The following is a 72,089-nucleotide window of genomic DNA, read 5'->3' on the forward strand; positions in this document are numbered from 1 at the left end:
GGCGAACCAGGCAATCGAACTATATAGCTTTAACACTTTCACTTAGCCATAGGAGTTTGACGGTGGGGCTACTATATAGCCCCTACTACTTCCGCGTTCATCCGAAGATGGTGTGCGTACGTACATGACCGGGAAACCGGTCCTTCATTAATGCGGAGGAATCGCGAAGATTCCGCTGAGTCATCGAGTGGTTGACCAGTCTCACGCTGTATCATGACAGTCAGTTTTCGGCTTTCTCTACGGAGGTGCTCACCCAGAGGAACCAGGGCACAATTGCAGTAGTTCTCCCGGCGCCGCCTTAGCCAATAGAGCGGAATGTAAGGTAGCAAAATATGGGAGCTGGGCAAACCCAACATTTGACCAAAGACATGATTCGGAGCTGATGCATATAAGGCCAAACTCGCGACGCCGAACACTCCCTAAGGTATTCGGACTTTACAACATATACTGGGCTAAATAATGCCCTCGATAATAAGCCCTGAGTTTCCAGGTACGTACATTAGTCTGGCATGACAAAAATGCCGAAGACGCCAGTATTCCTCCTGGTTATATCAAGTGTACGGAGGGAAAGAAGCAACAAGAGACATTAAAAAGGTTTACGCAGGGTCTTAATCTAAAAAGAAACCTTTGAGCGGGGCCCTGCTGCACGTCTGCGCCTTTATCCCTATTGTGCCGTATCCTGGAAGGGTGTAGCACGATGATCATCTGTAAAAAGGGAAAACCCCAGGTGAAAGACTTCGTGCGAGGAGTTCGTTAATATGAACCATGAAAATGCAATATGTTATTGTATGGATAGGGTTGGGCCAAACTATGGGCCTCTTTTTTTTGTGAGTAGCCCCTAGAACCATTTATGGGGATATCCCAGTTTGGGCTGTTACATTTGGTGGGGCGCCGGACTCGTCTAACCGTGTTCGTGGTCTTGACGACCGTTTATTCTTGTAGGAGGGGCCGCTCAGTGTTCGGCTGCTAGAGCCACCACGTATTTTTCTGCGCGTAAGGAACGCTCTGTATTCCCGCTAACTGTGATGACGCCACGTGGACCGGGCATCTTAAGTTTAAGGTAGGCATAGTGCGGTACTGCATTAAAAGGAGCAAAGGCCGTTCTTCCAAGTAGTGCGTGATAGCCGCTTCGGAATGGAGCGATATCGAAGGCTAGTTCTTCGCTTCTGAAGTTGTCGGGAGAACCGAATACAACCTCTAGTACTAGAGAGCCCGTATAGTGGGCCTCGACGCCTGGTATCACTCCTTTAAAGGTAGTGTTGCTTAGGCTCGGGTCTATCCCCATTTTACGGACAGTGTCCTAATATATCAGGTTTAGACTACTGCCGCCGTCCATAAGGACTCGAGTGAGATGGTATCCATCATTTATTGGGTCGAGCACCAAGGCAGCCAAGCCTTTGTGCCGGATACTAGTCGGATGGTCCCTGCGATCGAAGGTGATCGGGCAGGCCGACTAGGGATTGAATTTGGGGGCGACGGGCTCCACATCATATATGTCTCGGAGTGTGCGTTTGCACGTTCTCTTTGGAATGTGAGTTGCGTAAATCATATTCACTGTTTTGACTTCTGGTGGGAATTTTTTCTGTCCCCCAGTGTTCAGCTAGCGAGGCTCATCCTCGTCCTCACTTGGTGTCTCCCTCCCCTTCTGTTCAGCATTTAGCTTGCCGGCCTGCTTGAAAACCCAGCACTCTCTGTGGGTGTGGTTTGCCGTTTTTTGGGGGTGCCATGAATCTGACATAATTTGTCCAGAATCTTATTTAGGCTGGACGGTCCATCTCTGCTACCTTTAAATGGCTTCTTCCATTGACCGGGTCGAGAGCCCCTGAATCCGGTGTTTACTGTCGTGTTATCTGGGCTACTTTCATTGTTTTGACGCTTGTTTTTGTTGCGTCGCAGCTTCCCGTTGCCATCTCTGACATCGGATGTGCCTGGGTCGCTGGTGCCACTACGGGATAGCCAACTGTCCTCGCCCGTGCAAAAGCGGGTCATGAGGCTTGTTAAGGCTGCCATTGTCCTCGGCTTTTCCTGGCCGAGGTGTCTGGCAAGCCATTCATCCCGGACACTGTGCTTGAAGGCTGCTAAGGCTTCGGCGTCCGGGCAATCGATGATTTGATTCTTCTTAGTAAGAAATGTGTTCCAAAGTTTTCGGGCTAACTCTCTGGGCTGTTGAATTATGTGACTTAGGTCACGTCCGAAGGTCGGACATAGGTCCCTTGAAAATTGTCCCTAAAAGCATCCTCAAGTTCTTCCCAACTTCCGATTGAGTTTTCGGGAAGGCTTTTCAACCAATGCCGAGCTGGTCCTTTAATTTGAGGGGTAGGCATTTAATGGCGTGGAGATCATCTCCGCGAGCCATGTGGATATGAAGGATAAAGTCCTTAATCCAGACCCCAGCGTCTGTTGTTCCGTCGTATGCCTCTATATTCACGGGTTTAAATCCTTCTGGAAATTCATGGTCCAGCACCTCATCGGTGAAGCACAGGGGGTGTGCGGCACCCCTGTATTTGGACATGTCGTGGCATGCTGTCGACAGTTGTTGTGTTCAGTGCTGATTCCTAGCTGGTATTCGATCAATGTGATCATTTTGGTAGCTCTGATCATGTGCCGAAGCGCGCTTCCTAGATCCATAGATGGACCTGGCCATATCGGACTTTTTGTCCAGGAGCTCACATAAATCATGTGCTGACTTGTGTGTTGCATCATTAGCCGTCTTGTCATGGCCACGGGGTGGTCGGTCCGGCTGATCGGTTGTTTTTGGCTGAATGGGCTCTATGGCCTCGTCGTCGAATTCTGGCAGTAGCTAGCGTTTTGGATAGCTCTTTGTGTTACGATTGTCGCCGTATTTTTCTTCTGTGTCGAGCACTTAGTTCCACCTGCGGTTGAGCATATCCTGCGCATCCTTAAGCTTTTGCTTCTGCTACTTTAGGCTCCTCGCGGTGGCAATAAGCCTTCTGTGGAGGTTCTCTTGCTCCAAGGGTTTTTCTGGGATGATGAGTGCATCATCGTCTGGACTGTTCTCCTCTCTGGAGACAGGTTGGTGAATTTTATCCTCGGGATCGGCCTCATCTGACATCGGCTCCGGACTATGTTCACCGTCCCCTGGCTCATCCTGCTCCATCGATGGGTCCCTGGGGTCATCGTTTCCTTTGGAGTCGACCGGGGTATTATTCTTTCTTGCGCTATTGTCGTTGTTTTTACTGTGGCGGGATTTAGAGCGGCGCCTACGACGTCGCTTTGGTGGCTTATCGAGGGGATTATCCTTCGTTGCGTCATCGCCATCGCCTTGTTTTGGCGTGTCCACCATATATATATCATATGATGAGGTGGCAGTCCAGCGCCCAGTGGGCGGTGGTTCCTATTCTTCTCCTATGTTGTTGTAAACACCGTCGACGTCTTCGGAGTCGAAATCGAGCATGTCGGTTAAGTCATCGACAGTGGCTATGAAGTGGGTGGTGGGCGGGAACGAATTCCTTCATTGTTCGCTTCCCATTCGAGCCGGACATAGTTCGGCCAAGAATCTCCCCACAAGGAAAGAGACCTTAATGAATTTAGCGCATCGCCCAAGGGCGAGTGCTGAAAAATATCCGCGGCAGTGAACTCCATGATAGGCATGGGTGTGCGCGGTTCGGATCCTGTAGCCGAAAACAAGTCCGAGGGTCCGATGACACCATCCTCGCTAGAGCTAGGATCAGTGTTCGGCTCCAACGCCGATGAGTGTGCGGCCTCCGTGGTGGGGTCTATCCACCCGTCCTCAGGAGGCACGATCTGCTCCGGATTGATTCCTGGTGCCACCGCAGGCGCGATCTCCCGAACACTGTCCGATGGCAGATCAAAGTCATGCCCGTCGTGACCGTTCGGCGCTCCTGACATGGGCTCGAATCCGTCGAAGATCAAGTCTCCACGGATGTCGGCAGTATAGTTCAAGCTTCCAAACCTGACCTAATGGCCAGGGGCATAGCTATCGATCTGCTCCAGATGGCCAAGCGAGTTGGCCCGCAGTACGAAGCCACCGAATACGAAGATTTGTCTGGGAAGGAAAACCTCCCCTTGGACCGCATCGTTGAAGATGATCGAAGGAGCCATTAAGCCTTACCGTGACGACACAGTGGAACTCTCAATGAAAGCACCAATGTCGGTGTCAAAATCGGCGGATCTCGGGTAGGGGGTCCCGAACTGTGAGCCTAAGGCCAATGGTAACAGGACGCAGGGGACATGATGTTTTACCCAGGTTTGGACCCTCTTGATGGAGGTAATACCCTACTTCCTGCTTGATTGATCTTGATGATATGAGTATTACAAGAGTTGATCTACCACAAGGTCGTAGAGGCTAAACCCTAGAAGCTAGCCTATGATTATGATTGTTGTTGTCCTACAGACTAAACCCTCGGGTTTATATAGACACCGGAGGGGGCTAGGGTTACACAGAGTCGGTTATAGAGAAGGAGATCTACATATCCGAATTGCCAAGCTTGCCTTCCACGCAAAGGAGAGTCACATCCGGACACGGGACGAAGTCTTCAATCTTGTATCTTCATAGTCCAACAGTCCGGCCAAAGTATATAGTCCGGCTGTCCGAGGACCCCTTAATCCAGGACTCCCTCAGGCGCCGCCCCCTTCCCTGGTCCAATTCGGACCCGGGGGGCGGCCAGCCCTCCTGCGGCCCTCCTCTCTCTCCACTAAGGCCCATGGTGGCCCATTAGTACCCTCGGGGGTTGATACGTCTTCATTGTATCTATAATTTTTGATTGTTCCATGCTAATATTATTCAACTTTTATATACTTTTGGCAACTTTTTATACTATTTTTTGGAACTAACATATTGATCCAGTGCCCAGTGTCAGTTCCTGTCTGTTGCATGTTTTTTGTTTCGCAGAACCCCAATATCAAACGGAGTCCAAACGGGATAAAAACGGACGGAGAATTATTTTGGAATATTTGTGATTTTTGGGAAGTAAAATCAACGTGAGACGGTGCCCGAGGGGGCCAGGAGATAGGGGGCGCGCCCAGGGAGGCAGGCGCGCCCTGGACTCTCCTGGGGCCCCCGTAAGGCGGTTGACGCTCTTCTTTTCCACAAGAAAACTAATTTTATGAGAAAGATCTGGGCAAAAGATTCACCCCAATCGGAGTTACGGATCTCCGTTATAAAGGAAACGGTGAAGGGGCAGAATCTCAGAACGCAGAAACAGAGAGATAGATCCAATCTCGGAGGGGCTCTCGCCCCTCCCACGCCATGGGAGCCAAGGACCAGAGGGGAAACCCTTCTCCCATTTAGGCAGGAGGTCAAGGAAGAAGAAGAAGAAGGGGGCCTCTCTCCCCCTTGCTTCCATGGCGCTGGAGCGCTGCCGGGGGCCATCATCATCACCACGATCTACACCAACACCTCCATCATCTCCACCAATGTCTCCATCACCTTCCCCCATCTATATTAAGTGGTCCACTCTCCCGCATCCCGCTGTACCCTCTACTTGAACATGGTGCTTTATGCTTCATATTATTTTCCAATGATGTGTTGCCATCCTATGATGTCTGAGTAGATTTTCGTTGTCCTATCGGTGATTGATGAATTGCTATGATTGGTTTGAGTTGCATGTTTTATTATTGGTGGTGTCCTATTGTGCCCTCCATGTCGCACAAGCATGAGGGATTCCCGCTGTAGGGTTTGCAATATGTTTATGATTTGCTTATGGTGGGTGGCGTGAGTGACAGAAGCACAGACCCGAGTAAGTAGGTTGTTTGCGTATGGGATAAAAGGGGACTTGATACTTTAATGCTATGGTTGGGTTTTACCTTAATGAATCTTTAGTAGTTGCGGATGCTTGCTAGAGTTCCAATCATAAGTGCATATGATCCAAGAAGAGAAAGTATGTTGGCTTATGCCTCTCCCTCAAATAGAATTGCAATAGTGATTACCGGTCTAGTAACGTAGTCAATTGCTTAGGGACAATTTCACAACTTCTACCATCACTTTTCCACACTCGCTATATTTACTTTATTGCATCTTTATCTAAACAGCCCCTAGTTTATATTTACTTGTTCTTTATTATCTTGCAAACCTATCCAACAACACCTACAAAGTACTTCTAGTTTCATACTTGTTCTAGGTAAAGCGAACGTCAAGCGTGCGTAGAGTCGTATCAGTGGCCGATAGGACTTGAGAGAGTATTTGTTCTACCTTTAGCTCCTCGTTGGGTTCGACACTCTTACTTATCGAAAGAGGCTACAACTATCCCGTATACTTGCGGGTCATCAAGACCTTTTTCTGGCGCCGTTGCCGGGGAGTCATAGCATGGGGTGAATATTCTCGTGTGTGCTTGTTTGCTTTATCACTAAGTAATTTTTATTTGTTGTTCTTAGTTGTTTTCTATCTTTAGTTATGGGTAGGAAACGCAACATACCAAAAAAATAGTTGTACCTACTGAACCAATGGTTAAAGAACCACTCAAAATCTATCACAATCCTGAAGCCTTTTACTTGGATCATCTTCCATCCCTTTGTGCTCGTGCTGAAACCCCAACTAGCTTAGTTGAGGGCAAATCTTTAGATGAGCATGCTTGTTTTGTGTGACACCGTATATCTGAAAAAGGGAAACTTTTACTGGATCAAATTCATCGTTTGCAATGCTATGCTTGGAATTTATGTGAAATATATGATATTACTTGTTGTTCTGAAAACCCTAAGAAACACCTTCCCTACCAATGTGAGTTTATTGATAATGGAATCGTATCTTCATATGCTAAGGGTGTTTATAATTACTATGATGTTCAACAAATTGAAGAATTTGTTGCTTTTAAGGGTGCTTATGAAATTGCTTCTTTGATTGAAAAGTATGATGCTACTCTCTACAAATCTGAAAAAATTTCCATACTTGAATATTGTTATGATAATTATGCTTCTAATGCCTATGTTAAAATATATATTGAGAAATTCTCCGTTGTCCAAGAAGAGAATAATATTTTGCAGGAAGCTATGGAAGAAGAAATTGATGAAACTGTGAGCTCATTGGATGAAAAAGATGATGAGGAGAGCGAAGAACAAAAGGAGGAAGAGCGGATTGATCACCCGTTCCCACCTTCTAATGAGAGTAACTCTTTAACTCATACATTGTTTAATTCCCCTTCGTGCTTACCGAAGGATGATTGCTATGATGATTGCTATGATCCCGTCGATTCTCTTGAAATATCCCTTTTTGATGATGCTTGCTATGCTTGTGGCCAAGATGCCAATATGAATTATGCTTATGGAGATGAACTTGCTATAGTTCCTTATGTTAAACATGAAATTGTTGCTATTGCACCCACGCATGATAGTCCTATTATCTTTTCGAATTCTCCCGACTACACTATATCAGAGAAGTTTGTGCTTATTAAGGATTACATTGATGGGTTGTCTTTTACTGTTGCACATGATAATTTTGACAACTATAATATGCATGTGCTTGCTGCTCCTACTTGCAATTATTATGAGAGAGAAACTACATCTCCGCCTCTTTATGTTTCCAACACGATCAAATTGCAAGAATCTGCTTATACTATGCATTGGCCTTTACTATGTGTGCATGAATTGTTCTTTTATGACATGCCGATGCATAGGAAGAGAGTTATAGTACGTTGTTACATGATTTATGTTACTTTGTGTTCATTACTAAATCACAAATCATTGTTAATTAAAATTGGCTTTGATATACCTTGGGATCCGGGTGGATTCATTACTTGAGCACTAAATGCCTAGCTTAATGGCTTTAAAGAAAGCGCTGCCAGGGAGACAACCCGGAAGTTTTATAGAGTCATTTATTTCTATTGAGTTCTTTTATATAGTTTAAAAACAAAAAAATAAATAGGGGAACCTAAAAACTTTTCAAAAGGAAAGTGAAAGTAAGAAAGACAAGCATTGTTGAAGTGGGAGAGCTCCTTGAACTTTGTTCATGCTCACGGAAACTTTGTGAATATTAATTACAGAAAATTTTCATCAAAAACAATTATCCCCATTGTATTACAAAAATAATGTGCCACGGGTTTGCCTTTAGGATGTTTACAATGCTTGTTGGTTTGTACGATGCAGGACAGAAACTTTGTCTGTAGTGCGCGATTTTACATTTTTAACTGGAACATCAATTGGTTCTGATTATTTTTGCACTGTATTGATATACAACTTCTTTATGTTTCCTAATTTTGGTAGAATTTTTGGGGTACCAGAAGTATGGTGGATGTTCAGATTGCTACAGACTATTCTGTTTTTGACAGATTCTGTTTTTGATGCATAGTTTGCTTGTTTTGATGAAACTATCAATTTATATTAGTGGATTAAGCCATGGAAAAGTTATATTACAGTAGACACAATGCAAAAACAAAATTTGAATTGGTTTTCAACAGTACTTAGAGTGGTGATTTGCTTTATTGTACTAACGGATCTTACCGAGTTTTCTGTTGAAGTTTTGTGTGGATGAAGTGTCTAAACGAGGAGGTCTCGATATGAGGAAAAGGAAGAGAGGCAAGATCTCGGGCTTGGGGATGCCCATGGAACCCCAAGTAAATATTCAAGGAGACTCAAGCGTCTAAGCTTGGGGATGCCCCGGAAGGCATCCCCTCTTTCTTCAACAAATATCGGTATGTTTTCGAATTCGTTTTGTTCATGCGATATGTGCAAGTCTTGGAGCGTCTTTTGCATTTAGTTTTCGTTTTTTCTTTTATGCACCATGCTGGTATGAGATAGTCCTTGGTTGATTTATAGAATGCTCATTGCACTTCACTTATATCTTTTGAGTATGGCTTTATAGAATGCTTCATGCGCTTCACTTATATCATTTGAAGTATGGATTGCATGTTTCTCTTCACATAGAAAACCACCATTTGTAGAATGCTCTTTTGCTTCGCTTATATTTGTTAGAGCGTGGGCATATCTTTTGTAGAAAGAATTAAACTCTCTTGCTTCACTTATATCTTTTTAGAGAGATGACAGGAATTGGTCATTCACATGGTTAGTCATAAAATCCTACATAAACTTGTAGATCGCTGAATATGATATGTTTGATTCCTTGCAATAGTTTTGCGATATAAAGGTGGTGATATTAGAGTCATGCTAGTGGGTGGTTGTGGATTGTAGAGACACTTGTGTTGAGGTTTGCAAGTCCCGTAGCATGCACGTATGGTAACCGTTGTGTGACAAATTTGAAGCATGGGGTGTTTCTTTGATTGTCTTCCTTATGAGTGGCGGTCGGGGACGAGCGATGGTCTTTTCCTACCAATCTATCCCCCTAGGGCATGCGTAGTAGTACTTTGCTTCGAGGGCTAATAAACTTTTGCAATAATTATATGAGTTCTTTATGACTAATGTGAGTCCATGGATTATACGCACTTTACCTTTCCATCATTGCTAGCCTCTTCGGTACCGTGCATTGCCCTTTCTCACCTTGAGAGTTGGTGCAAACTTCACCGGTGCATCCAAAACCCGTGATACGATACGCTCTATCACAAAAAAGTCCAAAGAAGCCTAAATAAAAAAAGGGGCCCAAAGAAGCCCACCCAAAAAAAGAAAAAAAATAGGAAAAGAAAAGGGGCAATGCTACTATCCTTTTTCCACACTTGTGCTTCAGAGTAGCACCATGTTCTTCATATAGAGAGTCTCCTATGTTATCACTTTCATATACTAGTGGGAATTTTCATTATAGAACTTGGCTTGTATATTCCAACTATGGGCTTCCTCAAATGCCCTAGGTCTTCATGAGCAAGCAAGTTGGATGCACACCCACTTAGTTTCTTTTGTTGAGCTTTCATACACTTATAGCTCTTAGTGCATCCGTTGCATGGCAATCCCTACTCCTCGCATTGACATCAATTGATGGGCATCTCCATAGCTCGTTGATTAGCCGCGTCGATGTGAGACTTTCTCCTTTTTTGTCTTCTCCACATAAACCCCACCATCATATTCTATTCCACCTATAGTGCTATATCCATGGCTTGCGCTCATGTATTGCGTGAGGGTTGAAAAGCTGAAGCGCGTTAAAAATATGAACCAATTGCTCGACTTCTCATAGGGGTTGTGCATGATGGGGGCATTTTGTGTGACGAAAATGAAGCATGGCCAAACTATATGATTTTATAGCGATAAGCTTGCTTTTGCTTTGTTGTTTTGAAAAGACATGATTGCTTTATTGGTACGCTCAAAGTATTATTGTTTTTATGTCAAATGATAGACTATTGCTTTGAATCACTCGTGTCTTAATATTCATGCCATGATTAGACATATGATCAAGATTATGCTAGGTAGCATTCCACATCAAAAATTATCTTTTTTATCATTTACCTACTCGAGGACGAGCAGGAATTGAGCTTGGGGATGCTGATACGTCTCCGTCGTATCTATAATTTTTTTATTGTTCCATGCCAATATTATTCAACTTTTATATACTTTTGGCAACTTTTTATACTATTTTTTGGGACTAACAAATTGATCCAGTGCCCAGTGCCAGTTCCTGTCTGTTGCATGTTTTTTGTTTCGCAGAAACCCAATATCAAACGGAGTCCAAATGGGATAAAAACGGACGGAGAATTATTTTGGAATATTTGTGATTTTTGGGAAGTAAAATCAACGCGAGACGGTGCCAGAGGGGGCCAGGAGATATGGGGCGCACCCCAGGGAGGCAGGCGCGCCCTGGACTCTCCTGGGGCCCCTGTAAGGCGATTGACGCTCTTCTTTTGCCACAAGAAAGCTAATTTTATGAGAAAGATCTGGGCGAAAGATTCACCCCAATCGGAGTTACGGATCTCCAGATATAAAGGAAACGGTGAAGGGGCAGAATCTGAGAACGCAGAAACAGAGAGATAGATCCAATCTCGGAGGGGCTCTCGCCCCTCCCACGCCATGGGAGCCAAGGACCAGAGGGGAAACCCTTCTCCCATCTAGGGAGTAGGTCAAGGAAGAAGAAGAAGAAGGGGGCCTCTCTCCCCCTTGCTTCCAGTGGCGCCGGAGCGCTGTCGGGGGCCATCATCATCACCGCGATCTACACCAACACCTCCATCATCTCCACCAACGTCTCCATCACCTTCCCCTATCTATATTCAGCGGTCCACTCTCCCGCATCCCGCTGTACCCTCTACTTGAACATGGTGCTTTATGCTTCATATTATTTTCCAATGATGTGTTGCCATCCTATGATGTCCGAGTAGATTTTCGTTGTCCTATCGGTGATTGATGAATTGCTATGATTGGTTTGAGTTGCATGTTTTATTATTGGTGCTGTCCTATTGTGCCCTCCGTGTCGCGCAAGCATGAGGGATTCCGCTGTAGGGTTTGCAATATGTTTATGATTTGCTTATGGTGGGTGGCGTGAGTGACAGAAGCACAGACCCGAGTAAGTAGGTTGTTTGCGTATGGGATAAAAGGGGACTTGATACTTTAATGCTATGGTTGGGTTTTACCTTAATGAATCTTTAGTAGTTGCGGATGATTTCTAGAGTTCCAATCATAAGTGCATATGATCCAAGAAGAGAAAGTATGTTCGCTTATGCCTCTCCCTCAAATAGAATTGCAATAGTGATTACTGGTCTAGTAACGTAGTCAATTGATTAGGGACAATTTCACAACTTCTACCACCACTTTTCCACACTCGATATATTTACTTTATTGCATCTTTATCTAAACAGCCCCTAGTTTATATTTACTTGTTGTTTATAATCTTGCAAACCTATCCAACAACACCTACAAAGTATTTCTAGTTTCATACTTGTTCTAGGTAAAGCGAACGTCAAGCGTGCGTAGAGTCGTATCAGTGGCCGATAGGACTTGAGAGAGTATTTGTTCTACCTTTAGCTCCTCGTTGGGTTCGACACTCTTACTTATCGAAAGAGACTACAACTATCCCGTATACTTGCGGGTCATCAAGGGTTCCGGTAACCCCTCAGGCACTCCGGTTTTACCCGAAACTTCTGGGAACACTTTCGGTGTCTGAATAACATGGTCCAATATATCAATCTTTATGTCTCGACCATTTTGAGACTCCTCGTTATGTCTGTGATCTTATCCGGGACTCCGAACAAACTTCGGTCATCAAAACATAACTCATAATACGAATCATCATCGAACGTTAAGCGTGCGGACCCTACGCATTCAAGAACTATGTAGACATGACTGAGACACATCTACGGTCAATAACCAATAGCGGAACCTAGATGGTCATACTGGCTCCTACATATTCTTTGAAGATCTTTATGAATCAAACTGCATTAGAACATAAGTTGTTCCCTTTGTCATCGGTATGTTACTTGCCCGAGATTCGATTGTCGGTATCATCATACCTAGTTCAATCTCATTACCGGCAAGTCTCTTTACTCGTTCCGTAATGCTTCATCCCGCAACTAACTCATTTGTAGCATTGCTTGCAAGGCTTACAGTGATGAGCATTACCGAGAGGGCCCAGAGATACCTCTCTGATACATGGAGTGACAAATCCTAATCTCGATCTATGCCAACCCAACAAACACATTCAGAGACACCTTTAGAGCATCTTTATAATCAGCCAATTATGTTGTGACATTTGATAGCACACAAGGTGTTCCTCCGGTATTCGGGAGTTGCATAATCTCATAGTCTGAGGAACGTGTATAAGTCATGAAGAAAGCAGTAGCAATGAAACTGTAACGATCATAATGCTAAGCTAACGGATGGGTCTTGTCCATAACATCATTCTCCTAATGATGTGATCCCGTTCATCAAATGACAACACATGTCTAGTGTAAGGAAACATAACCATCTTTGATTAACGAGCTAGTCAAGTAGAGGCATACTAGGGACACTATGTTTTGTGTATGTATTAACACATGTACTAAGTTTCCGGCTAATACAATTCTAGCATGAATAATAAACATTTATCATGATATAAGGAAATATAAATAAAAACTTTATTATTGCCTCTAGGGCATATTTCCTTCATTCTTCTCTTGAGCATCAACTTTCTTGCCGTTCTTCTTGAAGTTCCCCTTCTTCCCTTTGCCCTTTTTCTTGAAACTAGTGGTCTTATTGACCATCAACACTTGATGCTCCTTCTTGATTTCTACCTCCGCAACCTTTAGCATTGTGAAGAGCTCGGGAATAGTCTTGTTCATCCCTTGCATATTATAGTTCATCACAAAGCCTTTATAGCTTGGTGGCAGTGATTGAAGAACTCTGTCAATGACACTATCATCAGGAAGATTAACTCCCAGCTGAGTTAAGTGGTTATGGTACCCAGACATTCTGAGTATGTGTTCATTGACAGAACTATTATCCTCCATTTTGCAGCTGTAGAACTTGTTGGAGACTTCATATCTCTCAACTTGGGCATTTGCTTGAAATATTAACTTCAACTCTTGGAACATCTCATATACTCCATGATGTTCAAAACGTCTTTGAAGTCCCGATTCTAAGCTGTAAAGCATGGCACACTAAGTATCGAGTTGTCATCAGCTTTGCTTTGCCAGACGTTCTTAACATCATCAGTAGCATCTGCAGCAGGCCTGGCACCCAGCGGTGCTTCCAGGACGTGATTCTTCTATGCAGCAATGAGGATAATCCTCAAGTTATGGACCCAGCCCGTGTAATTGCTGCCATCATCTTTCAACTTAGCTTTCTATAGGAATTAAAATTCAAAGGAATAGTAGCACGGGCCATTGAGCTACAATATCATAGACATGCAAAATAACTATCAGGACTAAGTTCATGATAAATTAAAGTTCAATTAATCATATTACTTAAGAACTCCCACTTAGATAGACATCCCTCTAGTCATCTAAAGGATCATGTGATCCAAATCAACTAAACCATGTCCGATCATCACGTGAGATGGAGTAGCTTTCAATGGTGAACATCACTATGTTGATCATATCTACTATATGATTCATGTTCGACCTTTCGGTCTCAGTGTTCCGAGGCCATATCTGCATATGCTAGGCTCGTCAAGTTTAACCCGAGTATTCTGCGTGTGCAAAACTAGCTTGCACCCGTTGTATGTGAACGTAGAGCTTATCACACCCGATCATCACGTGGTGTCTCGGCACGATGAACTGTAGCAACGGTGCATACTCAGGGAGAACACTTATACCTTGAAATTAAGTAAGGGGTCATCTTATAATGCTACCGTCGCACTAAGCAAAATAAGATGCATAAAAGATAAACATCACATGCAATCAAAATATGTGACATGATATGGCCATCGTCATCTTGTGCTTATGATCTCCATCACCGAAGCATCGTCATGATCTCCATCATCACCGGCGCGACACCTTGATCTCCATCATAGCATCATTGTCGTCTCGCCAACTATTGTTACTATGACTATCGCTACCAGTTAGTGATAAAGTAAAACAATTATATGGCGATTGCATTGCATACAATAAAGCGACAACCATATGGCTCATGCCAGTTGCCGATAACTTTGTTACAAAACATGATCATCTCGTTCAACAATTTATATCACATCATGCCTTGACCATATCACATCACAGCAAGCCTTGCAAAAACAAGTTAGACATCCTCTACTTTGTTGTTGCAAATTTTACATGGCTGCTACGGTCTTCTTGCAAGAACCGTTCTTACCTACGCATCAAAACCACAATGATTTTTCGTCAAGTATGTTGTTTTAACCTTCAACAAGGATCGGTCGTAGTCAAACTCGATTCAACTGAGGTTGGAGAAACAGACACCCGCCATCCACCTATGTGCAAAAGCACGTCGGTAGAACCAATCTCATGAACGCAATCATGTAATGTCGGTCCGGGCCGCTTCATCCAACAATATCGCCGAATCAAAGTAAGACGTTGGTGGTAAGCAGTATGACTATTATCGCCCACAACTCTTTGTGTTCTAGTCGTGCATATAACATGTACGCATAAACCTGGCTCTGATACCACTGTTGGGAACGCAGTAATTTCAAATTTTTCCTACGATCATGCAAGATCTATCTAGGTGATGGATAGCAACAAGAGGGGAGAATGTGTCCACGTACCCTCGTAGACCGAAAGCAGAAGTGTTTCAAATAACGCGGTTGATGTAGTGGAACTTCTTTGCGATCCAACCGATCAAGTACCGAACGTACGACACCTCCGCGTTCAGCACACGTTCAGCTCGATGGCGTCCCGCATGCTCTTGATCCAGTTGAGGACGAGGGTGAGTTCCGTCAGGACGACAGCATGGTGACGGTGACGATGATGCTACCGGTGCAGGGCTTCGCCTAAGCACTACGATGGTATGATCGAGGTGTGTAACTGTGGAGGGGGGCACCGCACACAGTTAAAAGAAACTTGTGTGTTCTAGGGTGCCCCCTGCCCCCGTATATAAAGGAGCAAGGGGGAGGCTGGTCATCCCCTAGGGCGCGCCCCAAGAGGGGAGTCCTACTAGGACTACTAGTCCTAGTAGGATTCCACCAAGAGGGAGAGAGGGGGAAGGAAGGAGAGGGAGAGTGAGTTGGAAAGGGGGGCGCCGCCCCCCCCCCCCCCCTTCCCTAGTCCAATTCGGACCCAAGGGGGAGAGGGCGCATCATTAGAGTCAGAGAAAGAAGATCAAGGTATATGCGGTGCCCCTGTGATAATCACTGTTTTTTATCAACTAGCTGTTGGCTGCGTTTGCTGACCTACAATCTTAATTTGTACCTACTTTCATCCTTTGACTGTTATTAGGCAGCAACACTTGTTTTATCACTGTTTCTTGCATGTATGTCCAGGTGTCAAACACTAGATGAGTTCATGTTTTATTATTTGACTTGCTTTTCTTTTGGGCGATTATGTTGCTTTTAGTAGGAAAGCAAGACCATGTCGTAGCGGCGTAGCTTGTATGGCAAGAAGCCATGAAATGGATTTTGTTGCCCTTTGACTGATGGACATATTTTTTGACAGTAAATATGGGTTGCTAGTTTTCTACTCAAAGAAAGGATGGCAGGTTGATGGTGATGGAAGATCTTGAAGAGCTGGAAAAAATCATCTTGTTGTAGCCTCTAGTCTATTGCAATTGATCATGTCTTTAGTCTTATACTGCAAATAAAGGATGGCAGGTTGTAGGCTCTTGTTTTACTGTAATTCATGTACTGCTCAACAGCATGTTGTAATGATATGTACTTGCTGTACGTTGGTGCATGAACATGAACAATTGAGTATTTGTACTATGCTCGTACATCACTATTCAGTATGCATGAACATGAACAATTGAGTATTTGTACTATGCTGCCTGGCATGCATGTACTCTGTTGTTATTTGAGTGCATGAGCATTACTTTCAGTCAAGTTGGATGTGGGTTGCCCGCTAAACCCACTTATCCCGTGTAAAAATATGTGGGCAGATGCGGGTCTTCCACTTATACTATGCGGCGGATGTTGGGCGGATGCGGGCTTCCCGCGGACAGTTCCACTTGCAGCCTGAGACATTCGCCCGTCCGCTGCTGCACTCCACACGCACCCAGGATCGTAGCAGCTCCACCAAGGATCGTCCTCCCTTTGCTTCAGCATGGAGCACGACGAGATAGTGGGCATGGTTTGCAGTCAGAGAGGAATAATGGGTGCTTTTCGTTCTCGAGCTCAGCCTCAGCTTGCCTCACGGAAGTAATTAATATAATTTCACCTACTACATAGCTAACTCGACCTTGCATGTTATAGTTATAAAATCCGCCTTAGGCCTTGTTCGTTTAGTCCCATCCCCGTCGGGATCGGGTCAAAACCCCGCCGAACCGCGTGGTTTTAGCCCCGACCGGGGTTGGATCCCGACCTACCTCGTATGCACGTTCGGTTGGACCCGCCCGGGTTCATACTCCGTCCAAATCCACTCCGAACCGCCGGGTTTCCACCGGGATTTAACCCACGCCTCGTCACGCGCGGAACGAAACAGCTCAGCCGAGCCCGTCGAAATAGAAAAGAGGAGAAGGCGAGAGCGGCGTAGGCGGCGGCCGGCCTGGATGGCGGAGCAGGGGCCGGAGCTCAGCAGCCACTGCAGCCTACTCCGGTCTTCCTCCCCAACATCAGGCCGGTAAGATCCTCTCTCCCCTTTTGATTTCTAGGATTCCCATCCCCTTTTCCACTGCTGACCATGGCCGTCTTTCCGGCGAAGCTCCACGGCTCATCTCTGTTTGCTGCAACTGCCATGTCCAATTGATCGATGGATCTATCTCTGGAACTAGTGAATTGAATGGTTTGATTCTCTCAAATATTATATTTGCTCCAATGGCAAGACTGCAAGAGGTCTAATCGAATGGCATTCTGTGGCAGAGATTTTGGTGCGGGAATGAAGTGGGGATCGGGTGGCGGGGTGGGAGTCACCCAATCCCTGGGTGGATTGAAGCCACTAGGGGATTGCATCTCCACCAACCAAACAAAGCCTTAAAGTTTCACGACTAGTGTCACTTCATGCTCCCCACGGTCAGAGAGGAAGTCCCTAAGGTCACGAGGCTATCCTGTTAAAGCTAAAAAAATTATACGTGATTTCCTGCACGTATTTTTTGAAGTAAGAAATTCTTGATTTGCTTAAATTTGTACATTTGTTGTTCTAACTGTTCCATGCTTCGACGACAGGAAATATTGCTATTTCATTTCCATGGCCATTACTCCATTAGCCCGTTTAGTCCTGGAACAATAGTTTCTACAGATAATTTTTCTTCTACGTATAAAATTTATGTCATTGTTTCATTCTAGAGCAGGAACTTGCCTTTTCAACTAATTTGGTACCTCTACTCCTTTAGTACCGATGACCCGAGGTGGCTCACTGAATGGCCCCAAGGTCAAAACAAGCTTTGAATGCCTGGATCCAAACCAGCTGCAATTTTTTTGTATTGGGAGTATTTGATAGGTTAAGGTGGTGCACTGGTGCTACTTCCAGTGCCGTTTTTAATTTTTGTTGGTGCCCTTGCTAATTGTCTTAATGCTTCAGACACAATATAAAAATATGCATGACATGCAGGCAATTCCCTCTGCCTTTTACCTTCAGCTATACATTTTTTAACAAACCTTCAGCTATACATGAGCATAGTTCTTTTGCTGCTCAAGTACGAGGTGACTCATATGTCGCACTCATCTTCATCATCATTTCTTCAAAGCACCTCCTTTTGTTTTCTTGCAATTGTAACATTCCTCGGGTTTCTCAATTTAGAAGTGACATCTTCTCTTCTATACTCTAGAGGCACCATGTTATTGATTTGTCTTAGATCTCACTGTGCTATAAATTTAGATTTTATATAGCTTGCTTAGTGCCCCCATTCATTAGCTCATTTTAATAATTTTTGTAGAGACGTACTGTTGACACCAGATTTTGGCACGGTCAATAACTTATTTAAGATGGCCTCAAATGGAGAAATGATCTTCATGAAAGAGTTCCGTATTATCGATATGAACATCTTTGAAGTTTGGGTCATCACAGTCCGATTTCATCTCGAAGGCCGAAACTATACTCAAAGTACTAAGATCTCATATTCAGAGTACAGTTTGGCTGATTAAGCCCCCAAGACGACCTCAAATGGAAAAATTATCTACACGGATTGTCTTCGTCTCGTCGAAACGATCGATTTTGATATAAAACTCGTTCCAATCCAAGTTATGCAAAAATTAGAGCTATCGGAATACAGCCCTGTCAGGAGGCAAAAACTGGCGCGCCCCACCAGACACCATGTCTGATGGGTAGCGCGAGGGATAGCCTGTTTTGCGCGACCGATTTGACCCTCAAGATGCCTTCTGATCAAAAAACGTTCAACATAAAAGTTGTTCGTCTCGTCGAAACGGTCAAGATTTCTTTTGGGCTCGTTTCCATCCGAGATTGTTTATCACCACAAAAAGGACCCGCAAGATACAGCCAGTTTAAACCGAACAGTTTTGGAAAGTTCGGACAAAACCAATCCGAATTTGACTAGGGTTTTGGACGTGAATCCAAGCCTTTTCCTTGCACGGGAAGTCCAGCCGCCTCTTATATACCTAAGGGGTGACGGCCGATTGAACAACACACAATCGATCAATCAATTTACCACTTTTTATCTTTTATCTTTTCTCCTTAACCCTAGTTCTTCTTCTTCCTCGTTCTTCGTTCGTTCTTCTTCATTGCAGGGCGGCGAACCTCGAGGCCCTAGGGGCGATCAAGTCGACCTAGGGCAGTCCATAGCCGCCGCGCGCCCAGACGGGGTCCCTCCTGGGCGTGTGGGGTTTCGGGTCCTCAAAAGCACCCGCCGGATTGCCTGCGTACCGCGCTTCCGGCCGGGTCTCCTTCGACGTGAGCTGCGGTGCATCACCCTCGGTGTTGGAGGTACACGGTGACGTGTTCGTGTGCGAACACACTTTTTGGCGACTCCGCTGGGGACGAAGCTTTGAACGGTCTCCGGCTCGTTCTTGCTACGAAGAGATCGTCATCTAGGGTTTGCAGTCTACAAAGGTAATATGAATATCCAATCCCTTTATGTAGATGCAAATAATTCATATGGTGTTACTAGATCATTCAATGAGTATACTCTGTCGGTCAACCCTAGTTTGTTCAATCATGCAACTAATTACGTGCAAGGGCCGATTCAAAGTAATTTGCATGCTTTAAGTTCTTATGATACTAGTAACCTACACCATATGTATCCCAACTCTCATGCATCGGCAACCCCACAAATTGTTATGCCGATGAACAACATGGTGAGTTCAGTTAATAAATTTGAAACACCTCATGTTAGAATTTCCAATGCCATGCAAGAAAGTGTTTCACCCTTTTATTCATCGGCAAGTAATGTGCAATATACTAATCCAACCATGCCGATGAACGAGAGAATTGGCCATGCTGCTACTAGTTATTCGGCCAGTTACTCTCAAACGTCATATGCTACACCTCATGTTAGTAATTCTTCGGCACCATACACAACTGTAGATGCTCATAATTCGGCTTCACACCTTCCTGGTTATAGCCGAATGAATGTAAATTTTACAGGAGCGGTTGTGCCCAATATTGTAGAAGATGAGGTAGTGGTGGCTGCATTGAAGAGTTTAGCCCAAAATAAGAGAATTAGTGCTCTTTGCCTTGAACAACATGAAAAGGGGCTATTTCCTGATTATGCCGCAATAAAAGCTAGAGTTTTGCAAGAAGATGAATTTTTGCCAATTGATAAAATTGGCGAGCAAAAGTATGGTCTTACAACAATGCATATGCCTTCACCTAGTACTACATCATATTATACACCCCCTACACAATTGGAAAATTTTGGCAACACCCATGTGTCATTGCCGAAAGAATCTAAAAGCATTGGGGGGCAATCATATCCGAAGTGGGCTGAAATTGAGAAAAAGCTTAAAGCTAATTTTGCCGCTCGCCGTCAGAAACAAATAGAAAAAGAATTGGCTCAGATAAAAGAAGCATTGCCAATTGGTAGTATCAATGAAAAGAAGGATAATTCGGAACATGAAAGTGCTTCGGTTGAAAAAGCTGAATCAAGTAGTATATGTTCTGAATCCATCAAATCCAATGAGGCAAGCATTATCGAGAAAGGGCATGGCAAGCATAGGAAAACAACGGTGCTTGATTTTTCTGAAGTCAATGGAACCTACTTCCTGCCCTATGAGTTCCATGCCGTAGAAATTGACAAGCTTCAAAGACAAGAACAAGTAGCCGAACAAAGTTCGGCCGACAAAAATCTCTAAAGCAATGATGCACGGATTCAAGAAAAAGATGATGACAAGGTGTTGGGAAGCCATCCAAAGACGGAGCAAGATGTTCTTCAAATGGCACCACCATCATGCTCTCCCAACATATTTGAAGAGGTATGCATAGCGAGTAATTTACCTATTTTCAGATTTGGTCACAACTTCATTATTGATGCATCTATAAGAAATATTCTCATAAGTAATTTTGAAAGACCAATGAGGAAGGGTAATTTACTTGTTAACACTAAAATTGTTATGGAACATATCGGTCAACCCATTGCACCATTTTTAAAGATCGATAATGACTTATTGTTACAACCAAAGCTTTCCCCATTGCTTTGTCTAAAGTTCATATCTAGTTGGGTAGCTTTGCTTATTTCGTACTTGGCTTACGCATGGTCTCAATTGAGACGTGTATGTTCTAACTACTTTGATTTCAGAAATTTAAAGCCAAGGTTAAAATCTTTTGGGAAAACCGATGCTAGTATAGTTTCTTATTTAAGGACATCGGAAAAAGTATGCGAAAGAGAATTCATAGCCGAATGGGAAGATGTCAAATCTGAACCATTCATTTGCTTAATTTCAAAGCCGTTCTCACAACAAGATCGGCTAGAAAACGAAAGGTATACCTTCGATTCAAACATGTGTGATCAAATCTTTGATTTGTTGTTGAAAAATAATTACATTAGAATTCTTGATCACCATGTCAAGCCATCTGTCCAAGGACGAATGTATTGTAAGTTGCATGATTCGTCCAAGCATAATTTTGAGGACTGCCACATGTTTCGTCAAATAGTTCAATCGGCCATTGATAAAGGACGATTGAAATTTGTTGAGACACCAAGAGATGACCAATCTATTCCGATTGGTCCCAATGGCAGAAAGTTTTTGCATCGGCTGCTTCAAGCCGATCCATTTAAAGAGAAGGTAAAAACTGTAGGTGATGGGATCAAGCTTTCAAGTAAAGAAGATGTTAAAGAGCATAATGAACATAATCTTGAGGGTGAAAATTCCATCGAAGCTACAATGGAGATGCCAAGGACTGGGGGGCAGCAAGCAAATCCAATGATCAATGAAAGCAAACCGAAAGAAAACAAAGGCGGAAATAAGCGCAAGTGTAAGAGATCAAAAATCACCTTCACTGAACTATTGGATAAATATCGAAAGAAGAGTGAAGAGAAGAATGCTTATCAGCCAAATCATGCAAAGAAACCAAGATCACCCCCAAGGCGCAAATATGAGGATTGGTATTGGCAAAGTGAGAATTTTAATGCAACATATTCATATCCTTATTTTGGGCCGCCAATGCCCATGCCGTGGATGCCTCCCTATGCTCATATAGATACATATTCATCATGGGACAGGTATGATACAAGGGCACATTCTCCATCTTATTCTAGACCATCTCACCAATACTATGCAGCTCCAAGAAGATCAACACTTGAACAATCACGCGTCAAAGACCGTTTCAATCATAAGGAATCGGTCTAGAGCTCAAGGAAGAAGAAAGAGATGGTAAAGCAAGTTTACCGCGTGAAAAGAGATGGTCGTAAGTGTGCCACTTCAGATTTGATCTCAAATAACAAAGAGCCAATTAAAGTGTTGACATTGGCTACAAAAGGCAAAGAAGTAAAGCAATCAATTGATAAAAATCAGAGTGCCAAATCTGAAGAAAAGAAGTTGAGGGTGCACAAGGCCCAAAAAGAGTTGCCATTGGTTGAAACAAAATCACAGTCGAGCTGCTCACTCGGCTTATCATATTGGAAAAAGAAGGAATTACAAAATCTTAGTGCACAAGAGCTGAGAAAGAAGAACATGGCATGGGTTCCCAAGAAGATCAATCAAAACAAAAATGATGTGCATGTTTCTATTGCAACAAGTGTTACAAAAGTGAAGAAAGAGAAGGATGGAAGCCAAAAACAGTTAAGCCGAAGGTTTGCATCACCCCATCAAAATATTCGGTTAGCACATCATCCATATTTTTCAACCATACCATTGATGCCTTTGCCATGGAATTCATCATCAGGTATGATAAATTACCCTCCCTGGATTTATTTTAGTCCATGGAAGCGACATAATTTTCTGCATCATGAGAGGGTATTACCAAATCTCTATACATTGTATTAGCTACATTTTTTCTTGCTAATCCAAAGGGCCGAAATATTTGATTGCTATTTCATTAGTTTATTTCGGCTATACATGATTTGGTGAATGAATTCTACATGGGCATTATGTTGATGGCCGGTATTTATCTATCGCCCTAAGAATATGTCAAAGCATGGCTGATGTAGTATCCTAACATCGTCCTTAGTTCAAGTAGAGGCCAAAACGAGGTACATGTTCATTGATATTGCCCTTGTCTTTCTAGTACTATGGAGATTATTTTTGACGGCAAATTTGTGGCAATGGCCAAGGTGTTGGTGTTGCTTATTTATCTTCATATGGAGCTATTTTGTGAAGCCTCGGGCCGCTTATAATATTTTTGCACAATCATCAAAGCCGAATATGCATTGTCATTCGGATTGGAGCTTTGCCTTGATATAGGTGCTATACATATTGAGGCTTCCGGTGATTCGTTATTAGTAGTGCAACAAATATCCAAGGGTTATCAATGTTTTGACGGATCACTTATAGTTTATCTTTTGGTATGTCTAGATGCAAGATTTACCTTGGGTTGCTTTGAAATTGTTCATATATCTAGGCATGACAATTCGAAAGAGTTGGCACAGCAAGCGTCCGGCTACTATGTTAATCATGGTGTATTGCATTTCTATCAATAGCCGATGCTAGGTCTTGTCAACATAGGTAAGGCTGAATCGAAGCCCACCGCTTCGGCCACTAATGAAACTTTTATACAGGCGAAGTAAGGATTGAAGAAAGTTCATTCTTGATTATCTGCAAAATCCTAGCGAAAGGGTGAACAATATGGTTCGGAGGATGGTTTTGATCTATGGAACCTTATCACTGGATTGTTATAGAAGCTGAGAAGTTTTCACCCAAGTTTGCATCAAGAGGTTCAAACAAGCAATGGCTGATATATACTTGTCGTCCTAAGAACATGGAAAATGGCCGATGGAGTGTTGACATCGTCCTTAGAACAGGCTATGCGGAAGTTATTTTTCGGCACACAAACTTTGCCGAAAAACAGGGGGGCATGTGTTGACACCAGATTTTGGCACGGTCAATAACTTATTTAAGATGGCCTCAAATGGAGAAGTGATCTTCATGAAAGAGTTCCGTATTGTCGATATGAACATCTTTGAAGTTTGGGTCATCACAGTCCGATTTCATCTCGAAGGCCGAAACTATGCTCAAAGTACTAAGATCTCATATTCAGAGTACAGTTTGGCTGATTAAGCCCCCAAGACGACCTCAAATGGAAAAATTATCTACACGGATTGTCTTCGTCTCGTCGAAATGATCGATTTTGATATACAAATCGTTCCAATCCGAGTTCGTATGCAAAAGTTAGAGCCATCGGAATACAGCCCTGTCAGGAGGCAAAAACTGGCGCGCCCCACCAGACACCATGTCTGATGGGTAGTGCGAGGGATAGCCTGTTTTGCGCGACCGATTTGACCCTCAAGATGACCTCTGATCAAAAAACGTTCAACATAAAAATTGTTCGTCTCGTCGAAACGGTCAAGATTGCTTTTGGGCTCGTTTCCATCTGAGATCGTTTACCACCACAAAAAGGACCCGCAAGATGCAGCCAGTTTAAACCGAACAGTTTTGGAAAGTTCGGACAAAATCAATCCGAATTTGACTAGGGTTTTGGACGTGAATCCAAGCATTTTCCTTGCACGGGAAGTCCAGCCGCCTCTTATATACCTAAGGGGTGACGGCCGATTGAACAACACACAATCGATCAATCAATTTACCATTTTTTATCTTTTATCTTTTCTCCTTAACCCTAGTTCTTCTTCTTCCTCGTTCTTCGTTCGTTCTTCTTCATTGCAGGGCAGTGAACCTCGAGGCCCTAGGGGCGATCAGGTCGACCTAGGGTAGCCCATAGCCACCGCGCGCCCAGACGGGGTCCCTCCCGGGCGTGTGGGGTTTCGGGTCCTCAAAAGCACCCGCCGGATTGCCTGCGTACCATGCTTCCGGCCGGGTCTCCTTCGACGTGAGCTGCGGTGCATCACCCTCGGCGTTGGAGGTACACGGTGACGTGTTCATGTGCGAACACGTACTCCATATTGTCACTAGCAAGATGATGCCTAAGGACTCTATCGTCCCTTCCTGTCAAGTATCGGCCAGTACTATTCGCATTACCTTCGCCTCAGAAGTCAGAACATACCCTTTTCACTTACAATCTTTACAACTATACTACAAGTATTGCGTACAATGCAGTATTTTTATCCTATATAAAATCCCACCATGCGAACGAATTTGTTCAATTTATGTATTCTCATACGCATAGGACTAAGAGTTCCTGTAGCAACACGCAGGGTATCATCTAGTTAAAGAAGAGGAGGTTTCGCCACAAAGGTCTTGTTGTAGAAAATTAGAGAAGAAGAGGTTTCGTAACAAGAGTATTGTTGCAGAAAATTAGAGCAACTCCAATGGGGCGACTCATTTCGTCCGCCGCCATCTGTTTGGATCAGTGCGGACACAAAAGTCGGCCCAACGCGCCGACCCAAACGGACGCGCGTCTGCTTGGCGTCCGCCTGCCGACCCATTTCCGACCCAATTTTGAGCCAGATTTGCGTCGGCACGGACACGAGACGGACGTGTGCGCGCCTACTCCTCTCCCTGCGCCCACCGATCGGTGGCAGCCACCACCATTTCCCCTCATTCCCCCCCCCCAAAACCCTCCCGCCTGCGCGCGCTTCCGCCCCACGCCCGCCATGGACGACGACCTCGACCTCGACGCTGCCGCCGGCCTCGCCTCCCTTGCCTCATCCGGCAAAGGCAAGCCTCGCGCCCCCTGCAAGGCCGCTGCGCCGAAGCCGAAGAAGGTGCTGACGCCTGAACAACGGGCAAAGGAGTCGGCCAAGAGGAAGGACCGGAGGCACGTGGCGGACGCCGTCGCCGCCGCCTCTCAGCAGCAGGTCACCAACGCCCGCGTCGCGGCGGTAACGAGGGAGGCGGTCTACATGATGGGGTTAAACCCTAGCCAGCATAGCCTCGTCAACGCCGTCGTGGCCGCCGCGGTCAGCACCGGATCATCCGCCTTTCCTCGGACGATGCTGCCTGACTCGCCCCGCGCGGCGGCTTGCACCCCGGTGCCCGGCTTCCACGTCTACCCGCAGGCCTCCCGCCTCTCGGGGGAGTGCTCACCCGAGGTGAGCATGGTTGCTCCTTCCACGACCGCGCCCATCGACCTCAACGCCACACCGGTGGCCACTGGCTCGTCAGCCGGAGGCGCGAGGAAACACGTGCGGCAAACGCCAGCCGACCAGCTGCCGGGCGCACGCAACCCGTTCGACGGAATGTCGGTCGCCGGCGACAGTGACTACATGCAGAACATGATCTTCGAGGGTGGTGCGCAGGCCGCTGGCTTCGATCCCGACGAGACACAAAGCCAGGATGGCCGAGGGGCGTTCACGCCATCCGCTGGCTACAATAAAGATCAGGCCGCCTTCATGCGTGATCAGGTCAGCCTGGACCTGGACGGCTTCCCTCTTGACCATGAGTTTTCGGAGGACTACGGGCTAGAGGAAGAGGACGAGTGCGACATCGAAGGGGAGCCTTTGTTCGAGGACAAGCTCGCCAACCAAGCCGTCGGGCCGAAGCCAAAGCACAAGAGCAAGCGAACCAAGGCATACACGGCGGCCGAGGACAAGCTTCTTTGCGAGTGTTGGAGAGATATTGGGCAAGTCCCCAAGACGGGCACCAAACAAAAGCATTCAACCTTTTGGATTCGTGTCCACCGTGAGTTCCATCAGCGCAAGAAGTTTCCGCCGTACCAAATAGTAAGCGCGCGCGGGTGGTGTCCATTTCGAAGCGATGGAGGGTGATCCAACAAGAGTGCAACAAGTTTTGTGCCACTCTTGAGAGCATCAAGGCCCACCCCGTGAGCGGCATCGGCATGCAAGACATGGTATGCTAGCAAGCCGCCCTCTTTTTGTGTCATCAAGTTTATACATGTGTGTTCATTTGCATATCATTTTGCCAATATGCTTGCATAAAATACATTTGTAGTCATTTCAAGCTTTGGAGGCATTCAAGGTCCAACACAATGGCAAGTGCTTCAACCTCTCCCATTGATTTAGGGTGATCAAAGACGAGGAGAAGTTCAAGGGACAATATGCCATCCTCAAGTCGCGTGGTGGGAAGCAAGCCATGGAGGAGGTTGGGGACGGCGAGAAGGCTCGGCCGCGGGGGAAGGCCACCTCCAAGAAGGAGGACAAGCAGGATGCGGCATCGATCGCCTTGATCACAACCGTGAAGGGCATGATCATCAAGAAGGACTCAAGGGAGGAGAAGCGTCGGCAAGAAAGAGAAGAGCAAATGAACGCCTTCATGGAGATCCAAAGGAGGAGGCTTGACATGGAGGCGGAAAAGCAAGCATGGATGCTTGAGATGGAGGCGGAGAAGCAAGCCAAGATGCTAGAGATCGAGGCCGCCAACGCCAAGACCAAGGCCAAAGAAGTGGCTCTCGCGAGCATGATGACCGGGGTGGAGATCATGAAGGTGGATCTCAACACCGTGTCGCCAAGGAAGAGGCCGTGGTTCGAGAAGATGCAGGCCGACATGCTCAAGTTCGACGATGAGTGATCTATATGGTGGCGAGCCTCATCTTTTTGGATGCCGACAGGTGTGCTGGCATGATCACGGGGGCCGTGATGGCATGGTCGAACTCAAGTCCCACCCTTTTTTGTGTGCTGGCATGTGTGCCGGCCGGCTGGCGAGTGCGCCAGCATGAATTGTGGTGTTATTTTTTGAAGCCGGCATTGTATGCTGGCATTGGCATGATGCCGGCATGAGACATGGGCGCTGGCATGATCGGTCGTGGGCCTTTTTTTAATGTTGATTGTGGACATGAAATGGATCGGCGCGTTGGGCGCACTGCCGATCCAAATCTAAAACATGGCGGATACCGGGCGGGCGGCCGGTCCAAACGGACAAGAAAGGACAAATTCACCGTCTGTTTGGGTCAACCTGTTGGAATTGCTCTTAGAGAAGGAGAAAACTGATGGCTCGCGTCATATAACCGAATGGCTCGTGAGGCTGCCGCCGGCCGACACGTAGCATGCCAAAAAAAATTATACCATAAACTACTCCCTCCATTGCAAAATAAATGTCTTGAGCTTAGTACAAATTTGTACTAGAGCTAGTACAAAGTTGAGACACTTATTTTGAAACGGATGGGTAGAAAAAAATACTTGGACACGTCTAGGGAGCGGCCGGCTGCTCCCTAGCTGTTCAGAGTGGCCTACTTATTTGTCCTAATATGATCCTAAAAGGAAAAATAGTATCTTTCATGTGAATCAGAAGTGCTAAAAAGGACGCTCCTAATTAATCATTCCACGTGATCTCTTGTCATATGATGGATGTCTGCATGCCTCCTGCGAGCCTTGTCTTTTGCGTAATACTTTTGGGTTTTCAAAATTTTAAAAAGCCATATCTTTCAAACCACGTGTCGGAATTCAGATCCGTTTTCACCATTGGAACCCTCGTGACGTGCTCTTCGAAACTAGATCCCGCATGGGTATGTTTTGACGAATTTTTTTTGGTGCCAACTAAGTCCCTCATTTTGTGCAACTGCCTAACAGTTGATGTGCAACTACCTGACATCAGATGTGCAACTTTTCGTCTACCCCATGGAAGTATAGTTTTCATTGATGGCACATCTACTCCCAAACTACCTCCTCCTAGTGAGATGTTCAAATTCGTGTTTTGCCCAGGCCAACTACCTAGTAGTTCATGTGCAACTTTTCCCTTACCCATGATTGTGCTTTCACTGTTTGCTGCATCAGCCAATTTTCTAGCAGTGGATGTGCAACTTCGGATACTATCACCGCCAACTGTCTACTAGTGATGTGCAACTATCCCTCATACCTCATGGATGTTTAATTTCCTTACTAGCACTCGAAAACACCCGTCTAGTGGGATGTGCAACTTTAGCGCCCCGTTTATATGCAACCTTTACTACCCTCATGAGTATGTAACTTTTCACTGCCCTCATGAATATGGAATTTTCACCATCCAACTATCCCTACTTGTGAGATGTGCAACTTTATATGTTGCTATGGCCAACTGCCTAGCAGACTTTGTGCAACTCTATTTGTTGCCCCCGCCAACTGAAACTACATATCCACAAGTAGGGAGGGGAAAGAGTTGCACATTTAGTAATAGAAAGTTGGCTCGAACAACAGACTAAGTTGCACGTATCACTAGTAGGGAAGGTGGGGCGGGTGTGACAACTGTAAAAAGCCTACACATCCACGAGAAGGACAAGGGTTGTACATCGACTACTACATAGTTGGTCGGGACAGTAGACTAGTTGCACATCAAATTTTCATGGTTGCTAGGTTGTAACCTCATGTGAAGTTAGATCATGCAGCTCAAAAAACTGGTTTTGAAAAAATTTGCACCATGTATAGTATTAAAGTTGCACAATGCAGTACTGAAGTTGCACAATATAGCGCCAAAGTTGGCATCAAAAAAATTTCGTCGAAACATACCCATGCGGGATCTAGTTTCAAAGATCTCGTCGCGAAGAATCCAAGAGTGAAGACGGATCTGAAATCCGACGCGCAATTTAAAAGATATGGCTTTTTAAAAATTCAGAAAACCGAAATAATTGCACGTGAACCTGTTTCTTTCGAATCGAACTAACCACTGTGAACGCATTTAATACTAATAATGACATGCACTAGCTGATACTGTAAAAAACAATTCATGCATGGTTGAGAAGACCGGCCGCTTGTTTTCTTCAAAAAGTACACGTGCATTTTAAAGAATTTGGGAAAATATTTTGCGGTATCCTTTGAACGATTTTTGCGCCACGGCACGTCAGGCGATCCGCGTCCTACCGGATGTGGTAGAGATGCTCTCAGTCGTAGAGAATCGCTGACTTTCTTTCTGGACCAGGGCAGCACTTTCTCGGCCACACCACGCAGCTCGCCTACGGCGAGGCCATGGCCGAGATGATCGCGATATCGCTCTCGGCGAAGGTCGCCGCAACGCTGTCGCGCAGTGCGGTCGTCGACATCTCCTCTCTCGTGGCCGTCCGCTCGGGCATCGCCGCCGCGGCGCGGGACCTGGAGCTCCTCCGCGCGTTCCTCCGGTTCGCCGACTCCCGCCGCGGCGCGGACGCGCTCGCCTCCGCCTGGGTGGACCAGATCCGGGACGTCGGCTTCGAGCTGGAGGACGCCGCGGACGAGTACGCCTTCCTCTCCGGCGGCGGCTTCGTCCGCGCCTGCGCTAACTTCGGCGCGTGGCTCGCTCTGGCCAGACGGCTAGGCAAGGCGCGGGTGAGGCTCCGCGACCTGTCGGACGCCAAGGAGCGGTACGGCATCCGACCGGCCGAGGCCTCCGCGTCCAGCTCCGCTCCCGACGGCGGCACCGCGGCCTTCGTAGGCCGGAAGCTAGCGGAAGCAGCACATTTCTTGCAGGATGGGGAGATCGTCGGCTTCGCGGCGCACAGAAGGTCACTGATGAAATGGCTCACGGAGGACCTTGACTCCCGGCGGTCGCTGGTCGCCGTGTGCGGGATGGGCGGCGTTGGGAAGACCACTCTGGTCACCAGCGTGTACAAGGAGGTCGCCGCAAGCCGCCACTTCGACTGCGCTGCGTGGGTGTCCGTCTCCAAGAACTTCACTACGGATGACCTTCTAAGGAAAATTGCCAAAGAACTCCACCGGGACGCTCGGGCCGGCATGCCAGACATTGACGAGATGGACTACCGGTCGCTGGTGGAAGCTTTGCGTGGGCATCTCGCCAAGAAGAGGTACTTGTTATTGCTGGATGATGTCTGGCATGCCGATGCGTGGTATGAAATACGCAATGCGTTGGTTGATGATGGAAAAGGGAGCAGGATAATCATCACAACACGCAGTCAAGATGTTGCCTCTCTGGCAGCATCCACCAGGATCATCATGTTGGAACCGCTCCCTCAGCAAGAAGCATGGTCCCTGTTTTGTAACACCACATTCAGGGAAGATGCCAACGGGGAGTGCCCGCATCATCTGGAGCATTGGGCTTTGAAGATTCTGGGCAGATGTTGTGGTCTACCATTAGCAATTGTATCAGTTGGTAATCTCCTTGCATTGAAGGATAGAACGGAATTTGCTTGGAAGAATGTCCATGACAGCCTTGACTGGAATGAAAGCAGTGTTCGTGGAATCGGGCAAGTGTCAAGCATACTGAATCTGAGCATTGACGATCTGCCTTATTACCTGAAGAGATGTTTGCTGTATTGCAGTATATACCCTGAAGATTTCTTGATCAAAAGGAAAATTCTGATCAGGTTGTGGATTGCAGAAGGCTATTTTGAGGAGAAGGGCCAGGGCACAATGGAGGAGATTGCGGATGATTACCTGCACCAGCTCGTGCAACGTAGCCTGTTGCAGGTCACGCTAAAAAATGAGTTTGGACGAGCGAAACGGCTCTGCATTCATGACCTGATCAGGGATTTGATTTTGCAAAGGTCAGCAAAGGAAGGGTTCACTGTATTCTCAAAATGTCAGCCAACATTGGAGTCAAGCAAAAAAATCCGTCATCTTATACTTGATCGATGGGCAAGTGATCATCGACCAGTTCCAAAGATGACATTGCTTCGCTCCTTCAGCGCATTTAAGTCAGATATGGATTCTTCAGTCTTGTCTGGCTTTAGGTTATTAACCGTATTAAACTTATGGTTCGTTCAGATAGATAAACTGCCTAGCTCACTGACCAAACTTCTTAATCTGCGGTATCTTGGCATCCGTTCCACTCTCATTGAAGAGCTTCCACAGGATTTGGGACAGTTACATAACTTGCAAACTTTAGATACAAAGTGGTCCAGGGTCCAGAGACTACCACCAAGCATAAGAAAGCTCGATAACCTGCGCCACCTGATAGTGTTTAGACGCCGATCTGCAGACTTCAGGTCTCCGTTCCCTGGTACAGCAATTGAATTTCCAGATGGGCTGCAAAATCTTACTTGCCTGCAGACTCTAAAATACATTGAGGCTGATGAGAAGATGGTCAAATCCTTAAAAAGCTTAAAACACATGAAGAGCTTAGAGCTATCTGGTGTGCATGAGAGTAATCTTATTCATTTGCCCTCATCCATCTCCACAATGAGCGGCCTTCTGTGCTTGGGGATTGTCAGTCGGGACGGTAATGTAATATTGGACCTGGAGCCATTTTATCCACCCCCACTAAAGCTACAGAGACTTTCATTGACAGGGATGTTAGCCAAAGGTAAGTTGCCTTCATGGTTTGGGCACCTTGATAACCTCATGCAGTTGCGGTTGTGTTCATCTGAACTCAGAGGAGATTCAATTGGATTGATCTCATCACTTCCCAGGCTGTTACATCTTACCCTAAAGAATGCATACACCGACAAGATCTTAACCTTTCCAGAAGGCAGTTTTCCAGTTCTTAAGAAGCTGAGCTTACATGAGATGCCTAATCTTTCTCACGTCGAGTTTGGAAAAGGGAGTCTTGTACATCTAAATGTATTAATCCTAGGCCGTTGTGATGAGCTAACTGCAATACCCCAAGGCATCGAGAACCTCACAGAGCTCAACAACCTTGAGCTTTTTGAAATGCCAAGTGAGATAATACAAAAGATTCAAGATGGGGAAACATTAGAGGGGAATTATGAAGATTCTCAGCGCACTACAACTGTTAAGAACATCCACTGGTATAATGGACGATTGTTGCAGAAAACAATTTACACCAACCTATTCACTGTTCAAATGTAGGGCATTGAAAAATGGATGCAGCATTGTGTGAAGTCTACTGGATTTGCTGGGCACTAAAAAGATGGATGCGCATCATTAACCTTCTTGGAGGCGTCATTTTGAGGTTTGCACTGTTGAGTTGTGTTGTAATGGGCTGTTGTGCATGCCCACGTATATAGGATCGAGGGCCTGCGTGCCCCATGACTCGGGCAATGCCCTGTGTATAAATGCCATGTATGTAACACACAATGATCAATAGAGAGAGTGAATTGATTCTCCAACTTGGTATCAGTTACCAGGTCCTCCTCTTCCGTCGCCATGGTTGCGCCCGGCTCCTCTTCTGCCGCCACCGACGCCGCGTCCTCGCCGAGCTCGCTCTCCTCCACGGCGACTGCCCCTGCCACCTCCCCCGGCACCTCCCCGTTCCTCTTCTCCGGCGCATCCGGTAGCACTGGCCCCTCTCAGTTCGCCCCCCTCTTCTCCTCCTCCACCCCTGCGCCGCCACCACCAGCTCCACGCAACCCGATCTTCTTTGATCACATCACAAACCACATCAAGTTCTTGCTTAATCCGGCCGACCACAACTATCATAAGTGGAAGTCCTTCTTCCTGCTCGTGCTTGTCCGCTACGGCGTCACCTTCCTCATCGAGCACCCTCCTCCACCCAACGCCGACGCCCAATACCTGGAGCTGGATGCCCATGTGGTGCTCTGGATCTACGCCACCCTCGTCGATCCCCTCATCGATCACGTCGTCGGCGCCACCACCACGTACGCCCTCTGGACCAAGATCCAGGATTTCTTCCTCGCCAATCGGGCTGCGCGCTTCATGGTGCTCAATTGCCAGTACCGCAATCTGAAACAGGGCGATCTCTCCGTCACCGAGTACGCCCGTCGCCTGAAGCGGCTCACCGACGGTCTCGCCGACATCGATCACGCCGTCAAAGAGGTGGATCTTACCACCCAATTCCTCCACGGCCTCGACAAGTGGCTCGACACCATCCGCGTCGTCCTCGGTGATCAGGCCTCTACCATGCCCTTCGACACTGTCCTCTCCCGCGTCGTCCTGGCGGAGGAGTCCCAGGCCCAGCGTGCCGCTGAGGAGAGCGCTTCGGCGTTCGCTCTCCCTGGTGCTTCTGGATCGGGTGACGCTTCTGGATCTGGTGCGCGCCCTCAGGGTGATCGCGGCGACCGCTCTGGTGACCGCGGCTCCGATCGCTCTTAGGCCCCGCCTCCGCCTCCGCAACAGACCCGTGGCCGTGGTGACCGCGGCGACGGTGCCGACCGTGGCCGCGGGCGTGGTTGCGGACGCGGACGAGGCCGCCACGACTCTGGTGGACGCGGCCTGCCGTCACAGCCCGCTCCGTTCACGGGCTACTTTGCCCCGTACGGGATGGCGCTCCCTCTGCCTCGACCTGGATGGGTGCCGCCCAACTCCGCCGGAGTTCTCGGCCCCCGGCCCGGCTCCCATGCCCATGCCTACCCGATGTACCATGCGGCGCCTCCACTGTCCTCCTCGTACTACCCTCCCGCGCCACCATCATGGGAGCACCTTGCCATGTTGAACGCCGCCTACAGCAACGGCGGCCTGCCCCAACCTCCCTCGACGGACTGGTACCTCGACAGTGGCGCTTCCTCCCACATCACCGGCAACCCAGGTACCCTTACCTCTGTTGGAAATATGCCCTAGAGGCAATAATAAAAGGGTTATTATTATATTTCCTTATTCATGATAATTGTCTTTTATTCATGCTATAATTGTATTGTCCGGAAATCGTAATACACGTGTGAATACATAGACCAAAATACGTCCCTAGTAAGCCTATAGTTGACTAGCTCGTTGGTCAACAGATAGTCATGGTTTCCTGACTATGGACATTAGATGTTATTGACAACGGGATCACGTCATTGGAAGAATGACGTGATGGACAAGACCCAATCCTAAGCATAGCACAAGATCGTGTAGTTCGTTTTGCTAGAGCTTTTCCAATGTCAAGTATCTCTTCCTTGGACCATGAGATCGTGTAACTCCCGGATACCGTAGGAGTGCTTTGGGTGTACCAAACGTCACAACGTAACTGGGTGACAATAAAGGTGCACTACAGGTATCTCCGAAAGTGTCTGTTGGGTTGACACGGATCGAGACTGGGATGTGTCACTCCGTATGACGGAGAGGTATCACTGGGCCCACTCGGTAGTGCATCATCATAATGAGCTCAAAGTGACCAAGTGTTTGGTCACGGGATCATGCATTACAGTATGAGTAAAGTGACTTGCCGGTAACGAGACTAACGAGGTATTGGGATACCGACGATCGAGTCTCGGGCAAGTAACATACCGTCTAACAAAGGGAATTGCATACGGGGTTGATTGAATCCTCGACATCGTGGTTCATCCGATGACATCATCGAGGAGCATGTGGGAGCCAACATGGGTATCCAGATCCCGCTGTTGGTTATTGACCGGAGAGCTGTCTCAGTCATGTCTGCATGTCTCCCGAACCCGTAGGGTCTACACACTTAAGGTTCGGCGACGCTAGGGTTATTAGGAAGACTTGTATGTGATTACCGAAAGTTGTTCAGTCCCAGATGGGATCCCGGACGTCACGAGGAGTTTCGGAATGGTCCGGAGGTAAAGATTTATATATGGGAAGTTTTCATACGGACACCGGAAGGTTTCGGGGGCATATCGGTATTGTACCGGGGCCACCGGAAGGGTTCCGGGGGTCCACCGGGAGGGGCCACCCCTCCCCGGGGGGCCACATGGGCCGCGTGGGGCAGGAGCCAGCCCCTGGAGGGCTGGGCGCGCCCTCCCCCTTGGGCCCATGCGCCTAGGGTTGGGGGGGGAACCCTAGAGGGGGCGCCCCCTTGCTTGGGGGGCAAGTTCCCCCTCCCTGGCCGCCGCCCCCACTCTAGATCCCATATAGAGGGGCCGGCCCCCCTTGCCCCTTCCCCTATAAATAGAGGGGTGAGGGGAGGGCTGAACACCCAAGCCAAGGCGCAGCCCCTCCCCTCCCCAACACCTCTCCTCCTCCGTTGTGTGCTTGGCGAAGCCCTGTCGGAGTACTGCCTCTCCACCATCATCACGCCGTCGTGCTGCTGCTGGAGCCTTCTTCCTCAACCTCTCCTTCCCCCTTGCTGGATCAAGAAGGAGGATACGTCGCCCGTATCGTACGTGTGTTGAACGCGGAGGTGCTGTCCGTTCAGCACTTGGTCATCGGTGATCTGAATCACGACGAGTACGACTCCATCATCACCGTTCCCTCGAACGCTTCCGTACGCGATCTACAAGTGGTATGTAGATGCAAACTCACTCCCTTGACTCGTTGCTTAGATGAACTCATAGATGGATCTTGGTGAAACCGTAGGAAAAATTTTAATTTTCTGCAATGTTCCCCAACAACCTCGTCTAGTTCTTCCTTAAAGCATGTCCCATCAAGCATTCTTGTTGGCAATGGCCAACACATACCCGTCACGGCCACCGGCTCCGTCGCCCTGCCCCCTCACGACTTCCGCCTCACCAACGTTCTTGTTTCTCCACACGTAGTCACTAGTCTCATATCCGTTCGCAAATTCACTAAAGAAAATTCTTGTTCCGTTGAGTTTTACCCTTGTGGTTTTCTTGTGAAGGATCTTCGAACGCAGCGGGTCCTCATGATCTCCATTAGCAACGGCGACCTCTACCATTTTGTTGGCAATAAAGCTTCTTTGGCGTCCGCTCTCCTTGCCACGACATCACCTGACTTGTGGCATCGCCGGCTCGGCCACCCCGGCGCTCATACCCTATCTACATTAGCTCAAACTGTTCTTCCAGATTGTAATAAGGAGGCACATCAGCCTTGTGCTGCTTGTCAGCTCGGCCGGCAGCCTCGCCTTCCCTTTCCCTCTTCTTTTAGCAAGTCGTATGCACCATTTGATCTCATACACTGTGATTTGTGGACCTCGCCCGGTTGTAAGCTTTTCTGGTTATCAATATTACCTCGTTGTGTTGGATGACTATACTCACTACTCCTGGTCCTTCCCTCTACGCAACAAATCAGACACGTCTACTACTCTCCAACGCTTCTTCTCATTTGTGCGCACCCAATACAACGTCATGATTAAGGCCATGCAATGTGACAACGGGGGTGAGTTCATCAACACCGCCCTCCGATCATTTTTCTCCCTCCATGGCGTCACTTATCGTTTCTCCTGCCCACACACGTCGCCTCAAAATGGCAAGGTTGAATGCCTTCTTCGTACCACCAACGACATCGTGCGTACCCTACTTTTCCAAGCAAATCTCACCCCTCCCTTTTGGGTAGAAGCACTTCACACCGCTACGTACTTGCTAAACTGACGCCCCTCCCGGGTCATTGCCGGTGTTACACCATATTTTCTCCTTCACGGCTCACACCCCACCTACGACCACCTCCGTGTCTTTGGTTGCCTATGCTTCCCTAACACATCCTCCACCATGGCCCACAAGCTCTCCCCTCGCTATGTCCGCTGCGTTTTCTTAGGATATCCCCTCGAGCACAAGGGTTATAGGTGCTTTGATCTGGAATCGCACCGTGTTATCGTCTCTGGTCATGTCATTTTTGACGAAACGAAATTTCCATACACCACGCCACCCGTCAGCACGTCCACAGAAGATCCCGCACACCGTATCCCACCTACCCCATCCCGGACCGCCGCAGCTTCCTCGGATCACACACCCGATCCGCCAGATTCTCCGGGCCCCACCACCCCATGCACGCCCGTGCGCGCTCGTCGCGCCGCGCCCGCATCGCCTGGCCCCTCCACGCGTCCTCGTCCCACCGGCCGCTCTAGCGGGTCCACCACTACCGCGGATACCGCGTCCACCTCCACCCAATCGCCGCCCGCCTCTGCCGCACCTGCCAGCCCCACTGCGCCCGCATCTTCCTCGCTCCGCGAGCCCTGCCGATCCGATCAGACTGCCACCAGCCCCACCACATCTTCCTCGGGATCACCGCCCCCATGCACTACACCACCTCACGTACCGCCTCGTGCCTTACCCGTTGCACCACCTCATAATTCACACAAAATGTCCACTCGTGCCAAATTTGGATTTTGCATGCCTCGTCGCCTCTTCCTCGCCGACACCACATCCACCACCATCTCTCCTATACCACCCACTTACAAATCCGCCCTAAAGGACCCAAATTGGCGACAAGCTATGCTCGATGAATACACTGCTTTAATGAATAACTCTACGTGGTCTTTGGTGCCTAAGCTTGCAGGTGTTAATGTGGTCACGGGGAAGTGGATCTACCGTCACAAATTCAACATGGACAGCTCTTTAGCACAGTACAAAGCTCGATGGGTGCTTCGAGGTTTCACACAACGAGAAGGTGTGGACTACGACGAGACGTTCAGCCCAGTGGTTAAGCCGGCTACCATCCGTGTGGTGTTGAGCATTGCCACATCCCACTCTTGGCCCATCCACCAAATGGATGTCAAGAACGCATTTCTTCATGGTGATCTCAACGAGCTCGTCTACTGTTCCCAACCCGCTGGTTTTGTCGACACCACTTGTCCGGATCATGTTTGTCGCCTCCACAAGTCTCTCTACGGCCTCAAGCAAGCTCCTCGCACATGGTTTCTTCGTTTTCGGGCATTCCTTCTATCTCTTGGCTTTCATGGCTCCAAGAGTGACACCTCCTTATTCATCCTCCATCACGGCACCTCCATCGCCTACTTGCTTGTGTATGTAGATGATATCATTCTCACAGCCATCTCTCCCCAAACACTCCACCACATCATCTCGGCTCTATGACCGATATGGGCCCCCTACACCATTTCCTCGGCATCAATGTCACCACCACCTCCTCGGGGCTATTCCTCAGTCAGCAACGATACACCTTGGAGGTTCTTGAGCGTGCCAACATGTTACATTGTAAGCCTGTCTCTACTCCCATTGACACGAGCTCCAAGCTTTCCCTCTCCCATGGTCAGCTCCTCTCCAACCCCACCTACTATCGTAGTCTTGCAGGTGCCCTTCAGTATCTCACCTTGACACGGCCGGACATTTCTTATGCCGTCCAACAAGTGTGTCTCTTCATGCATGAGCCTCGTGACACGCATATGCAGCTCGTCAAGCGTATTCTGAGATACCTCCAAGGCACTTCACACTATGGCTTACAATTCTACAAGTCATCCTCCAAGGAACTCATTGCATACACGGATGCCGATTGGGCCGGTTGCCCTGACACGAGGAAATCCACGTCCGGTTTTTGTGTCTTCCTTGGTTCCAACCTCATCTCTTGGTCATCCAAACGACAGGTCACCGTCTCTCGTTCAAGTGCGGAGGCCGAGTATCGTGGTGTTGCAAACTGCGTTGCCGAGTCCTGCTGGTTACGCCAACTCCTCCATGAACTCAAGTGTCCACCACAGCGAGCCACCATCGTCTACTGTGACAATATCAGCGCCTCATACCTCGCGTGCAATCCGGTTCAGCATCAACGCACCAAACACATCGAGATAGACCTTCATTTTGTCCGTGATCGCGTCGCCTTCGGTGATGTATGGGTCTTGCACGTCCCCTCGAGCTCACAATTTGCTGATTTGTTCACAAAAGGCTTGCCATCTCCGGTGTTCCACGAGTTCCGATCCAGCCTCAACGTCCATGCCAATGGAGTTCCGGCTGAGGGGGGGTGTTGAGTTGTGTTGTAATGGGTTGTTGTGCATGCCCACGTATATAGGATCGAGGGCCTGCGTGCCCCATGACTTGGGCAATGCCCTGTGTATAAATGCCATGTATGTAACACACAATGATCAATAGAGAGAGTGAGTTGATTCTCCAACTTGCACACTGCTTCCACTTTGTTCCTTCTCCAGCCAGCTTTGACGGTTCAGGCAACGGCCATAGAGGCGTTCTCTCAGAGTTTCGGACCCTCACCTCTTTGTCGGTGGTAAAGAACCTGTTGGTTACGGAATGTGTATTGCCATGAAACAAGGAGGCGCTAGCCGCTAGGTGGATTGAAGATGATGTGTATGTTCTTCTCGGCTTTTCTGTTCTTAAGCGTCGTGTTGGTGTGTGTGTGCATCCTCAATGGTTCGCCACGTGTTGTTGTAGAGGCCGGGTTCATCTATTTGTATCAGCCTGATTCTTCAATAAAATAGCTGGTTTCCAAGCAAAAAAGGCGAATCATGCCCAGATATTGTAAAGCATGCATTGATATAGTGAATGAAGTTGATCCTGAACTGTGGACTTAAGACCTTCCTTCTTATTTTATCTTGTGAATTTTAAAGCATTTGTGGCCACATTGGCAGTGACCTAGGGTTATAATGCAGCTGGGGCTGCATTAATACAGGAGAAGTTAGTCACTGTATTTCACAGAAAAAAGATATATTCACTGGATCACGGATCTCAGTGCTTTATAGCATACTTTCTGTAATTACTGTAAATTTTAAATGCTATCAGTTGGTTTACCACATGTTCTCGAAACGATGGTGGTGACTTTCATATAGAATGGAAGAAGTTTTCTACACAAGCTTTTCTTGAATATATGAATTTGTCAGCAGATTGCTGCAAGGAGCACAATGGATAAACAGATAAATGAATTCAAAAAAAAAAGATTAACGTGATTACATTCTGAGATACCTCTTTACACATTATAATTGAAGAGGGAGCGAATTCTTGCTTCTTCTTTTTTCAAAAAGAGGTGTAACCCCGGCCTTTGCATTAGAACGATGCATGAATTCTTGCTATTACATGAGATTCTGGTATTATGTCATACGGAGACATAGAAGGGAACAATTATTAAGTCCGCTTCCAGTAGTAAGAAAGACTTCACACGAAATTCTCGATCACGAAGTTCCCAACCGGCTTTTTTTTTTAGGATCTCCAACAGGCTTTACATCCACTGCACCAGGTGATATGAGCCAAGTGTGTGCAACTGTACGTACATTTCTCCAATCAATTGCTGTTTGCACCTAATGATTCCAGCGAAAAAAAATATATAACCATCAAACCCTCTCGAGTAGCACACGAAAAATCAATCTTGCACATTTTTTTAGAAAAGAAGGATTCCCCTGGCCTCTGCATCTGAGCGATGCATGCAGCCATTTTATTAATTATTCTCAGAAACCTTACAAAGCATTACATCAGTAAGCCTGAAGCCACCATCTGGGTGACACCTGTCACTACTTCTATCCCCTTGATGCAGGGGTGCCGAATGTCCGAACCTAATACCAAACAGATATCGCACCAAAACCTAACATCTAATGCCGGATGCCCCATCCCAGCCACATACCGGGAATGGGTCACACACCGGTCCGGCGCACACACCGAGGCTACCGCCGCCGTCATCCACCTAACCATCTTCAGAGCAAGTACCAACGCAAAGACCTTGCCGGGTCAGCTGTCGACGCCACCATGGTGCCAGACAGCGCCACCGTCCTGCGCTCGTTCATCCAGCCGCATCTGTCGTCGATATCCAGCTGCATCATGCCGCCAATACTCGTCGTCATCGACGCGGTAGAAACAACGCCGCGCCTCTTGGCAACCTCCAGACCGTCGCCGTTGCTGGAGCTACGCGGAATCACCCACAACATCTCTCCACCGAACAGCAGAACCTCCCAAGACGGCGCCTCCATGGAAGGTACGACGCGAAGGACGCCGCCGCCGCCCAATCCAGACTGAATTTTGGACTTTCGTCCGGGAGGAGTTCGGAGGTGGATAGGAGAGACCTCGACATCGCCTCCACGGAGGGTAACAGCGTCGAGAGACGCCGCCGATGCCGGATCGAGCAAGCCGATCAAAGTTTTCTCCAGTCCCCATCCTATACCACCAAACCTCCGTCGACTCCAGATCCGGCAACGGACCACGAACCGAAACCTGCAGAGATGCGAGAGCCATGGGGCTCAACCCACCATGAAGGAGGATCGAGAAGTATCCATCGTAGATCTCCAGGTACCGAATCCAGCGATCCAGCATAGTCAGCGACGACCACCACCACCCCGCCGCGGCCACCGGCGTTCAAGCCCAAGACCCAGATTGATCCGATCTGAACCCGACAGCGCCTGTGACCACCGATCTTGCCCAGCACGCAGCCGCCACCACGCCGCGAGCAGGCCACCACCGCCGTCGCACAGCGCACAACGTCACCAAGAAACCCGCCCGCCACGCCGCCCGACCCCACGCTATCCCAACGCCCCGTCCGATCTGGCTGCCCCGCACTAGCTGCGATGGACAAGGGGAAGAGACGCCCCGCCGCCGCCCAGCAGGCCAAGCTTTGCCCGGCGGCGCTGCGGACGGCGGCGAGGATAGGTGGAGGCGGAGGAGGCCCGAGAGGACGGCGGCTAGGGATCCCCCTGGGTCGCCCACGGGGGCGACACGAGGGGGACGAGGGAGACGGCGGCGCAACGTATAAGTGACTTGGATTGGATCGCTGCCGCCGCCGCTTGGATTGGATCTGCAGGTCCCCTGGCCTCGCCTCCTCCCGTCTGTTAACTCTGCTGATGCTGCTAGTACTGCCCTTTGTTTCAAGCCGTGTTTTTTTCGAAACGGAGGCAAAAATATTTGCCTCATCGATTAATTAAGAAGAAGAGAGTTGCCCGATTAATTTACGGAAAACCGATACAGACTCCCAAATACGGACTACTCGCAAAGTACGAAACACCAAAACTGCTCAAGCGGCCCTCTAAACAAGCAACAACCGCAACCCTCAATACTTGTAGAACACAATGAAACTCCTAGCGAGCACACCAACGAAAAATGACCACCCTCCATCATGAAACCACAAACGCCTTTCGGATGGCGCCACACTTCTTGTTTTTCTTCTTCTTTGGTTTCTCCTTAGTTGACTTCTTTTTTGGAGGGTCACTTGTCTTGCCAGATGCCGGTTGATGAGCCACTCATTTGTCAAGAAAATCATAAAACTCATTGAATTTCTTAGTTTCGTTGTCATCAACCAAGACGCCGCCAGGAGCAGGCATCAACACACTGACCGCATCAACAACCTCAACCAAAGGAATCACCGACGCAACCTCATCGACCACAGGAACCGCCAATGCTATGGACTCAGGAACCTCCAGTTGCTCACATGACTTTGGCAACACATGCCCCTCACACGAGGCCGCCGATGAGACCACCTCCAAATGCTCTACAGAGAGAGGCGAACCAGGGCTAAGACATAGCTCTCGTAGCTCGGGCATGACCTGCAACGCCGGAGCATCAAGCACGACAATGGACTCGCTCGAGAGTGACGATGAACCATTCTCAACACGAGGGGAGAAACATCCATATAACTCTTGCCTCCCTTCCTCCATAGAGCCAACATCTTCCACGCCAGAGGGGCATGACATCGGAGTGGTCTGCGACCTAGCCGGTGCAAGGGAGAGCCTGCTAAGAGCAGCCTCCACCCGCTCAAGAAAGCTCTGAACCCGTGCCAGACAACTCTGCAACAATGTTGTCTGATCGACCAGAGAGGACCGCAACATCATATCAGGTGGGGTTGCTGAGCCAACGGTAGCAGAGACGACAGACACCCAACACCCATGGTGAAGCGCCTTGGAGGGGAGCACGGATTTCATTGCACCCTTACATGAAGCTAGAGTAGGATGGCGCATGGAACCGAGGACTGGCGGCATGGCAAGGCATGCCAAAGAACTTAGAGGACGCCAAGGATTGCGGCATCCGCGCGCACGGTGACCGTTCTCCAAGCAACGGGAGCACCGAAGCGGATCTCTACAGTCGGCCGCACGATGCCCAGGAGCGAAGCATCTGCAACATCTACCATGCAACCAAGCAGGGATTGGACGGGGAGCCATTGCAGGGGCTAGCGACGTCGGTCGACGCGGACCACACCGTGGCAACACCTCCTGCCATCCCTTGCTCGCCTTCACCACCACGTCCGGCAGAGCAGCGGCCGGGGCCGAGGCCTTGGCAGCAGGCGGTGCCATAGGGGCCAACTCCTCTTCATCGTCGTCGTCGCCGTCAGTGGCGAGAGAGGTCCATGACTCGAGCTCAGGCCGACCCGAGCCGAGATGCGGTGGCGCGGCGACGGGAGAGCACATCCCCACCGGGCCCTCCACGACACAGATCGACGCAGCAGAGTCCTGCACGGGCAGCCGCACAGGCGCACGCACAGGCGCAGCCAACTTGCTCGGAGACACCACCGGCACCTTCCCTGACCCGCCAACAGCATGGACGGAGCGGCCCAGCGCCGGCGGGGCCCGATCCAGATGGGATCGAGCAACAGACGGGGCTGGCTGCGGGACGACGCGCGGTGCGGAGCCAGCAGACATCTCGGCGGGAGGCGGCGACAGCGCGCTCGCTGGGGCGTGGACCAGCGTTGGGGGTGGCCGACGGGGAGCTGCCGGTGAAGACGGGAGAGACGGTGCGGGGTCGCCGGGGCACAGTTCCCACACCTGATTCCTGGAAGGGGGGAGCAGACGAGGCCGGATCTGGGAGCAGCAGACGCGGGGGTGGCCGGAGCATGGAGATCCGGCCGGCGGCGGCCGCGCGCTCACGCGGGGACGACCGCGGTCGCGAGAGTCATGCTCGCTCTTTCTAGTTATTTCGGTGCAGTATGATGTCGACCGTAAAAGAAGTCAAGCCGTGTTTTTTCATCAATCTTGCACATACACTAGATTTTCTCTAATACAGTAAAGCTAGTGTAGCATGTATAAAAGAGAGTTCTGCAAGCGCAGTTACAACGCCAGCAATAGGCACGGCAGACAACCCCAAAAAACAAAAACATATTACTCACTCTGTCCGGAAATACTTGTCGGACAAATGGATGAATCTAGACGTATTTTAGTTATAGATACACCCAATTGTAGCCATCTTTCCGACAAGTATTTCGGGACGGAGGGAGTACAATATACTGATTTAAGATTACATGGTACTCCCTCCGTCCGGAAATACTTGTCTTAAGAATGGTTATATCTAGACTTATTTTAGTTATAGATACATCCATTTTCAATCATTTCTAAGACAAGTATTTCCGGACGGAGGGAGTACTCATTTGTCACAGCATATTCTGTGGCCGTACAAGGACTGCGCTAGACCAGGGTTTCAAGCTTGCTCTAATATGACCACGGCATGCTGCCAATTCAGATATTCATCACAACATCAGACCATTGAAGCGGAGGATGACAACATTTGCCTGGGCCTGGCAGCATACGAGAACACATGACACTGATGCCTGAACAACTATGCAACAACTGAGCAAAAGACAAAGAGTTGCAAAATCACTTCTTTACCCGACAATTCCTATATGCGTACACATCAAAACCCGTTGGAAAAGAATCAATACAATCAACATTCAACTATACTTGGATATCACACAAGCTGGCGAAGTACGACCGTTAAACTGCAGCAGGGAACCCAAATGGTAGGATAATTCAAACGAGATCTTTCGATGGCTTTGGTGACACGACTATGGATTGAAGGTCGGTGCCTGCGGCTGGTAGCAGGTGCTGGTCCAGGTCATCCATATCACTGTCCCCATTAAGGGATGAACCTGATGAATCCACGTCATCATCTAGCAGATAATCAAAAACAGCTAAATGTTAGGTACGTACTAGCTTTTTTGGTAAGAAAGAGAGGAAGAATGAGAGTAATTAGTCAATACAGAAGTTCGAAAGGAAAATCCAGCTATTAGAACAAGTGACACGCCGTCTATAAACTCTCTTCCATTCTGGACAAGTATCAGCATTCAGCGAAAATGTGAAGTGGCTTAAAAGAGTGTAGTAACAAATCAGTAGAAATCAAGAATTTCTCATGTTGTTCCCTCTACAGCTCTACTTCATCTAAGTTTCCCTAACAAGAGAAACAGCACGACTCATTCTCTTTTCACGATGAATATGTAAATATGATCAGCATACTATGAAGAATAAAGCTCACCAAATGGACAGGGGAGTGTTTTTTTTATGGAAGATGGCAGGGCGGAAGACAACGTACAACACAAAGCCAAACAGATTTACTGCAAAGATGGCATTTTACATGACCGGAATGTCCTCTTATTATTTCTTAGTAAAGATTTCTGAGGCACGCATCATTCAAAACATACAACAAACAGTATAACACTCACATGGCTGTTAACGTTTTGAAGCATACAGGTCATTTAGAATGTGAACTACAAATACACAGCAAGCTGTAGCTTGCAACTGCATGCAATTTACTCAAAATTATGATAGACAGCTATCTTCCCAAATTATAAGCAAAATGCAGGCACTAGAAGCAAACTCACCAGAGAATGCAGGATGGGTTGCTGCGTGAGTAACAGTAGAGACTTGAATGCTTTTTGGTAGGAGGCGATTGAAAAAGTAACCTAAGAATTTCACAAAATATAATCAGTCACCTATCGTTCCGAGCAAGTCAGAAAGAGAAGACATAAATTTGTAATACTGACCCACTCTTGCTAGCCGATTTACCCATCCAGGGGCTGGTTTTTTGGTTATGTTCTTACAGACATCATCTGTAAAATGGTTGCAGTTCTTTGAAATCAAATGATATGTATTCCCATCGTACTTTCCTGCAAGAGTTTGAACGAACGAGCGGAACTCTGCCCTAGACATCTCAGTTGTACCCATCCATACAGACCTTCTATAGACATAGCCAGGGCAACGTTTTGGTTCAACCTCAAAAACCCCACTGGTTGAGAGATCATGGGCTCCAAAAGCATATTCCAGACCATGAACTGTAGGTTTCAATCACAACAAAACAATTGGTTAAAGCTCACACCTCTAGCACAGAGAATCCACAAAATGCATGTCTGGAAAAAACAAAAGAAACTGCTACACGTAAAAGCATCAGCCAATAACCCAATGTACAGTAAATATTTTTGACATAACTAGCAACCTCAGCCCATAAAATGTAGACTGCCACCAATGAACATATCATGTATGACTAGGACTCTACCATTTTCATTAGCTGCAAACATTCAGTCATGCTAGCTCAATATCAAAGCTAAAAGAAGCGCTAGGCGTTAATCGTGTGTTTTGCCACCGCCTTGCGCTTTTCTGAAGCACACACCTAAGCACAATTATGCTGCGCACATTAAGCGTTAGGTGTTCTGTTATCGCCTAGAGCACACGTTTTTTTAACTATGCTCATATCCACCTGTTCTTCGTACAAGAACATGACTGCAACATCACACATAAACTCTGCCGAGGGATTTGCCGCCAACCCTGTCAATCAATAGATACACCTATACATCGTTATAATTCACGACCGTTCTTAAATTTTTAGTTTTCTCCTGCATCCTATAACTTCCGCATACAACTGAAAACTACTTTGCCCTGACAGCTGGTTTAAGCTGCTTGTTTACTACAGTAATTACTGGTCATCATAAATTCAGACCACGATCAGTCCATCACCCCTCAAATCTGTAACCACCCATAGCTTGATCCCTTGTACCCTGTTATCCTGCCTCTTTCCAAGCAGTAACCTCCACAACTTACGGTAGCAAGTATCCCAGTATAACCCCAAGCTCATCAAAGCAAGTAACAAAATATGTACAGTACGAAGGTACGAACCAAATCAAGCTCCAGCAAGTAGGAAGAGGGGGCAGGGAGTCAAAACCTTCGATCCCGGAGTGGAAGATGCCGAGGCCGAACCAGTAGAGGTAGTCGTTTATGGGCGTCAGGTCGTACACGTTGAGGACCACCGCCGCGCCGCCGCTGCCGTTCTGTGCCGCCATGTGAACCCCGCGGGCGCAGCAGATCCCTTCAGCGGCGCCGCATTAGCGTCCACCCGCCGGATCAGTGCCTGGGGAAACCCATGCGGTGCCGGATTTTGGTCCGCTTGAAATCGATTTTGCTCGGTTTTGGGCTCGGAGAGGGGAAGGGAAAGCGTGGTTAGCGTCGAGGATTATCTAGGAGAGTACCGCGCCTCCTGTCTCTCGATGGTCTTCACCCTCAATGGTTCCGTTACGCGCTGCAGCTGATGGTGGGTTCTTTAGGGTTACCGACATACGGGACCGTTTGTGGGCGGGTCCGCATTGTCATGGATGCAGCTGGGTTGTTCTGTGGGTGGGGGAAGCTTCAGTCTTGCTTGGTGATGGGGACTTGGAGAGAGCTGTCTGATTGTAGTGGGGAGTCACGACTCACAGGCTCACAGCCCGCAAAGGCGCGCCCACGGGACGGGCGGGCTACGTCGGGCTCGTGGGTCCCGGCGGGAAGAGGAAGGGTGGCTTTGACTCTTCTGGGAAGAGGAAGGCTGGCCGCTCCTCGTCAGGACACCGTTACCGGCAATCCAGCGAAGCTGGTTCCACCTGCGTTCTCCCATGGTGCATCCAGCCACGATGCACTTTCTGAGGCTAGTGAATGTCTCAATCTTTACAGGAGACTCTACGTAACTAAATAGCTTTTCAACAGGAACTCTTAAGACGTATTCTTAGGGTTAAGCTTTATGCTGAATTTTTTAGCAAACGTCTCTGTCAGATTTGCCGACATGTTCTCCTTCTTTCGGGTCTTGATTACCGCGTTGTCGACATAGACCTGTATGTTTATTTTGATTTCCTTGTGGAAGCACTTCTAAGTGCACTGTTGGTAAGTGACGTCCTTGTTTTTCAAGCCGAAGGGCGTAGAGGGGCGCCGAAAGGGGTGACGACGCCTTGAAATTCCGCCACCTACAACCAACGCATCGGCCTGATGGATGCTTTCTTGATCCCATCGACAGGCGTGCTGAATGTTGCCCTTCACCGTGATGACTTCGCCAGGGGTCTGTCATCTTGAGCCGGTGGTAGATCGTAGTGGGGCATCACCATTTTTTTTCGAGGCGCAAATTGCGTATCTTATAGCTTTATAGAAGAGAAATTTAGATACATTAAAACTGAGCACTTTTCCAGCCCTCTCAAGGCATCAGCGCTCCGAGCCGTCGGATCGCCAGTTCGAAGCATTTTTTTTGCCGTTGGATAAGCTGTGAATCGCTCCTAATCGGGTATTCATAGCTAATAACAATCGCTAACCATCGCGGGCCACTGCTCCTGTCACTTTTTTGGGCGCTCCTGATAAATTGGGCCTAATGGGCCTCTAGCAACCTCCTTACAGACCAACACACAACGAATCGACGCGGTGCGTAGAAAAACCTACGGAGTAGGCACGACGATGCGGGTCTCCTGTTCCCTAGGTATGCCCGCCGCCGCCGCCGATCTCCTCTTCCATCTGGGCCGCTGCTACTCTTGCAGTCGTCGGTTCCACTCATCCGCAAACCATGTCCCTCCCTCACCTCTTATGACCGAGGGTGAATCATTGGTGTGCTGCCAGCTTGAGCGAGATGCCGTTGATGCGCAAGGAAGATGCGAAGGGGTAGTACTACACTCGCAACCCTATTGAGGTGGCGGCGACGGACGCCCCTTCACTAAGACATCCTTGAAGGTAAATACATTAAAACTGAGCACTTTTCCAGCCCTCTCAAGGCATCAGCGCTCCGAGCCGTCGGATCGCCAGTTTGAAGCATTTTTTGCGGTTGGATAAGCTGTGAATCGCTCCTAATCGGGTACTCATCGCTAATAACAACCGCTAACCATCGCGGGCCGCTGCTCCGGTCACTTTTTTGGGCGCTCCTGATAAATTGGGCCTAATGGGCCTCTAGCAACCTCCTTACAGACCAACACACAGCGAATCGACGCGGTGCGTAGAAAAACCTATGGAGTAGGCACGACGATGCGGGTCTCCTGTTCCCTAGGTATGCCGCCGCCGCCGCTGATCTCCTCTTCCATCTGGGCCGCTGCTACTCTTGCAGCCGTCGGTTCCACTCATCCGCAAACCCCGTCCCTCCCTCACCTCTTATGACCGAGGGTGAATCATTGGTGTGCTGCCAGCTTGAGCGAGATGCCGTCGATGCACAAGGAAGATGCGAAGGGGCACCTTCGCGAAGACATCCTTGAAGGTAATGGGCAGGCGACGACAACGGCGTGGTGAAGAACTCTTGCGTCCTGATTCCAGTTGGATGTCTCGGCTATCGATGCATTTGAGTATTTGACAGCCGGCCGCAGGGAGAAGGTCAAGGCTAAGGTATGTCGCGAAACTCTGCCCTACACACCTGATTTCATTTCACTTCATGACGATGCCGCTAACGCCCATTCTGAATTTAACAGCAACCAAGCAGTAGAATTATCCCTCCGGTTCTATCAATTTTTGCAGTCGTTGTATTCGCGTTGTGTTCATTGGCCGGTGACCGGTAAGCATCCAGTTTCCCTTCCCCTTTCATTTCAGATGCATGATTTTGTAAAGGTACTGTGGTTGAGCTACTTCATAGTACTAATTTACAGGATCAGTCAAGTAACTATTTGTATATACTGTGCAGATTTAGTTTCGCATATGGGGATTCTAATGTGGATATTTGATTTTCAGTTCAAGTAATCGGGTTCCTGGTTTTATTGCCATTTATATCTGTGCATACATCCAATTTCTAAGCAGTAGTGGTACACAGTCAAGTCGACCAGAAGGCTTCGATTTTCCGCTCGTCGGCGTTAGTCTGTAGTGTACTCATCTGCCTTTTTTTCCTGCCCCCTGTCTCCTCTGTGGCTTTCTGAATCCTGCTGGCATGTAGATGGCTTATTTGGTATTCTGGAAGATGTCTCTTGATTCATGTAAGTATTTTTTTGATCAAGCTTACCAGTTAAATTTTCAGATGGATCTTCACTCTTTTCAGATTTCACATATGCTCTAGCTACTCATTAGTCCAAGCTAATTGGTGTTTCATATACAGATCCATGTTGAATGTGGCGTATAGATGAAACCAAATAAGAGGCTCGAAACTATATTCTATTTGTTGCAACATTTTTTAATGTCTAATATATTCGTCAACTTATGCAACTTTAGTTTTATGTTTCAAAATATTGCAGAAACTCCAGATGATTATGAGCACGCACGCACACCTTGCCGCTGGTTGGTGTGGATTTGTGATGCAGGAGCCTCGTCTTCACAGAGGCGGCAGGTGGGAGAAAGATTGATAAAGTGGTGGTGTCCGGTGGCTGGGAGGATCACACGGTGAGCACCCTCCCCCCTCCTTCAATTTTTTGTATGTGCCACAAATTTCTCATGGATGGCTGTGAGCTTGTTAATTATGCTTACTTTTGGGTCACATGAATAATGCTCACGGAGAAACTTTGTTCCTTAAGTTGATCACATGGCTGAACAAAATAACATGTGAAGATATTATTTTATTAATGTACATACAACATATGTTAGTTTCTCTGAAGAAAATAACATGTGAAGATATATTTTTATTAATGTATAGCATATGTCGACTTTGATGATTTGTGCCTATCAAGTGTTAAGATTTTATTCATTTTTCTTTTATGGAAGGAAGCTATTTTCTGTAATGTAGCAATATATTCCAAGGTTCTTTTATTATTGTAGATCATATGTCGACTTTGCTGATTTGTGCCTATCAAGTGTTAAGATTTTATTCATTTTCCTTTTAGGAAAGGACATTATTTTCTGTACTGTTTACTCATACAGAAGGGACTTTGCTGATTTGTGCCTATCAACTATCCCTGTGCTTTGAATTTAAGGAATCAATATGGGCACGTAATGTTGAGAAGAAGTGGAAGCGTCAAGATTTACAGTTTTGAATATTCCTAATAGTTGTATACATAGTTTTATATTTTGCAAAAAATACATATAGTTTGTATACTTTCATCTGTGTATCAACACTAGCTAGAGCAGGTAATGACTTTAGATAGGAACTGGTCTCCTTGTACTTCAACAGTAAGTTTTTGTCTATTGCATTCTATTTTATGCTGTTGCAAGTTTTTCAGAGCTGCTGATATATGTTGGTGCATGACATGATAAGGCATTTCTTAGTAATTAAAGCTCTTTAGTGCTTAGAGAGGCCGTTCGAGGCTGATCGTGTGTCGCCTTCAGAGTTCTCTGTGTTTTCGCTAAAACTTCTAGCATATAAGAAAACATCTATGATAAGGCTTTGGTGATCTATCTTACAGGTGACATTTGCTATAATTGTATATATTTAAATAAATTCCTTGAACGGTACCACAAAAATAGACGTGCATGGCAACGTACTCGGGCATCGATATACTAATAGAGCACTTTTTTTTTGCAAGATGTGATTTTTGGGAAAATACCACCTATTTTTTGTTTGAGAATCAGTTATACTACCTTAATGATTGATGATGATAATAATAATAATAATATCTTTCTACATATATGGTATGGTGGCTAATAATGTTTAAGTTTTGTATCAGAAGCAAAATTGCTGGGTTATTGCCCTGGTTGGACTCCACTAACACATTCCTACAAAAAAAATACAAATTAAGTTACATGTCATATCATAATTCATATACTAATTTAGTTAGAGTAAAATACCTCTAATATAATTCCATCTATCAATAATATTATAGTGCCAAAGTAGACGGGCGCAGCAACGCGCGCCTTCAATGATCTAGTAAGACATATAACAACGTCTACCACTCGCTGCGAACAACGAAGGCAATCAACTCTCGTACAAGGTCAACCAAACACAACAACACAGCCACGACACAAAAAGCCTACCCAACACCGAGCCCCTCGCCGCGTCTCGGCCGACACTGAAGACCTTCGAAGAACAGCAACTCCAGCTTTCTTGGATTAGCCAGCGACGACCGTACATGGCGCCGGAGGAGAAAGATCCGGGCAGCGGTGAACGCCGGAGGAGCGCATTAGGGACCTCGAGTCTCCCAGCACAATGCTCCCAACAGAGTAACAACCTCAAAGACGTTGCCATCATGTCGATCCTACGAATCAAGGCTTTCACCCCGGAGACAGTTGCCGATATGAGGTCGCGAGGAAGATGGCGTTGCACTCAGCGAAGCCTCCAGGAAGGTGAATGACACCCGCAGGTGCCATCAACGCTGGTCCGGCCACAACCGAACAAGATTTTCATCTGTAGCGCTGCACATCTCCACGTCTCCAAGATCCCGACCAGTCCCGATCAGATGCCTCGCACCGCCGTCACCGCAACAACTTGCCATCGAAGCCCCCCTCACTGCCGAGGGAACACACCTAAAGCCATCACTTTCAACCTCGACTAGGAGCCGCAGCAACCACCTAGCGGTGCAAAGCCAGTTCCGCCACGGTGGCCTTCACCCACGCCAGGGGACTGCCACCAGAATGGATCCGACCCGCACCTCCGACCACACTCCGGCACCCACACCGCCGAGGCATCGCCGCACGCCTCACAGGGCAGCAACCAAACGCCCGCTGCCCGCCAAGACCCTTCCTGGCAAGGCCACGCAGTGCCGCCGCCGCTGTGGCTGCGCTCGCACCGCCGCCACCGCCAATGCCGGTGCACCACCTACACCCTCCATCCTGCTACGCTCCATGCAAGGATCCAGAGACAACCGCCACACTCCCTGCCGTGAGCACCCCAAGGATGCTGGCCAGCGCCGAAGACGCACCAGATCCGGGCCGAGATCCCTGGATCCGCTCGGGTCTGGCCAGGCACGAATTCCCTCGCGACGAGGAGCACCAAGCCGCCGCCGGCCTGCGCACTCCACCGTGACGCGCCACCACCAGACCGCCACGACGCCCCACACCACCTCCTGCCAGAGCGCATCCATCTGCCGCCAGGCCAAATAAGCGGTCCCCCGCGACCACCGCTGACCTCGCACCCGGCCAGCCCAGATCTGGCATAACCTGAACCCGCCATGACCAGGGCGCCGCACCGCTCGACCTGCGCCCTTCCACGTTGTGCCGCGGCCGTCCAGCGAGCTACGCCTCCCCGCTCCACCGCCTACCTGCACGCACCACCCAGCCTAGGCGCGCCGGGCCTCCGAGATCCGCCGTCATGGATGGAGGAGAAGCCCCCCGTGGCCCCCCACACCAGAAGAGGGCGAGACAGATCCCGCCACCACTGAGGGAATCCTGGATTAAGGGGTCCTCGGGCGTCCGGACTATTTACATGGGCCAGACTGTTGGGCTATGAAGATACAAGACATAATACTTCTTCCTGTGTCCGGATGGGACTCTCCTTTGCGTGGACGGCAAGCTTGGCGTTCGGATATGTAGATTCCCTTCTCTGTAACTGACTTTGTAAAACCCTAGCCCCCTCTGGTGTCTATATAAACCGGAGGGCTTAGTCCGTAGAGGCAATCATAATCATACATGCTAGACTTCTAGGGTTTTAGCCATTACGATCTCGTGGTAGATCAGCTCTTGTAATACTCATATTCATCAAGATCAATCAAGCAGGAAGTAGGGTATTACCTCCATAGAGAGGGCCCGAACCTAGGTAAACATCGTGTCCCCTCCCCCCTGTTACCATCAGCCTTAGACGCACAGTTTGGGACCCCCTACCCGAGATCCGCCGGTTTTGACAGCGACATTGGTGCTTTCATTGAGAGTTCCGCTACGTCATCACCAAAAGGTTTGATGGCTCCGTCAATCATCTACAACAACGCAGTCCATGGCGAGTTTTTCCTCCCTAGACAGACCTTCGTATTCGGCGGCTTCGCATTATGGGCCAACTCGCTTGGCCATCCAGAGCAGATCGACAGCTATGCCCTTGGTCATCAGATCAGGTTTGGAAGCTTGAATTATGTTGCCGATATCCGCAGGGACTTGATCTTCGCAGGATTCGAGCCCATGACAATCGCTCCCTGCCACCACGATGAACATGACCTAAATCTGTCATCGGACCATGCTCAGGAGATAGCGCATGTAACTGCTCTGGCCCTAGATCCGGAGCAGACTGCACCGTCCGAGGACGGGAAGCCCAACCCCATCACGGAGGCCACAGACTCAACGGCGTTAGAGCCGCACACAGATCCAACCTCGAGCGGGGCCTATGTCAACAGAACCTCAGACTCATCTCCGGCCATAGGTTCCGAACCGCGTGCATCCGCGCCCATCGAACTTGATCAGGCGCCGATCGTTGAGTTCAGCTCCGCGGACATCTTTCGGCACTCGCCTTTAGGAGATGTGCTAAACTCATTAAAAGCCCTCTCCTTATCAGGAGACTCTCAGCCGAATTATATCCGGCTTGAATTGGAAGCTAATGATGGAGAATTCTGCTTCCCACCCACCACCCACTTTATAGCCACTGTCGAAGACTTAACCGACATGCTCGATTATGGCTCTGAAGACATCAACGGTATGGACGATGATGCCGGAGAGGAGCAGGCACAAAAACCACCGCTTACAGGGCGCTGGACAGCCACCTCCTCATATGATATATATATGGTGGACACACTTAAAAGAGAAGGAGGCCGACGGCAATAACGATAAGCCTGTCGATGAACCTCCCAAGCGTCAGCGTCAAAAGCGCCGATCTCGATCCGGCAAAGGGAAAGATAGCAACATTGTCACCGGCAACGGTGATAATCCGGACCAAGCCGAGGACCTCGTAGATCCAGCGACGGAGCAGGATGAGCAAGAGGACGGCGAACACAGTCCGTGGTCGTTGTCTGACCATAGCAATGCCGAAGATAGCAATTATCAACCTGTCTCCGAAGAAGAGGTCAGCCTGGGCGACGACGAATTCGTCGTCCCAGAAGAACCCTTAGAACAAGAGCGCCTCCATCGAAGGCTTATCGCCACCCCAAGGAGCCTGAAGAAGCAGAAGCAGCGGCTTAAAGCCGCACAGGATACACTCAATGATAGATGGAATGAAGTGGTAGACGCCAAGGAAAAGTATGGTTGTAATCGCCAAACAAAGGGCTACCCTAAGCATAAACTGCTGCCCGAATTCGACGACAAGGCTATTGCACCCATACCGCCGAAAAACAATATCGCTGACAAGCCGGACCGACCACCTCGTGGACGAGACAGAGTGGCTAGCAATGGCGTACGCAAGCCTGCACACCTTCCCCGTAAAGGAAGGGAGGCCGTGACTCAGGACCAGAAACACGATCTATGTGAGGACCTGAACATAAAGGCTGGCAAGACCAGATCCATCTACGGATCCGCGTTTCTCACTAAGAAGAACCAAATCATCGATTGTCCGGACGCCGAAGCCTGAGCAGCCTTCAAGCACTGTGTCCGGGACGAATGGCTTGCTAGACACCTCGGCCAAGAAAAGCCAAGGACAATGGTAGCCCTAACTACACTCATGACCCGTTTTTGTGCGAGCGAGGACAACTGGTTAGCTCATAGCAGCACCATCGACCCTGGCACATCCGAGGTCAGGGATAACAATGGAAAGCCACAATGTAACAAAAAGAAACATCGAAACAATGCTGGAAGCCCAGATGATACAGAAGTAAACGCCGGATTCAGTGGTTCTAGACCCGGTCAGTGGAAGAAACCATTTAAAGGCAACAAAGATGGTCCATCTAGCTTAGACAAAATATTAGACAGGCCCTGCCAGATCCATGGCACCCCTGCTAAACCTGTGAACCATACCAACTGCAGTTGTTGGGTCTTCAAGCGGGCCGGCAAGCTCACCGCCAAGCACAAGGGGAAGGGACCTCAGAGTGACAACAAGGATGAATCTCGCCAGACGAACATGGGGGGACAGAAGAAATTTCCACCGGAGATCAAAACAGTGAACATGATCTATGTCACTCATATCCCAAAGAGGGAGCGCAAGCACGCACTCCGAGATGTCTATGTCGTTGAGCCTGTTGCCCCCAAATTCAACCCATGGTCGGCCTGTCCGATCACTTTTGATCGCAGGGATCATTCGACTAGTATCCGTCACGGGGGTTCGGCTGCCCTAGTGCTCGATCCAATAATCGACGGATACCATCTCACTCGAGTCCTTATGGACGGTGACAGCAGGCTCAATCTAATATATCAGGACACTGTCCGCAAGATGGGGATAGAACCGTCAAGAATCAAGCCAAGCAGCACAACCTTTAAAGGAGTTATACCGGGCATAGAGGCCCGCTGCACGGGCTCTTTAACATTGGAGGTCATATTCGGCTCTCCCGATAATTTTCGAAGCGAAGAGCTAATATTCGACATTGCTCCGTTCCGAAGTGGCTATCATGCACTACTCGGAAGAACGACCTTCGCCCGCTTTAATGCAGTCCCGCATTATGCTTATTTAAAGCTCAAAATGCCTGGACCACGTGGCGTCATTACGGTCAATGGAAATATGGAGCGCTCTCTCCGTACGGAGGAGGACACTGCGGCCCTAGCAGCTGATACGTGCATTTTGCATGATGCTTTTATATCAATATTTATTGCATTATGGGTTGTTATTTCACGTTATGTCACAATACTTATGGCTCTTATCTCTTATTTTACAAGGTTTACATGAAGAGGGAGAATGCCGGCAGCTGGAATTCTGGGCTGGAAAAGGAGCAAATATTGGAGACCTATTCTGCGCAACTCCAAAAGTCCTGAAACTCCACGGAATATCTTAAAATAAATAAAGAAAAATCATCGCCAAAGATGAAGGCCAGGGTGCACACACCCTGCTCACGAGGGTGGGGGGCACGCCCCCTACCTCATGGGCCCCCTGGTGGCTCTCCGACGCCCATCTTCTCCTATATGCAGTCTTTCAATGAGAAGAAAACATTAAGAAACCTTTCGGGACGAGACTCCGCCGCCACGAGGCGGAACCTTTGCGGAACCAATCTAGGGCTCCGGCAGAGCTGTTCTGCCGGGGACACTTCCCTCCGGGAGGGGGAAATCATCACCAACGTCATCACCAACGATCCTCTCATCGGGAGAGGGCAATCTCCATCAACATCTTCACCAGCACCATCTCATCTCCAAACCCTAGTTCATCTCTTGTATCCAATTCTTGTCTCCAAGTCCGGGATTGGTGCTAGTAGGTTGCTAGTAGTGTTGATTACTCCTTGTAGTTGATGCTAGTTGGTTTATTTGGTGGAAGATCATATGTTCAGATCCTTTATGCATATTATTACCCCTCTGATTATGAACATGAATATGCTTTGTGAGTAGTTACGTTTGTTCCTGAGGACAAGGGAGAAGTCTTGCTATTAGTAGTCATGTGAATTTGGTATTCGTTCGATATTTTGATGAGATGTATGTTGTCTAGCCTCTAGTGGTGTTATGTGAACGTCGACTACATAACACTTCACCATTATTTGGGCCTAGAGGAAGGCATTGGGAAGTAATAAGTAGATGATGGGTTGCTAGAGTGACAGAAGCTTAAACCCTAGTTTATGCGTTGCTTCGTAAGGGGCTGATTTGGATCCATATGTTTCATGCTATGGTTAGGTTTACCTTAATACTTTTGTTGTAGTTGCGGATGCTTGCAATAGAGGTTAATCATAAGTGGGATGCTTGTTCAAGTAAGAACAGCACCCAAGCACCGGTCCACCCACATATCAAATTATCAAAGTACCGAACGCGAATCATATGAGCGTGATGAAAACTAGCTTGACGATATTCCCATGTGTCCTCGGGAGCGCTTTTCCTATTATAAGAGTTTGTCCAGGCTTGTCCTTTGCTATAAAAAGGATTGGGCCACCTTGCTGCACTTTATTTACTTTTGTTACTTGTTGCTCGTTACAATTTATCTTATCACAAAACTATCTGTTACCACTTATTTCAGTACTTGCAGAGAATACCTTGCTGAAAACCGCTTATCATTTCCTTCTGCTCCTCGTTGGGTTCGACACTCTTACTTATCGAAAGGACTACGATAGATCCCCTATACTTGTGGGTCATCAAGACTCTTTTCTGGCGCCGTTGCCGGGGAGTGTAGCACCTTTGGTAGGTGGAATTTGGTAAGGAAAATTTATATAGTGTGCTGAAATTTTCTGTCACTTGTTACTATGGAAAGTAATTCTCTGAGGGGCTTGTTCGGGGTATCTTCACCCCGTCCAGTAGAGCAAAGAGTTGCTCCTCAACCTACTGAACCTATTGAAAATGAAACTCCTTTTGAAATTCCTTCGGGTATGATGGAAAAACTGCTAGCTAACACTTTTACAGGAGATGGAACAAAGCATCCTGATGAACATCTACTCTATGTGGATGAAGTTTGTGGACTATTTAAGCTTGCAGGTATACCCGATGATGTTGTTAAGAAGAAGGCCTTCCCTTTATCTTTGAAGGGAGACGCATTGACATGGTATAGGCTATGTGATGATACGAGATCATGGAACTATAAAAGATTGAAACTGGAATTTCATCAAAAGTATTACCCTATGCATCTTGTTCACCGTGATCGCAATTATATATATAATTTTTGGCCTCGCGAAGGAGAAAGCATCGCTCAAGCTTGGGGGAGGCTTAAATCAATGTTATATTCATGCCCCAATCATGAGCTCTCAAGAGAAATAATTGTTCAAAGTTTTTATGCTCGGCTTTCTGATGACAATCGCACCATGCTCGATACTTCTTGTGCTGGCTCTTTTATGATGAAGACTATTGAATTCAGATGGAATTTATTGGATAGAATTAAACGCAACTCTGAAGATTGGGACCTCGACGAAGGTAAGGAGTCAGGTATGACACCTAAGTTTGATTGTGTTAAATCTTTTATGGATACCGATATTTTCCGTAAGTTTAGCACTAAATATGGACTTGACTCTGAGATAGTAGCTTCTTTCTGTGAATCTTTTGCTACCTATGTTGATCTCCCCAAGGAGAAGTGGTTTAAATATCATCCTCCCATAGAAGTAAAAGTAGCTGCACCTATTAAAGTTGAAGAAAAGACTGTCACTTATAATGATCCTATTGTTCCCACTTCTTATGTCGAGAAACCACCTTTCCCTGTTAGAATGAAGGATCATGCTAAAGCTTCAACTGTTGTTCGTAAAAGCAATATTAGAACTTATACACCTCCTGAGCAAATCAAAGTAGAACCTAATATTGCTATTGTTAAAGATCTCTTGTCTGATAATATTGATGGGCATGTTATTCAATTCTATGGTGAAACTGCTAGAATTGCTAAACCTTGTGCTAAAGATAAACATAGACCTGTGGTAGGCGTGCCTGTTATTTCTGTTAAAATAGGAGATCATTGTTATCATGGCTTATGTGATATGGGTGCTAGTGCTAGTGTTATACCTTATGAATTATATAAAGAAATTAAGCATGAAATTGCACCTGCTGAGTTAGAAGAAATTGATGTCACAATTAAACTTGCCAATAGAGATACTATTTCACCAGTGGGAATTGTTAGAGATGTTGAAGTCTTGTGTGGGAAAACTAAATATCCTGCTGATTTTCTTGTTCTCGGTTCCCCACAAGATAGCTTTTGTCCCATTATATTTGGTAGACCCTTCTTGAGTACTGTTAATGCTAAGATAGACTGCGAAAAGAATGTTGTTACTATTGGCTTGGATGATATGGTTCATGAGTTTAATTTCTCTAAATTTAGTAAACAACATCGTGAGGAAGAATCGCCTAGTAAGGATGAAATTATTGGTCTTGCTTCTATTGCTGTACCTCCTAGTGATCCTTTAGAACAATATTTGCTAGACCATGAAAATGATATGTTCATGAATGAAAGAAGGGAAATAGATGAAGTATTCTTTAAACAGGAACCTATTCTGCAACACAATTTGCCTGTTGAAATCCTAGGGGATCCTCCTCCACCCAAGGGTGATCCCGTGTTTGAGCTTAAACCGTTGCCTGATAATCTTAAATATGCTTATCTTGATGAAAAGAAAATATATCCTGTTATTATTAGTGCTAACCTTTCAGAGCATGAAGAAGAAAGATTATTGAAAACTCTGAAGAAGCACCGTGCCGCTATTGGATATACTCTTGATGATCTTAAGGGCATTAGTCCCACTCTATGTCAACATAAAATAAATTTGGAAGCGGATGCCAAACCAGTTCGTGATCCTCAACGACGTCTGAATCCTAAAATGAAAGAAGTGGTAAGAAAAGAAATACTCAAGCTTCTGGAGGCAGGTATAATTTATCCCGTTGCTGATAGTCAGTGGGTAAGTCCTGTCCATTGTGTCCCTAAGAAGGGAGGTATTACTGTTGTCCCTAATGATAAAGATGAATTGATCCCGCAAAGAATTATCACAGGCTATAGGATGGTAATTGATTTCCGCAAATTAAATAAAGCTACTAAGAAAGATCATTACCCCTTACCTTTTATTGATCAAATGCTAGAAAGATTATGCAAACATACACATTATTGCTTTCTAGATGGTTATTCTGGTTTCTCTCAAATACCTGTGTCGGCTAAAGATCAATCAAAGACTACTTTTACATGCCCTTTTGGTACTTTTGCTTATAGACGTATGCCTTTTGGTTTATGTAATGCACCTGCTACCTTTCAAAGATGCATGATGGCTATATTCTCTGACTTTTGTGAAAAAATTTGTGAGGTTTTCATGGACGATTTTCCGTCTATGGTTCCTCTTTTGATGATTGCTTGAGCAATCTTGATCGAGTTTTGCAGAGATGTGAAGAAACTAATCTTGTCTTGAATTGGGAAAAGTGCCACTTTATGGTTAATGAAGGTATTGTCTTGGGGCACAAAGTTTCTGAAAGAGGTATTGAAGTTGATAAAGCCAAGGTTGATGCTATTGAAAAGATGCCATGTCCCAAGGACATCAAAGGTATAAGAAGTTTCCTTGGTCACGCTGGATTTTATAGGAGGTTCATTAAGGACTTCTCAAAAATTTCTCGGCCTCTGACTAATTTATTACAAAAAGATGTACCATTTGTCTTTGATGATGATTGTGTAGAAGCATTTGAAATACTTAAGAAAGCATTAGTCTCTGCACCTGTTGTTCAGCCACCTGATTGGAATTTACCCTTTGAAATTATGTGTGATGCTAGTGATTATGCTGTAGGTGCTGTTCTAGGGCAAAGAGTTGATAAGAAATTAAATGTTATTCATTATGCTAGTAAGACTCTAGACAATGCTCAAAGAAATTATGCTACTACCGAAAAGGAACTTTTAGCAGTTGTATTTGCTTGTGATAAATTCAGACCCTATATTGTAGACTCTAAAGTAACTATTCACACTGATCATGCTGCTATTAAATATCTTATGGAAAAGAAAGATGCAAAACCTAGACTTATTAGATGGGTTCTCTTGCTGCAAGAATTTGATTTGCATATTGTTGATAGAAAAGGAGCTGAGAACCCCGTTGCAGATAACTTATCTAGGTTAGAGAATGTTCTTGATGACCCACTACCTATTGATGATAGCTTCCCTGATGAGCAATTAAATGTCATAAGCACTTCTCGTAGCACTCCATGGTATGCTGATTATGCTAATTATATTGTCGCTAAATTTATACCACCTAGCTTCACATACCAACAAAAGAAAAAGTTTTTCTATGATTTGCGACATTACTTTTGGGATGACCCACATCTTTATAAAGAAGGAGTAGATGGTGTTATTAGACGTTGTGTACCTGAGCATGAACAGGAACAGATCCTACGCAAGTGTCACTCCGAAGCTTATGGAGGACACCACGCTGGAGATAGAACTGCACATAAGGTATTGCAATCCGGTTTTTATTGGCCTACTCTCTTCAAGGATGCCCGTAAGTTTGTTTTGTCTTGCGATGAATGTCAAAGAATTGGTAATATTAGTAGACGTCAAGAAATGCCTATGAATTATTCACTTGTTATTGAACCATTTGATGTTTGGGGCTTTGATTATATGGGACCTTTTCCTGCCTCTAATGGATATACACATATTTTAGTTGCTGTTGATTACGTTACTAAGTGGGTAGAAGCTATTCCAACTAGTAGTGCTGATCATAACACTTCTATTAAAATGCTTAAGGAAGTTATTTTTCCGAGGTTTGGAGTCCCTAGATATTTAATGACTGATGGTGGTTCACACTTTATTCATGGTGCTTTCCGTAAAATGCTTGCTAAATATGACGTTAATCATAGAATTGCATCTCCATATCACCCACAGTCTAGTGGTCAAGTAGAATTGAGCAATAGAGAGCTCAAATTAATTTTGCAAAAGACTGTTAATAGGTCTAGAAAGAATTGGTCCAAGAAACTTGATGATGCATTATGGGCCTATAGAACTGCATATAAAATCCTATGGGTATGTCTCCGTATAAAATGGTCTATGGAAAAGCATGTCACTTACCTCTCGAACTAGAACATAAGGCATATTGGGCTATTAAAGAGCTCAACTATGATTTCAAACTTGCCGGTGAGAAGAGGTTATTTGATATTAGCTCACTTGATGAATGGAGAACCCAAGCTTATGAAAATGCCAAGTTGTTTAAAGAAAAAGATAAAAGATGGCATGACAAAAGAATACAAAAGCGTGAGTTTAATGTAGGTGATTATGTATTGCTGTACAACTCTCGTTTAAGATTTTTTGCAGGAAAACTTCTCTCTAAATGGGAAGGTCCCTACGTTATCGAGGAGGTCTATCGTTCCGGTGCCATTAAAAATCAACAACTTTGAAGGCACAAATCCGAAGGTGGTAAACGGTCAAAGAATCAAATATTATATCTCAGGTAATCCCATAAATGTTGAAACCAATATTATTGAAACCGTAATCCCGGAGGAATACATAAGGGACACTTTCCAGACCGTTTCAGACTCCGGAAAGGAATAGGTATGTGGTACGGTAAGTAAACCGACTCCAAAACAATTTTTAAGGCAATATTTCTCCGTTTTGGAATATTTAGAAAACTAGAAAAATAAGTGGTAGTCCAGGAAGGACACGAGGCCTCCACGAGGGTGGAGGGCGCGCCCTACCCCCCTGGGCGCGCCCCCTACCTCATGAGCACCTTGTGTGCCCTCCAGACTCCGTTTTCTTGCACGATACGTATTTTGGTCGGTAAAAATTCATTATATATTCTCCCGAAGGTTTTGACTCTCGTATCACGCAAATATCCTCTGTTTTCGTTTCGAGCTGTTTCCGTTGCAGATTTAGAGCACCATGATTTCTCCCTCCTCCAACAACGAAGACAAGGATGCTTGGCTATTGAAGATAGAGTTGAAAAGAGAGGAACCAGAAGAGATCAAGAAGGCCATTGAGGCTCAAGCTCCGATGGTGAAAGAAGAAGACACCCTCAACCTTTACCTAACCTTTTCACTCCAACAGAGATTGAAGCTTTCAAGATGATTGAGTTAGCCCGCATACAGAACAAGTATCTCACAGAGGAGAATATTTTGTTGAAGGATCATATTGCTGGGCTCAAGGGCATTATCCGCAAGTTGGAGGAGCTTTTGCGCTCAATGTGCGATTATCCACCGTCATCATCACCACCTCCATCACCTCCAAAGAAATAATCACATGAGTATGGGCACTCCCCTTGGCAACTGCCAAGCTTGGTGGAGGTGCCCTGGTATCGTATCACCATCACAACTCCTATCTTTACCGTTTTCTCTTAGTTCGATCCTTTTAGTAGTATCTTGATTTAGTAGAATAAAGTCATGGCATGATCTAGTTTTGAGTTTTGCTTTATGATCCCTCTATGTAATCGAGTTCGTGAGCTATCTATATAATAAAAATTAGTGTTGAGTCAAGGGCTTGATTATTTTGCCATGATCTTGGGTGAATAGAAAGAAGAAAAGAATAAAAAGAAACAAAGAGTTCATATTGATCTTATTGAAAGTAATGACTTCACATAGAAAGAGTATGATGATTAAAAGTTGTTGGGAGTTGGCAAATATAGCTTTGGTCATCGTTGCAATTAATAGGAAGTAATAAGGAAAGAGAGGTTTCACATATAGATATATTATCATTGACATCTTTTATGATTGGGAGCACTCATTAAAATATGACATGCTAAAGAGTTGAGGTTGGACAAGGAAGACAACATAATGAGTTATGTTTTCCTATATCTGACATAAAGTATGTTGTCATGGACCCTCTAACGTGTTGAGCTTGCCTTTCCCCTCATGCTAGCCAAATTCTCAGCACCAAGTAGAAATACTACTTGTGCTTCCAAATACCCTTAAACCAGTTTTGCCATGAGAGTCCACCATATCTACCTATGGATTGAGTAAGATCCTTCAAGTAAGTTGTCATCGGTGCAAGCAATAAAAATTGCTCTCTAAATATGCATGACTTATTAGTGCAGAGAAATAAGCTTTGTATGAACTTGTTGTGGAAGTAATAAAAGCGGTGGACTGCATAATAAAGGTCTACATACAAGGGGTAATATAAAGTGGCGTTCTTTTGCATTAAGATTTTGTGCATCAACCCTAAACGCGCATGACAACCTCTGCTTCCCTCTGCGAAGGGCCTATCTTTTATTACTATCCTCTACTTTATGCAAGAGTCACGGTGATCTTCACCTTTACTTTTTCATTTTATCCTTTAGCAAGCTTAGCATGTTGGAAAGAACATGATATATATATATATATATATATATATATATATATATATATATATATATATATATATATATATATCTAATTGGATGTAGGGGAGCATGAATTATTATTGTTGACATTACCCTTGAGGTAAAAGGTTGTGGGGCAAAACTATAAGCCCCTATCTTTCTCTGTGTCCGATTAAAACTCCGTAACCACAAGTATTGCGTGAGTGTTAGCAATTATGAAGGACTAAGTGATAGTTGAGTATGTGGACTTGCTTTTAAGCTCTGACATAGACTCTTTCCGATGTTATGATAAATTGCAATTGCTTCAATGACTGAGGTTATAATTTGTTGGTGCTCAATAAGGTTTCTGATTCATACTTTTGCATTGTGAAAAGATCATCACTTGAACATAAGTAATCATATGACAAAATCTATATATGTTGCTGTTATGGAAATAATCATGATGCCTTCATGTCCGTATTTTATTTTTATCGACGCCTCTACCTCTAAACATGAGGACATATTTATTGTTATCGGCTTTTCGCTTGAGGACAAGCGAGGTCTAAGCTTGGGGGAGTTGATACGTCCATTTTGCATCATGCTTTTATATCAATATTTATTGCATTATGGGCTGTTATTTCACGTTATGTCACAATACTTATGGCTATTCTCTCTTATCTTACAAGGTTTACATGAAGAGGGAGAATGCCGGCAGCTGGAATTCTGGGCTGGAAAAGGAGCAAATATTGGAGACATATTCTGCGCAACTCCAAAAGTCCTGAAACTCCACGGAATATCTTAAAATAAATAAAGAAAAATCGTCGCCAAAGATGAAGGCCAGGGGGCCCACACCCTGCCACGAGGGTGGGGGCGCGCCCCCCTACCTCGTGGGCCTCCTGGTGGCTCTCCGACGCCCATCTTCTCCTATATGAAGTCTTTCGATGAGAAAAAAACATTAAGCAACCTTTCGGGACGAGACTCCGCCACCACGAGGTGGAACCTTGGCGGAACCAATCTAGGGCTCCGGCAGAGCTGTTCTGCCGGGGACACTTCCCTCCGGGAGAGGGAAATCATCACCAACGTCATCACCAACGATCCTCTCATTGGGAGAGGGCAATCTCCATCAACATCTTCACCAGCACCATCTCATCTCCAAACCCTAGTTCATCTCTTGTATCCAATTCTTGTCTCCAAGTCCGGGATTGGTGCTAGTAGGTTGCTAGTAGTGTTGATTACTCCTTGTAGTTGATGCTAGTTGGTTTATTTGGTGGAAGATCATATGTTCAGATACTTTATGCATATTATTTCCCCTCTGATTATGAACATGAATATGCTTTGTGAGTAGTTACGTTTGTTCCTGAGGACAAGGGAGAAGTCTTGCTATTAGTAGTCATGTGAATTTGGTATTCGTTCGATATTTTGATGAGATGTATGTTGTCTAGCCTCTAGTGGTGTTATGTGAACGTCGACTACATAACACTTCACCATTATTTGGGCCTAGAGGAAGGCATTGGGAAGTAATAAGTAGATGATGGGTTGCTAGAGTGACAGAAGCTTAAACCCTAGTTTATGCGTTGCTTCGTAAGGGGCTGATTTGGATCCATATGTTTCATGCTATGGTTAGGTTTACCTTAATACTTTTGTTGTAGTTGCGGATGCTTGCAATAGAGGTTAATCATAAGTGGGATGCTTGTTCAAGTAAGAACAGCACCCAAGCACCGGTCCACCCACATATCAAATTATCAAAGTACCGAACGCGAATCATATGAGCGTGATGAAAACTAGCTTGACGATATTCCCATGTGTCCTCGGGAGCGCTTTTCCTATTATAAGAGTTTGTCCAGGCTTGTCCTTTGCTATAAAAAGGATTGGGCCACCTTGCTGCACTTTATTTACTTTTGTTACTTGTTGCTCGTTACGATTTATCTTATCACAAAACTATCTGTTACCACTTATTTCAGTACTTGCAGAGAATACCTTGCTGAAAACCGCTTATCATTTCCTTCTGCTCCTCGTTGGGTTCGACACTCTTACTTATCGAAAGGACTACGATAGATCCCCTATACTTGTGGGTCATCAAGACTCTTTTCTGGCGCCGTTGCCGGGGAGTGTAGCGCCTTTGGTAGGTGGAATTTGGTAAGGAAAAATTTATATAGTGTGCTGAAATTTTCTGTCACCTGTTACTATGGAAAGTAATTCTCTGAGGGGCTTGTTCGGGGTATCTTCACCCCGTCCAGTAGAGCAAAGAGTTGCTCCTCAACCTATTGAACCTATTGAAAATGAAACTCCTTTTGAAATTCCTTCGGGTATGATGGAAAAACTGCTAGCTAACACTTTTACAGGAGATGGAACAAAGCATCCTGATGAACATCTACTCTATGTGGATGAAATTTGTGGACTATTTAAGCTTGCAGGTATACCCGATGATGTTGTTAAGAAGAAGGCCTTCCCTTTATCTTTGAAGGGAGATGCATTGACATGGTATAGGCTATGTGATGATATGAGATCATGGAACTATAAAAGATTGAAACTAGAATTTCATCAAAAGTATTACCCTATGCATCTTGTTCACCGTGATCGCAATTATATATATAATTTTTGGCCTCGCGAAGGAGAAAGCATCGCTCAAGCTTGGGGGAGGCTTAAATAAATGTTATATTCATGCCCCAATCATGAGCTCTCAAGAGAAATAATTATTCAAAGTTTTTATGCTCGGCTTTCTGATAACAATCGCACCATGCTCGATACTTCTTGTGCTGGCTCTTTTATGATTAAGACTATTGAACTCAGATGGAATTTATTGGATAGAATTAAACGCAACTCTGAAGATTGGGACCTCGACGAAGGTAAGGAGTCAGGTATGACACCTAAGTTTGATTGTGTTAAATCTTTTATGGACACCGATATTTTCCGTATGTTTAGCACTAAATATGGACTTGACTCTGAGATAGTAGCTTCTTTCTGTGAATCTTTTGCTACCTATGTTGATCTCCCCAAGGAGAAGTGGTTTAAATATCATCCTCCCATAGAAGTAAAAGTAGCTGCACCTATTAAAGTTGAAGAAAAGACTGTCACTTATAATGATCCTATTGTTCCCACTTCTTATGTCGAGAAACCACCTTTCCCTGTTAGAATGAAGGATCATGCTAAAGCTTCAACTGTTGTTCGTAAAAGCAATATTAGAACTTATACACCTCCTGAGCAAATCAAAGTAGAACCTAATATTGCTATTGTTAAAGATCTCTTGTCTGATAATATTGATGGGCATGTTATTCAATTCTATGGTGAAACTGCTAGAATTGCTAAACCTTGTGCTAAAGATAAACATAGACCTGTGGTAGGCGTGCCTGTTATTTCTGTTAAAATAGGAGATCATTGTTATCATGGCTTATGTGATATGGGTGCTAGTGCTAGTGTTATACCTTATGAATTATATAAAGAAATTAAGCATGAAATTGCACCTGCTGAGTTAGAAGAAATTGATGTCACAATTAAACTTGCCAATAGAGATACTATTTCACCAGTGGGAATTGTTAGAGATGTTGAAGTCTTGTGTGGGAAAACTAAATATCCTGCTGATTTTCTTGTTCTCGGTTCCCCACAAGATAGCTTTTGTCCCATTATATTTGGTAGACCCTTCTTGAGTACTGTTAATGCTAAGATAGACTGCGAAAAGAATGTTGTTACTATTGGCTTGGATGATATGGTTCATGAGTTTAATTTCTCTAAATTTAGTAAACAACATCGTGAGGAAGAATCGCCTAGTAAGGATGAAATTATTGGTCTTGCTTCTATTGCTGTACCTCCTAGTGATCCTTTAGAACAATATTTGCTAGACCATGAAAATGATATGTTCATGAATGAAAGAAGGGAAATAGATGAAGTATTCTTTAAACAGGAACCTATTCTGCAACACAATTTGCCTGTTGAAATCCTAGGGGATCCTCCTCCACCCAAGGGTGATCCCGTGTTTGAGCTTAAACCGTTGCCTGATAATCTTAAATATGCTTATCTTGATGAAAAGAAAATATATCCTGTTATTATTAGTGCTAACCTTTCAGAGCATGAAGAAGAAAGATTATTGAAAACTCTGAAGAAGCACCGTGCCGCTATTGGATATACTCTTGATGATCTTAAGGGCATTAGTCCCACTCTATGTCAACATAAAATAAATTTGGAAGCGGATGCCAAACCAGTTCGTGATCCTCAACGACGTTTGAATCCTAAAATGAAAGAAGTGGTAAGAAAAGAAATACTCAAGCTTCTGGAGGCAGGTATAATTTATCCCGTTGCTGATAGTCAGTGGGTAAGTCCTGTCCATTGTGTCCCTAAGAAGGGAGGTATTACTGTTGTCCCTAATGATAAAGATGAATTGATCCCGCAAATAATTATCACAGGCTATAGGATGGTAATTGATTTCCGCAAATTAAATAAAGCTACTAAGAAATATCATTATCCCTTACCTTTTATTGATCAAATGCTAGAAAGATTATGCAAACATACACATTATTGCTTTCTAGATGGTTATTCTGGTTTCTCTCAAATACCTGTGTCGGCTAAAGATCAATCAAAGACTACTTTTACATGCCCTTTTGGTACTTTTGCTTATAGACGTATGCCTTTTGGTTTATGTAATGCACCTGCTACCTTTCAAAGATGCATGATGGCTATATTCTCTGACTTTTGTGAAAAAATTTGTGAGGTTTTCATGGATGATTTTTCCGTCTATGGTTCCTCTTTTGATGATTGCTTGAGCAATCTTGATCGAGTTTTGCAGAGATGTGAAGAAACTAATCTTGTCTTGAATTGGGAAAAGTGCCACTTTATGGTTAATGAAGGTATTGTCTTGGGGCACAAAGTTTCTGAAAGAGGTATTGAAGTTGATAAAGCCAAGGTTGATGCTATTGAAAAGATGCCATGTCCCAAGGACATCAAAGGTATAAGAAGTTTTCTTGGCCACGCTGGATTTTATAGGAGGTTCATTAAGGACTTCTAATAAATTTCTCGGCTTCTGACTAATTTATTACAAAAAGATGTACCATTTGTCTTTGATGATGATTGTGTAGAAGCATTTGAAATACTTAAGAAAGCATTAGTCTCTGCACCTGTTGTTCAGCCACCTGATTGGAATTTACCCTTTGAAATTATGTGTGATGCTAGTGATTATGCTGTAGGTGTTGTTCTAGGGCAAAGAGTTGATAAGAAATTAAATGTTATTCATTATGCTAGTAAGACTCTAGACAATGCTCAAAGAAATTATGCTACTACCGAAAAGGAACTTTTAGCAGTTGTATTTGCTTGTGATAAATTCAGACCCTATATTGTAGACTCTAAAGTAACTATTCACACTGATCATGCTGCTATTAAATATCTTATGGAAAAGAAAGATGCAAAACCTAGACTTATTAGATGGGTTCTCTTGCTGCAAGAATTTGATTTGCATATTGTTGATAGAAAAGGAGCTGAGAACCCCGTTGCAGATAACTTATCTAGGTTAGAGAATGTTCTTGATGACCCACTACCTATTGATGATAGCTTCCCTGATGAGCAATTAAATGGCATAAGCACTTCTCGTAGCACTCCATGGTATGTTGATTATGCTAATTATATTGTTGCTAAATTTATACCACCTAGCTTCACATACCAACAAAAGAAAAAGTTTTTCTATGATTTGCGACATTACTTTTGGGATGACCCACATCTTTATAAAGAAAGAGTAGATGGTGTTATTAGACATTGTGTACCTGAGCATGAACAGGAACAGATCCTACACAAGTGTCACTCTGAAGCTTATGGAGGACACCACGCTGGAGATAGAACTGCACATAAGGTATTGCAATCCGGTTTTTATTGGCCTACTCTCTTCAAGGATGCCCGTAAGTTTGATTTGTCTTGGGATGAATGTCAAAGAATTGGTAATATTAGTAGACGTCAAGAAATGCCTATGAATTATTCACTTGTTATTGAACCATTTGATGTTTGGGGCTTTGATTATATGGGACCTTTTCCTGCCTCTAATGGATATACACATATTTTAGTTGCTGTTGATTACGTTACTAAGTGGGTAGAAGCTATTCCAACTAGTAGTGCTGATCATAACACTTCTATTAAAATGCTTAAGGAAGTTATTTTTCCGAGGTTTGGAGTCCCTAGATATTTAATGACTGATGGTGGTTCACACTTTATTCATGGTGCTTTCCGTAAAATGCTTGCTAAATATGACGTTAATCATAGAATTGCATCTCCATATCACCCACAGTCTAGTGGTCAAGTAGAATTGAGCAATAGAGAGCTCAAATTAATTTTGCAAAAGACTGTTAATAGGTCTAGAAAGAATTGGTCCAAGAAACTTGATGATGCATTATGGGCCTATAGAACTGCATATAAAAATCCTATGGGTATGTCTCCGTATAAAATGGTCTATGGAAAAGCATGTCACTTACCTCTCGAACTAGAACATAAGGCATATTGGGCTATTAAAGAGCTCAACTATGATTTCAAACTTGCCGGTGAGAAGAGGTTATTTGATATTAGCTCACTTGATGAATGGAGAACCCAAGCTTATGAAAATGCCAAGTTGTTTAAAGAAAAAGTTAAAAGATGGCATGACAAAAGGAATACAAAAGCGTGAGTTTAATGTAGGTGATTATGTATTGCTATACAACTCTCGTTTAAGATTTTTTGCAGGAAAACTTCTCTCTAAATGGGAAGGTCCCTACGTTATCGAGGAGGTCTATCGTTCCGGTGCCATAAAAATCAACAACTTTGAAGGCACAAATCCGAAGGTGGTAAACGGTCAAAGAATCAAACATTATATCTCAGGTAATCCCATAAATGTTGAAACCAATATTATTGAAACCGTAACCCCGGAGGAATACATAAGGGACACTTTCCAGACCGTTTCAGACTCCAGAAAGGAATAGGTATGTGGTACGGTAAGTAAACCGACTCCAAAACAATTTTTAAGGCAATATTTCTCCGTTTTGGAATATTTAGAAAAATAGAAAAATAAGTGGCAGTCCAGGAAGGACACGAGGCCTCCACGAGGGTGGAGGGCGCGCCCTACCCCCCTGGGCGCGCCCCCTACCTCGTGAGCACCTCGTGTGCCCTCCAGACTCCGTTTTCTTGCACGATACGTATTTTGGTCGGTAAAAATTCATTATATATTCTCCCGAAGGTTTTGACTCTCGTATCACGCAAATATCCTCTGTTTTCGTTTCGAGCTGTTTCCGTTGCAGATTTAGAGCACCATGATTTCTCCCTCCTCCAACAACGAAGACAAGGATGCTTGGCTATTGAAGATAGAGTTGAAAAGAGAGGAACCAGAAGAGATCAAGAAGGCCATTGAGGCTCAAGCTCCGATGGTGAAAGAAGAAGACACCCTCAACCTTTACCTAACCTTTTCACTCCAACAGAGATTGAAGCTTTCAAGATGATTGAGTTAGCCCGCATACAGAACAAGTATCTCACAGAGGAGAATATTTTGTTGAAGGATCATATTGCTGGGCTCAAGGGCATTATCCGCAAGTTGGAGGAGCTTT

At 46.1% G+C, this 72,089-nt stretch overlaps 2 protein-coding genes and 1 long non-coding RNA gene across 4 annotated transcripts; 2 read left to right on the top strand and 1 right to left on the bottom strand.

The window, feature by feature from the left end:
• Positions 1-16,694: 16,694 nt before the first annotated feature.
• Positions 16,695-17,666, top strand: LOC123041831 (uncharacterized). The gene is made up of 3 exons (XR_006418648.1): positions 16,695-16,979; positions 17,061-17,141; positions 17,219-17,666. It is a non-coding gene; the product is annotated as an uncharacterized lncRNA (long non-coding RNA).
• An 11,937-nt stretch (positions 17,667-29,603) lies between these two features.
• LOC123046414 (disease resistance protein RPM1) lies at positions 29,604-32,726 on the top strand. Its single transcript, XM_044469780.1, has one exon. The coding sequence runs from the start codon at positions 29,692-29,694 to the stop codon at positions 32,464-32,466; it is 2,775 nt and encodes a 924-aa protein (XP_044325715.1). The 5' UTR covers positions 29,604-29,691; the 3' UTR covers positions 32,467-32,726.
• A 9,237-nt stretch (positions 32,727-41,963) lies between these two features.
• Positions 41,964-47,489, bottom strand: LOC123046415 (deSI-like protein At4g17486). Of its 2 annotated transcripts, XM_044469782.1 has the most exons (4): positions 46,980-47,319; positions 45,808-46,095; positions 45,646-45,726; positions 44,457-44,937 (listed from the first exon to the last, which is right to left on the bottom strand). In XM_044469782.1, exons 1-4 carry the CDS (start codon positions 47,095-47,097, stop codon positions 44,798-44,800), a joined length of 627 nt encoding a protein of 208 aa, XP_044325717.1. In that variant the 5' UTR covers positions 47,098-47,319; the 3' UTR covers positions 44,457-44,797. The 2 variants fall into 2 exon arrangements, with proteins under 2 accessions (XP_044325716.1, XP_044325717.1); XM_044469781.1 differs by lacking the exons at positions 45,646-45,726; positions 45,808-46,095 and having other exon boundaries at positions 41,964-44,937; positions 46,980-47,489.
• Between the last annotated feature and the right edge of the window lie 24,600 nt (positions 47,490-72,089).

Source organism: Triticum aestivum, chromosome 2B (assembly GCF_018294505.1).
Source record: "Triticum aestivum cultivar Chinese Spring chromosome 2B, IWGSC CS RefSeq v2.1, whole genome shotgun sequence".
Taxonomy (NCBI): domain Eukaryota; kingdom Viridiplantae; phylum Streptophyta; class Magnoliopsida; order Poales; family Poaceae; genus Triticum; species Triticum aestivum.

Coding starts and splice junctions, on each gene's coding strand:
- LOC123046414 (XM_044469780.1), top strand. CDS start 29,692: ATGGCCGAGATGATCGCGATATCGCTCTCGGCGAAGGTCGCCGCAACG.
- LOC123046415 (XM_044469781.1), bottom strand. CDS start 43,696: ATGTCTGCTGGCTCCGCACCGCGCGTCGTCCCGCAGCCAGCCCCGTCT.